Here is a 66,957-nt window from a genome sequence, read left to right as displayed (position 1 = left end):
TACTGGCTCATTGATTCACTGATCTCTTGTTAATGGAGGTTTAACAAGGAAAGTTTTAATGGTATATTGGATTTTTGAATACTCTCAGCCATAAGAGAAAATTGAACAAAACACAAACAAAATTGGCATCTCTGTCAGTAAGGACATATAACACACATTTTATGTTATTAAACCATATGTAAATCACATTATGCAATATGTATAATATCTGACAGACCCACAATGAATAATGACCTGCAGTAAAAATCCAACAACTCCAATAAAACATCTTAGGTGGTGAAGACAAAAACAAACAAACAAACAAAAAATCTGACAAATGCGTTTATCCTGAAGCTTTGTCTGCCTGTTGCAAGTGACAGTTCTGTTTGTCTACAGTGTGCTACGGATATGGCGTACATTAGCCACCCTGCTAATTAAATTCAATTAAGTTGGAGGCAGCAGTCAAGTGAAAGGCTAATTAGTTTAGCCTGGCAGGCTCTCTCTCCCTGGGGAAGGAAGCTGTGTTTCACTTCCAATTAAAGTTTGCACAATCGAGCAAACAAAGCTGCTCATGTGCATGCAGTTGGCCATTACAGGGCCTGAGAGAACATCTCTAGGGAGGGTCAGGGATGTCCCTCCCTGGTGGGAGGGTTGGGGGTAGAGCACCAGTTCCTATTGGCTTAGAGCAACAGAGCAGGACTGACAACTTGTTCTAACTGGGTTAGCCACAAAGAAGAAGGGCTCTGGGTTAACCATAGAGGATGGACCAGTGTTAGCAACAGAGAAGGAACCTAGGTTAGCCACAGAGAAGGGATCTGGGTTAGCGTTAATGAAGGGATCTGGTTTAGCCACAGAGAAGAAGAACTGTGGAGTAGTCACATGGAAGGGCTGTGGGCTAGTCACAGAGAAGGGGTCTGGGTTAGCCACAGAGAAGGGATATGGGATAATTACTAGATGACCTCAGACAGGGGAAAAACACCAGAAACCATACCAGTAAGGGGACGCTACCTTTCCATACCTTTCACAGTAGAGTTATGCCTTATAACACAACGAACAATTTATCAATATATATTTCCAAATTAAGTCAATCATTCTTAATATTAAATGTTACTGCTATTGATGTTTTCAGTTACCTTTTGTTTCTGCTATTAAAGTAGCCTTGAGTCCAGAAAGATGACTGATGTCAACAGTTAGTTTAGTTTGTCTCATGCAACCAGATGGTGAGATTATGTGGGTGGTTGAAGAAAAAAATATTAAAGGTTCTTCAGGATTGTATGGAGACAAACTGTCAATTTAAAAGTGAAAAATAGGCATTACATTACACTATGCTGTGGTCTTTTTTTTTACTTACATAAGAGCTTCAGTGAGTGCTCTTATTTCTGTATTTGCCATAATGGTTAGAATATATAATGCTTCTGAATAGCTATTCAAAAAATATTAGATTCTTTTCTATGCAAAATGCATTTTAAATTGTTTTGCTCTTTCAAAGAGAATAGGTAACCAAAACCTTAAAACCTGATATATGGCAAGATAAACTGCTGACTTTAGGTCTGTAGCTAATTAATTAAATATGTTTCTAGTTTTGTGTTCAGTTTTAAAATGCATGAAATTTTTAAGTAAAGTTATATTTTCTCACCATCAGTAAAGTCTTCCTCTCTCTCTCTCTCTCTCTCTCTCTCTCTCTCTCTCTCTCTCTCTCGCTCTCTCACACACACACACACACACACACTTTTATGCTCTGAAACACACACACACACACACACACACACACACACACACCAAAAGGACAAGAAGGTAAAGCCAACAAGTGCTCAAAAATAGTTCATTACTACATTCCGTTGTTGTCAGCATCAGAAATGTAATGGAAGTGACTCCCAGCAGAAAGCTGCACTTAGCTATGCGGTCAGCTCGTGGAATAGGAATGTGGGCTGTTTTAAAAGCATGAGCTGCTTTGACATAGCAGGGGTGGCAATCTTATGCATAAGGATAGCCAAGACTTAGCCAAAAATAAGTTCTGTCGAAAATGATGCTGTTTTAAAGACCTATGCCACTACTTGAGCCCCTACATTCACCATGTACTGTAGATGCATCAACAGATAGGGAAGAACAAAGAGGGCTAGATGTCAGGATGGTCTCTTGAAAATCCTAAGGGCTTAACTGTCTACATACCATGGACCCGCCTGTGGGTGAAAACTTATTCATTAGAATTGCACACCTTTCATATTAGGTTGAGTATAGTCAATAATTTAGAGTAGGCATTTTAGGCATTAAAATGAATAATTAAACCAGATGCCTGAAGTTTAACATATAATGAGCACACAGCCATCAGGAATTTAAACTCATGAAATATATTTGTTGTTCTTTTTATTTATGAATCATAATCTACCAGATACTTCTTCCAAAAAACTAAACAAAACAAAATGTTGAAGTCTTATGAGCATAGAATGTGCAGGAAAATAAGTCTTATGAGAAATATGTGAAAAGCATAAGGAAGCATATGAGAAAAGAAAGGAAGCAAACGTGAGTCTTCACCTAAAGAGTTTAATGAAAGTAACAAAACAAAGTCAAATGTATGTGCACACTTACACTAACAGGAACAAAAGAAAGCCGACAAAATCAATGTCAGACAAAGCCATAGAAAAACAAAATGGCTTAATTAAGGAACAACATAATAAGATAATACGACACAGGTGGTGTGGCGAATGAGACACACACACACACACAGGTTGTAGGGTTCAGTAGGTGGTGGCACAAACCCAAAACAGACACACATGTAACAAAAAAACAATCAGAGAGTAAAGCCATGTGCAAAACCACCTCTGTTTGATGGAGGCTACTGGCAGGGGGCACGATTACACTGAGTATCATCATACTTTCATGCATTATAAGATATGAGTCTACTGCTATAATTATAGCAATTAAAATACGCCAATGTATTTACTGTCATCACCATGACATCTCTATCAGAACATAGCCTGTGTGTGTTTTATTGAACATGAATATAGTGATTTGCAGTAGCCGTGCTATATGAGCACAAGATGCACAAAATAATTAGGCCATGCCTACATTCCACTAGCATATACACTTTAAATATATAACATCCATAACATATTTTACTTAAGATATTTCATATGCTTATTATAGTTTCTCTGTGAGCTCAGAGGAATTACTGTTAAATGTCTGGATGTTTTTTGTCTTGTAATGTTTGCAAATAATTAATAATCTTATGTAGTTAATCTTTGTTTAACTTAACTAGAAAGGTAATGTATACAAAATATGTCTGATCAGTAGGCTGTACTACAATACTGTCACGGACGGCTCCGTTTTCCACTAATCACGTGGTTCGGCCCGCCGTGTGCAATGGGAATTCGGTGTAATTGTTTTGTTTGTAGCCACGCCCCTGGTGTCTGCGCACACCTGCAGATGGTTCAGTGTATATTGTCTGTGTATTTAAACTGACGTTGGTGTGTGTTGTGTTGTTAGTCGCTAAGCCTGAGCAAGTATACGTACATTTGTCGTTACTCTTTAGTGTTTGTGTTCACGATGTTTCATGTGCTTAGTTTACACCATTTATGTGAGTGCCCTTGTCTTCCGTTTGTCTCAATAAATGTCTCTCACCATCGAGGGAGTCTGAACGTCTTGCTCCTTGTCCTGCAGCACACAGGCCATTACAAATACACACTTATTAATCCTATATTAAATTTTTGCTTTTGAATTTTCAGGGAAGTTTATAGTGACTGACTGCTACTGACTTGATGAGTTGTAAGTGTGCTTATTATCTATAGTAAAAAATCTAAACAAATCATTATCAGTGAGTACATTCTTTACATTCTTTTGTTATCAAGCTTCCTAGTTTATTTTATAGTATTTGTTTAATTCCATTAGTCTTGTGAGTGCAAGGTGATTTTTCCATTAGGACATTTCAGGAGACATTGCACACACACAAAGTATTGTAGTGCTGGGAGTGCTAGTTGGAGTAAGACTGTCAAATCAACGAGTAACGCTCTGTAGGCATGTTCCCTTTGTGGTTGGCACTAGATTAACAGGGCCTGTCATTGGTGCACAGCCGTTCATCCCACTGAACGTACACCGCAGTGCCATCTTCAAAGCTGACAGCTGCCGGCCTGTCTCTGTTCACATATCAAGCAGAGCCTCTAAGGCTTTTCCTGCCAGGGCATCAGCTGGACAGTCGTTACATCACTGTGCCAACTGCATTAGTGAGCCATGTGGCTGCCTCCGTTTCCGGCTTGCCCTGTGTTTTGGACCATGTAGTTCTACTTCATAGGTTATTAGTGGCTTTCAGAAATGTAATTGTGTATGTGTCCTGGCATAGTGCACGCTCATTTCTTATGAGTTCGACTTCAGTGTTGGGATTTACCATTCATGTGTGCTGTCTTTTGCCTACTCCTATGTTCAGCAACTGTTCCTCAGTATGCTGCTCTGTCCTTGTCAGAATGTGCTAATAGTGTGTGTGCATTTGTGTACACTACATTGTGTATACGCGCTACTTTTGTATAAACACTACGTTCCCATGGACTCCAAGCATCTGTGAGATTCTTTGGCTGCCTCATATTCCTATCAAAAGCAGGGTGGACAATCTTCACCATGACTCATCCATGCAGAAGAGGCTCTTCTCTGACAAATTCAACAGGTTTTTAATAAAACATCGTGGATCATTGGCAGTGCGGAGGAGCAGCTGACAGGAAGAGGAAATGGACACATTAATGCTACATTCGTGGAAGGGGGGAGCAGTGTGGCTGTAGTTGCCATAACTAATAAAGGTGCTGTCTACACAAATCCAGCCTTGAGAGCCCATGGGAGATGTGGGTAGTCTAGATATTTCTTGCAGCCCGGTACAACTGCTGGTCCAATGATGTAATGGCAAACCTTTTAGGACCCTCAAAGAAAACACATGCCAGACACTTTTTGATCTGTGAGCATCATGTTGTACAGGGATGTGCAGTTGTGTATTAATGCCAGACCCTGTTAACACACCACAGGAAAAGAGAAGAATTAATGAGTAATAGCTGAGGAATTCAACTCTTTAACTCCAAGTGCAGCACTGATAATAGTTTTTCCCCGAGCCCTCCGGAATCTCCAGTAGGACAGCACAGGGAGGGGAGCAGTATCTTGCCCCTCTGCTTGTTCCCCTATAAAGCCTGCATGTGGTATGGTTGGGAATCTGGGGCAGCTTCTCATTAGGAAACCATAGAAAGAGCCAAGTGGGGTTAAATGGGAATATCAGGTACTGTCAATCAGCAAATCACATACAAGAGTGCAGGATAAAAATAGGGTGATACTAGCCACTCCAGAAGAACACCTAGAAGAACTCGGCATTGAAGAGTGCTAAGAGGATATAATACGTGCTCATCCCTCTGTGCTCTGTGCCTCCAACCTGCAAAGTCCTTAAAGACTAAAAAGATCAAGTCAAAAAAGGCTAAAAAGATCAAGTCAAAAAAGTAAAAAGTGAAAAATTTCCTGAAAGAAATTTTCTGAGACACAGCTGTACCCACCCATCTTAAACATTTCGCAGTTTTGTACGCTTAGTACAAGACTTACTGAAAATAATTTAGGCAGAGATGAGGCCAGAAGTGAGAAAACTTCAGTATATGAGGGTCATTTGTTATGTTCAGCACCATACCATGTTATTGTTGATGTAGGAATCCAACTACATGATGTATTTTGTTTTGTTTTGTTTTGTTTTATTTCTATCGGTTTTATTGTGTTATTTAATGCCATCCATGCAGCAATGTATAATGAGCATTGCGATGTATCTGGTGAAAATCCATTTCCATGGCTACCCATGACTTTGGTGCTGTAAACATGACTGTTTGGGATGTGGATTAATGGCCAGTGGGAGCACAAGAGCTTTCCCTCTGCCAGCTGAACCTTTTAAATTAACATCCATGTACCATCCTACATGTCTACTTCTAAATGTCCACATTGTTCATATGATACTGATTTCTAAAAAACCAAAAAACAAAACAAAACAGGCATCCAAGCAAACAAAAACCTTTGGAATTTGTCTTAGGCACTTAAGAAAATGTTGTTACAATACAAAAATAAAGGTACAAGCAGAAAACAGTTTACAGTAAGAACCACTGCAATTTTTTTTTTCATTGGCACCCAAATGTTACTGTAATTGTTGGAAAGGACACGCAGAACTTCACCTAAGAGTCTCTTCTATGACAAGCCATGGTAAACAATAAACATCTGACAGCTGGTCCATGCATGTATGTGACAGTGCTTCTCATTTTGGCTATTAAAGGACCTTTTTGGGCTCAAAACCTGTGCCACATGCCAGACAAATCTTCACTGGGCTGGTCCTAACTCATGGCATAACTGTTGTTTGAGGGGAAATGTTGTTCATGATACCCACAAAGTTTGTAATGGCATGACTGATGCCTTAGCTGAGCTCTGACAGTGTGGTATAAGACTTCATAAAATTGTAGAGCCCTTTCAAAGCCCTTTGTTACTTTCAAAGAAAAGTGGAACATGTGGAATACAATTCCACATATTTCTTTCAAAGAAAGGTAGAATACAGTTATCAGTAAGCAGCACTGCACTTATATTCCTGCCACATTACAGAAATGTTTTTTCTCTATTTCCATAATGTCACTGCATTTCAAAAAGGCATTTAACTTGCATGCTGATTTTAAACCTTGGGAACTATTTGGCTGGTTGAAAGATATTGTGAGTACTCTACTGATCTCAATCAGCTTTGTTTTCTTTTTTTACATTTTTTTTTAATGTGTTGTTTATGAAGCAGGGTTGCATTCAGAACTTTGTTCTCATATTAAGTCATATGTTCCTAGCAGAGCCTGTTAACTATGTTTACCACTCTGTCCAGTTTGCAGTTTCTAAAATACCTTTTTCGGCCAGAGGACTGAGTCTTGGTTCCTCTCAAGTTTCTTCCTCATGCTCGAGGGAGTTTTTCCTTGCCACTGTTGCCCTTGGCTTGCTCACTGGGGGGCTTGGGCTCAGACATGTGTAAAGCTGCACTGTAAAGCTGCATTGACAACATCTGTTGAAAAAGCACTATATAAATAAATTTGACTTGTTTTTGACCTTTTGGTAGGGATATAACCTCGTGATTAGTCACCAAGCTAATTTGAACTTAAACTTGATAAACTCTGTATGGGGATATCACTATGTGTTTTTCCTTCATATTCTCACTTCAAGGTAAATAAAAAACAAAAACAAAACAAAAAAAACCCCTATATATTTTATACATTTTATTTGTATTACTTTTTGCATTACTTTTTGTAATTTGGTTAATTTTATGTTTATTTGTGTTTGGTTCTTAGTATTGCATCAACTGGGAAACAGCCTGAGACAACATATTAACAGCATGTGTGCATTCAGTCTTTTCTAACATTGAAGCTCAACACTAAATTAAAGCATATCAAAACACAATCAACAAAAATAAATGTAGTTTGTTTCACCACTTACTGCCTGGGGGGTATATACTGAGATTTATAGACACTCAAGACTGCGCATTTTTATTTGCTTTGTCTGCATTCCACAGTGCTCCCCATTTGACATAAATTCTGAATTCCAGTAGCTGTTGAACAAAGGTATTGTACAGTGCTGTTCAGTTTTCACAAGTCCTTGGTGTTTGTCAGGCACTTGGTGCTGTGCAAACACAGGGCCATGCTTGTTGAAATGATCGTAGGTCATTTGTATGCACATGGTTCTGTTGCCTACATGGATGCCCAGACCACTCAACAATAGCTGCAGCCAAAAACAGGTGCAGAGCTCGTGTGGTGTCTGAGCTTCCCATTGGCTCTCAGATGATACTTTGTTCTCATAAATACCCTTACTAACGTCATGCTCTGGATTATTTTAGCGTAACTCAGGAAGTTTGTTTTATGGATATGTTAATGAGCATGTCACACTGGCTATGCCAGTGAAATATGCCTTAGTAAAATCACAAGAAGCTTTCCTGATTCACAGGAAGCTTTTCTGATTCAGTGAATTAAGCTAAGGCCATCTAACTATCTTCCCAAGTCACGGAATAACATTTCTTAATTTATTTAATATTTTAATAGGATGTATTATAAAAGGGTGTGGTCAGGATCTGATCTGATTGCTATATTTTTAGATCCAGTAACTCACTGTACATCAAATGCTGAGCTAATATCTAAGTTTTTGTTACAAAAAATATAAATACTGAACTTAAATTATGAAATCACATTATGAAGAACAAAAATATATTGTCCCCTGTTCTCCCTAATGTATTTGGCTGTTGTTCTGTTAAGGCATTGTGGGCAATGTTCTTCAGGATTCACCACATGTGTCCAAAAATCTTTTCTGCCTGTCTCATTTCCTTATTATGTAATTTATCATTCATAAAGAGGAGGAGAGAGAGGTGAGATATACTACATAATTTTTGGTCACCACCTACGGTGTTTATTTGGTATGACATCACTGAGCAAAAGAGCACTCTTGAAAAAGGCATGAAACTTCTTTAAAACTATAAACAGCTTCACGTATGCTAAATGCAAGTTATCACTGAGAGATTCACGTAGGCTATTTTGATGAAGTTATTTTTATATTTATTTGTTTTTTGTAACTGAGGAAAGAGGCTACCCCCAAGCATATTTTACTACATTATAGCATTCATATGTGGTCGTCATGGCTTTCATGGGAAGCCTTTCATGTGCAAACAGAATGCGCGGGTGTCACCCGAGGATGCCATTTTCTTCGCTTGATATATTTGAATATCTTTCAGAATTGCTTCAGTTTTGGGACAGTAAGAAACATGGCAAATTTGGAAATATTTCCAGGTCTGCAGTGGTGATGGCAGATGTGAGTTGTGCTGGTGGCAAAAATACACTACAGTTATGTAGAAGGAAATCGGGATGACATCTGGATGGGAAATCAGAAGAAATATGAAAACTGACTCAAAAATGTCTGTTGAGTATACAAAATGATTTTAGTTAATCAGGAGTAGAGCCATCCATGGCCTTAAGAGCAGGTTCAAGCTCCTACATTTCTTTAGCAGGATGTATGAGGACAGTATCATTTTGGTGTATATTTGCACTACAGAAACCTAAAAAAACTGCTTCATCTTCATATTCCTTTGCTATTATACAGTCATGCAGATTAATAATCACATCTAATGTCTCATTAGAAACCTGTCAATACTGTTATGAATCCACTGCCACGTTTAACAATTAGCACCAGGCACTATGGGTTTTCTCCACATGTCTAGATGTGGGGAAAAGGCTGAGTAGACTGATCAGCCTATAGCCAAGTTGCACAGGGCTCGGGATACATCTATGACCCCATGTAAGTCCCAGATCTGTGAGGCTCAGGGAGAACAGTTTTCATTGAGTTGGGCTTATGGAGGTACTGACTCAACTCTGCAGTTGGTTTTGAGGCCACAGTTTTGTGGTGCTTATTGGCCATTCAGTTAAGTGCCGACCTGTCAATCTGCCAGTGAGTTCCCACTTGCTTTTTGATACTGACATTTCCTTGTGTTGGGCACAATGAAGTGGTTTCCAGGACTGATCCCCTTGATATATGAAATTATGTTGTCCTTTTTGTGCCATGAATGGCAGGCACAAACATATTTTGAGTTCTGATTTCTGTTGCTTTGATCATGCTATTTGATGCTATTTAGTGTAAATTCCAGCATTACAGTAATTAATGTTGTGTATAAGTAAGGAATTAGCATGTTAGTTTGTGTTATCCTGGTCAACTGTAACTCTAATAATTGTTTCCAGCAGGTCTCATTTTAACTCATTCATACTGTGATGTGGCATTCAACCTAATATCTCCCACCTTTGTTGGCTCCTTTAAATTTGCTGCATTCTGCAGATGATCTTATGCAGAATGACTTAGATATATTCATCAGTAGCATTATATATTTATCAAACCACATGTTTTCACTGGGAATTGAACCCATTGACCTTGGTATTGCAGGTATCTTGTTCTAGCTACTCTGCCATGTACTTGCTCTACCTACTCTACTACTCTTCCTTTACAACTATCATTATTCCATTAAAGTTTGCTATTTGATGTTTCTGTTTTGTTCACCCTCTGTACTTTCATTTCAAAGTGATGATACCTCTTTCACCACGCTTCACCACTTTCATTCGATATTGAGCCACTGACCATGCAAAACCTTCTGTAGTCATAAACTGCCATTCTTACCTCTACAGCTGCCACGGCATGAAGAGCCAAGTAATTTCATCCACAGATGGAATAATTGCTTCACATTTGATAGGATTATTTACATTCAGCAGCGAATCAGCATTCATAGGCTTGTTAATCTCTTAATTGTTACTGTTTAATGACAAGACCTACTGGAGACGGGGAACTGGATCTGGATAGATCACCTTTCATTCCTTTTACTAAAGAAAAAAAATGAAGTGATAGTGCCAGCAAAGTTTTAATGATGTTTAATAACACGATTTAAGTTGTAATAGGATATGATCCTGCAATATGCCTTCATGATATAGCTTGCTTGGTATAATTTTATTCCAAACCTGAGAGTATGAGTTATGAGGTGTTCTGAATCACCTGGATTATTAGGACAGGTCAATGGTCGAGTATGCCACCTACTGTAAAGACTGCTCTTGCAGACTCCTGCTGGTATAGTCTGATTAGTTACGCTTATTTCTGACACAGCAGTTTACCAGAATACAGGGTAAAGGTGCACTGCAGGGTAAAGGTGGTATGTGGGGGCAGCATAAATCAGACTAGATGTAGGACAGACCTCACACTCACGCTGAACTGCCTACAGAAAAACAGCAGATCCGAGTCCCTCGGTCTGACCCTAGGGAGTCAGTGACATTTAGACAAGCTACTGTGTCACTGTCGCTCAAGTGCTGTGAGTGAGTGATCTTTCACTCAGTTTCCTGCCTCCCATTGTGCTATGTGTGCGAATACAGGCAATTGCATGTGGGTGGTGGGGTACACAACCAGAATTACATCTAAAAACATTCATTTTCCCTCTTGGGCCCTTAATTCTCATTGGTCAGCCACTGAAACCTTCAAAGGTAGATTTCTTAAGTGCTTTGGTGCATTTCACCTTTCACTATAAATTCATCCCACTGTTTTTGCTGCTTGATGATTTCATGTATCATTTATATGAATATAAATTTAATGCAGAATATTTTCAGGGGAATTTTGTTCCTTGTTTTATATCATTCATTATCAAGATGTTTCAGAACAGCATATTCCCAAAAAATATGGCTGATTTTAGGTATGTTTAATTTAGTAGATGTTTATTCACCATTTCACCACCATTTCACTATGTTCAAGTTCAAGTTCAAGAGGTTTTATTGTCATTTCAGCTATATACAAGTACACAACAAAAACGAGACAATGTTCCTCCAGGACCATGGTGCAACATAAAAACAACAGTGCAATGTATACAAGTTCATTTATATAGACTGGGGGTTATAGCTCTTTTCCAACAGTGCCATCCACTGTTGGAAGTAAAAAACCACATGAAGCCTCAGGTAGAAAAAAAGAGATAGTCAAGTAATTTGTAAAAATAATTGGAACCGAAAACACAACTGGTACCAGAAAGTTTTAGAAAGTTTCAGATGGTCAGTAGGGCTCTAACAGATCCAGAATTACTGGACTATGTCATTTTGTACTATGATAATAAATAATAGCAGTGCAACAATCTTAAAAAAGGAGGTTAAAAAGCCATATATAGACAATATAGCTGATAGTTGAGGTTGTGACTCCAGAAGCTGTTTTTTTGGTATTGCATCGTGTATTGTGCACACAGAGGTTGTACTTGTATTGTCAAGAGAGCTGGGTACTGAGATGGTGCTTATAAGTACAGCATGAATATAAAAGCTGCTGGCTCATGCCTCAGCTACACACAAAGGACAGTTAGCACTACACATGGATATTTGCTGTAATGGCTTCCTGTTCATCAGACATAAAGCTTACTTTAAGTTACAGAATTACATTCATACTGCATCTACTGATTCTGATCCATACTGATTCTGATATCACATGCATTTCCAGTGCATCATAGTGAACACTGTGTGATTATCATTGGATACCCTTTGTAAGTTATTTAACTTCACTATCTGATCAAGCCATGTCTAAGACTGGCATCGCAGTGCTCTGAGTAGTGTGTGTGTGCGTGTATGTGAGTGAGTGCATTATCACTTCAAACCAAAGTGGTCTGAAATGGCTTGTTCTATCACACTTTAGTTGTATTTTCTTTACATGGCAACCGTGTGATGTAACAATTTTATTTCCCACTGCACAACTCAGAGTATAGCTGTTAGAAGATAGTAAGCTCTTTTCAATGACCAGAATCCTTCATTTTTATTCATTTGTGTAACGGCCCGAGTGCCTTAGGGTGAGGGGCAGGACGTGCAGACTCCTTTGACGTGGATAGACATGTATTAACATAGAAAGTTGGCACTCACACATGACATTAAAGGTGAACATTTCCAAACATCTAACAAGCGTAAACCTAGACAACCATTTACAAAGACAAAGGCGAACATATCAAAGACCGACAGCATTGCACTCCACGACACGGGTTTATATACACACAGACAACACTAACCTGATGCAGGTGTGCAGGCGTGGTCACAACTAAACAGAGACCCTCCCACTGCACGTGGCAAGCCAAACCATGTGACTCGCAGGAGGCGAACGTTCCGTGACACTTTGTGAATTGAGTAAATGCATCAAATACATTCTCATAAAAGCAATAACCAATAGTGCCTGGGGGTTTGTATGGAGCAGGTAGTGGGAAAAAATTGTAAATTCTAAGCGGCAATGTGTTTATACACACTTATATCCTGCTTTTTATTTTTTTTAGAAATATCTGCCTCGCACACACACTTTCTTGTCATAATTGTATGGGTGCATCTAGCTGAAAGGATAATTTAATAGTGGAACCACAGCACAGCGTGGCACTAACATGGTCCTGGTGTGATAGTGGGTGTCATGTTTGAGCAGGTATGAATGCATCAGACACTGCACTGTTACAGAGGTTTTCACACATGTTAGTGTCACTTACACTTTGAGAGTGGTATGCGTAGCAGCATATCCAGCCTACAGTAGTCCTAAAATACATTGTAAACAGTGGAACTCAAGTATCCAGCCAAAACTGGTCCTCAAATATCCTGTCAGCACTGATTCTCAAATATCCAGTTGACACTGATTCTCAGATATACAGCCAACAATGGTACTCAAATATCCAGACAACAATGGTCCTGAAATATTCAATCATTAGCTGTCTTCAAACTAATTAACACTTACAAGGTGTTTCTAATAAATTGGCAAGAGAGTGGAAACTCAATTACATTAAGTCTTACTGAAGTGTCAGTACTTGGTCCAGTTACTTTCAAAATACTCTAAGGAAACTGCGTGAACTATTCTTTGTAGAAAGAACTCTATAAAGCCTTAAGAATGTAAGTTCACTCATGTGTAGACTGCAGACGTGAGTAGTTGTTATATTGCATAAAGAGGCTACACATGTATCACTGAATAGAGATTAGCACAGACATCAGGTCCTCAAGAAGGCTATAAATGCATATTATATATATATATATATATATATATATATATATATATATATATATATATATATATATATATATATATATCTTTGGGTTGAAGAAAACTCACATGAAGTCCTTGTCACAAATCACACTGAATGCTATTGATGGGTTGCGTTTAATTTAAATAATTAAAACACTAACATTATTAGAATGTGATTTGGAGGTAGTACAGATCATTTAAACTATTTAGAAACACAACAAAGCATCAAACCATGAGCATTACCTGCTTGTTCAAGTCATACATAGTGTACAGCACAGCATATTTCCTTAGGCAAGAGCGCCTCTTAGTGGACAGAAAGCTGCACGGCAGAGGAATGTTTTCTGATGCATTTATGCTCAAAACGTTCATCCAGTCAGACAATATTCTCCAATATTCTCAACATTCCTCAGTGCAAGAGCAAATCAACACCTCACAAAGTCACACTAGCAACACTGCAAAATATTTTTGCTTGGGAATCTTCCTCCTTTTCTTCCCTGCTCTTTTTCCAGCTGTTTTCTATCTTTTTGGATGACCCTACTGTTACTGAGTTCATTAGGTTTTTGAGTAGATTTACAATTCTCGTCTTCATCTACAGAGTGCTACTCATCACATCTACATGGAAATACTCTGTGTGCTCCTGGCTCATGCTCCTCAACATTTGTCTCCCGTCCAGACTAATTGCTTCTTCTAGCCAATATTTGGACTTTTTGGAATTCATTGTACCTTGTACTTTGTAGGTTTGCTGTTATTTGAGAACCGAACTCTTGCTATGAACATTTTCCCCTTCTTCAGCCCTGTAGGAACAGCCATAGCCATGTTACTACCATGTTAGAGAATGCTCTGTCCCCATGTGTGTGTGTGTGTGTATATATATATATATACACACAGTATAAGATGCACATCTAATGAAGAGGCAAGTGTATCTAGATCTAAAACAGGTGTTTCTAACACAGGTGCTAGTATTTAATATATAGTGTATGCATAAGATCAGTATATGTACTGAGCTTAGCACTATTAGATGACTACTTACTCTGACAAAGTTTTTGTAGACTGCAAGGAACTATAAGCAATTTGGCTTGGACAGACTGGATGCTGTGGGCTGAGTGTGACTGTTGCTGCATTGAGAAGGGCAAATAAAGTCTCTGCCTACTCCCAGTAGAATACTGCAAAATGGCAAGTGTCCAGGTGTAAATCAGGTGTAAATCAGCTAATGCACATTTCCAGCTAATGCACATGTTTGCATGAGAACAGAGCTTTACATCAAAAATCAAAGCAAAAGTAATCTAATCATAAGTAATGTGGAAGATGCCAAAGCCTCAAAAGCAGTGAATGCCTGTTAGGTCCGGCATGAAATATGCTTAGCATTGTTGTTGCTGTTGTTATTGTTGTTGTTTCCACTTAAAATAACTGGCAATGTAGAGACTTATTAAAAGTAAAAAATAAATCATGATCATGGGTTTTGTAGATTTACCTTTATTTGTAAAACAAATAAAAATGCAATGTCCTTCATAAAGATTAAAACTATAAATATAATTAAAGTAAATAAATTATACTATAAGTATAATTAAAGTAAATCATGGTCCATTTATAGACTTTGTATATAACAAATAAGCAAAATACAAATAAAATTCTCCACTGTTCTAAAATATCAGTGACTTTTTTTTTTAAATGCAGTGGAGGGTAAAATGAAGTGCACACAGTAAAGAAGCTTACTTGGAATAAGTCATTCCCAGTGGAAAATAGTCTTAATGCCAGCTAGTCTAATCCATAATCCTACTTGGCCTGTCCTCAGGTCTGTTATTCACGTTGTAAGGCCTGACCCACGATGCACAGGTCTGGGTGTGAGGCAGATCGCGTGGCTCTTCTGAGTTCTGTTGGCTCATTCCAGGCCCTGCCCTCTCTGGTTGGATCATGCTCTAACCTACAAAGATATTAGCATAAAGTTATATTATAAAACTTATAAAACTGAGACATAGTGACCTGTGCTAGTTAGCAGTCATCAACAGCAGGCAACTGGGATCTCACTTATAAGGAATCAGCAACTTTGCCATACTCCTTGATGCTGTTACACCCCTGGCTGCTGCCCTCACTTCCTGATGCGCTCCGGTTCGGGATTTGGATTCTGCTGTCTCATTACTGGCTCCTCCCTGCCAATCAAGTTGGCCTATATATGGACCTGGCTGGAAGACTGAAGACAGCTTCTTGTGGTTTGGCTTCTTATGGTTCAGCTTCTTTAGCTCAGACATTTGCTTTTTTTTTTTTTGCTTTTTTTTTTTTTTTTTTTTTTGGTAGACATCTGTTCTCACTGTGGCCCATTAAAATAATGTGACATAAAATACGAAATACAGACATGCTGCCGAAAACAAAACACTTCTTGAATATATATGAACATTTTTACACATCAAATCCTTGATCTAATTAATTACATATTCTAATTGAATTTATTTTTAAACCTTATTCCTTATTAAGACATTTCAACAACACTTTAGTAGTGGGAAATAAAGTCTAATTATAAAAAAGAAATTGAATTAAGATTTAATATGCTTGGACAATCCTGCCCAAACTGATAGGTGCTGAATATATATTCGACATGTGGGTGCATTTTTCTTATGGGAGCTACACAATTGTCAGCTGTTTAGCACACATACTTTAATTTTAATATTTTATTACCTGTTTCACAATGAAGTGTAAACAAGTTCCTCTACATATTTTAGCTTATGTGATCCTATTTTTTTGTTTGTTTTTATTTAGCTTTTGTTTGAAATGACAATGGATTCTTTGAGTCATTAAATGTGAATATGTTGAATATCTTGCTTAATTTTATTTTCACAGTAGTAATTGTATTTTCTGTATCACTTTCTTTGTATTTACTTTAGCCATTTAAAAGTTTGTTATCTGTTAACATCGTCTTTACAGCCAGCATTTTCTAATAATGAAAAGCTCTAATTATACAGGCCGTACTGCTATATAAGTTGACCTCACCCTAAAAGGTGAGTGGCATTTACTGAAATAAATTAAATAACAATTAGATTAAGAGTTAAAGTATTATGGAAGAAACTATTAAATGGCAGTCCTCTGCTTTAATATTTTAATAATTCAAGTCTATAATTAAGTAACAAATTACTGACGTGACCCTTTTATCAGTGTTTTAGGTGAACATTAAGAGAAAATATTGAATGCATGATAATAACAAAACTAATACAAATTTGTTCATATATAGACAGAGAAAGAGCTAAAGAGACAGAAAGCAAAAGAGATGAGAGGCTGTAGATAGAGTGACTGTACCACAGGAACATCTATGTATATATAGAAACACATCAATTGCTATACTTCAGTCATTAAGGTATGCTAAACTCACCCCTGGGTGCTAATGGCAGGCTCACTTCCACAAGTCTGTGCAATAGACATGCCTGGTGCCCTGGTTGGAGCATTGGGTCTCCTGTCAGATTGGCTGCGCCTGATGAAAGACTGGGGCCCTTGCACAGACACAAGGTGCTTGCAGCACTCACCCCATGGGCGAGGGAGGACGTTGCTTCCAGTGGAAGTCCATGCTTGTGGAGGCTTAGGTACAGGATAAGGCTGTGCCTTAAACAGTGACGATGAGGCTGGACAAAACACTGAACGAGCATTGCTAAGCCCTCTTGAAAGAAGGTCCTCAGTCCTGTTCTCATGAGACATTTGCTGCACTTTTGGTGAGGCAGGAGGAGAGGGTCCCTTAAAGCGGTAGGTGACTCCAGACATGGAGCCAGGAGTGACCTCTTGCTGCACAGCAGGTGTAGCTGGAAGTGTCCGTTGATTAGCTGCTGGGGGTGTAGGAAGCTTGCGAAATGTTGGTGAACTTGAAAAGCTTTGGGGAACTGCATGTTTTTTTAATACAGGGGGACTAGGAAGTCTACGATGTGGAATATGTCTTGAAGGAACCATAAACAGGCAGACAGGCAGACTGGGAAGTGGTTTACTTCCAGCTACTGAAGTGCAAGGCACCGTTTCAGGGGTACATTTTTCTTCTACATTGTTTTGATGAGGAGATTTGAAATTGCCATTTTCGGCTGCATTTTGAAGTGACAGAGAGTCAGTGGAGTGTTGCAAGTGGATGACTTTCCGAGCCTGTTTGTAAAGGGATGCAACCTCCCCGTCCTCCAGAACTATCATAGATTTGGAATCAAAGTCGCTGTTCTTAACCATTCCATTATGGTCATGGAGAACACTATGAAAAGACAACATACTAAGAGAGCTTTTTTGCATATTTGCCTTGCTAGGCAGGACTGTAACAGGCTGGATAGAAGCACAGAGTCTTTGAGACATGCTAGTCCTCTTTGTAAAAGTTGAACGGCCCCTTCGGGTTATACTCTCATCTGTTTTGCTGGCCTCTGCATTTTCAAAGGAATTATCCATCAGGACCTCCAGAGCAGGTGGTGGGAGGTTGTTCATGTCAATATCCTCCATTTTCTCAGAGTTTCTAGATTCCCTTTGGTTATCTGAGTTGTCATTTTCATTGTAGACAAACGTAAATGCCCCCCCTAACCCTGGAATGATAGGAATGCCACACTTCCTGATCCCTTTAAGAGTTCCAAGATCCTTTACTCTGTCATTAGTCTCCTCCACCCTCTGACTAAAGGTGTCGATTAGTTTTTTCACTGAATTTCCTCCCTTAAACAGTCCTAAGGTTTGTTGGGGTGATGGTGGTGGGCTTGGAGTGGGTGTTGACTTCAGGTGTCCCTTAACAGTTTTATATTTTCTCTTCTTTTCCTCCTTCATTTCTTTCCCAACATCCTTATTCTCTGTAACCATTTTTACAATAACTGTCTTTCCATTTGAAGATGGGAGTCTACTGTTCACGTGACGTAGTTGAACAGGTACATTGGGTGAACCAGCTGATATTGGCTGTCCTTGTGTTTGCTTGTAAATATCTTTTTTTATATGTCCTGTGGCCTTTTTCATTCTCGCCAGTCTCTGGTTTAGTTCTTTTTGCGTCCTTTCCAGTTCAAGCAGTGTAGAATCTTCAGCCTTACTACGAAGGGATTCTGCTGATTGTGAACGACACTGTTTAGTAACTATGATCCTTTTCTTTGAGGACTCAGGAGTAGCCGACTGTGGCCTTTTGGGGGTTCTCTCCCCCTCGTCAGTCCACTGCTTGTCACTGACCTTTGAGATTCCAATCTTTGCCTTCACTTCAGAGTGTTGAGGGGGAACAAAGTGAATTCGGTCACTGATAGCATCTTTCATCTTTAATGTCATTTCTACATTTTGCAGGTTCTCTATTCGCTTTACAGGCAGGTTCCAGGGTTGATGGCAGTGGTCGAGAAGAGAAAAGCTTGATTGCATCCTGGTTTTACCTTTGCAGTGTTCTTCATCACATCCATTTTCATTTTCCTCTTGAAATTCCTCTCCCACATCATCATCCAAGAAAGCAGAGCCAAACAAAGATTCTGTGTCCTGTAATTCTTTACCTGTAATGATACAGGTGGAGTTTAGGGTAGAGAGAGATGTGCTATTGCTCATATTTTCTGTGAATTGTTGTCTAGGTGAACCCTGAGGGCTCAGTATTGAGTCTCCAGGGTTGTGAGGAATTGTGTGACTGGATGCTGTTGACTCACTGCTTTCCCTGCGGCGGTGCTGCCTATCAAACCCTGCCAGAGACTCACTCTCAGCCCCAAAGCCGCTGTCTTCACTGAACAATGTTGAATCCTCTGGCCCAGGTCTCTGCAGTGAGGCAGCTTCAATCCTAGTGAGCAACTGCTTTAGGCTAGCGTCAGCTGCACGTTTAGCCTTCAGTTTCTCCTCCAGGACTTCACATATAGATGAAAAATAACTGATTGCTTCTTCAAGGACTACATCTGCAATCCTACCCACCGAGTGTCCGACAACACGCATTCTCTGTACAGTGTACTGAAGTAGCTGTTGTAACAAATCAGGTGGTGGTTCAGTGGAAGTGGGTCTTCTTGATGAGGAAAGGTTTTTCATATTGGAAGGCCAAGCCAAATGTTCACCATTTACTTTTAAAAGCTTCTCCCCTTCGTCAACCAATTCCTGTAGTCCTTGATTTATCTCCTCATAGCGCAGGGCCATGAATGCCACCATGGGTTGCAGAGAAAGTTGCGTCTGGGTGGCATGATCTAGTAAACCCAAAATTATTTCATACCTAGCAATACTGGGATTGAGATATTCATATGCTGCTTTGTGGGCTTTCACAAGTGGCTCAGGAAACTCCACCTTTTCCTCAACAGTGCTTCTTTTTTCTTTTTTCTTTTTGTTTTGATTTGTATTTTTCAACCCGATTTTTGACCTCCTTGTACCCCTTTTCTGATTTTTCTTTTCATCTGTTTTTTCTCCATGTTTCTCTTTTGTATGGGATGATAAATTAATTACACTGTCTTGTATGACCAGTTTTGCTGGGTTAATTGTTGCTATTGCTGGTTCATCTTCTATATTTTTCTTCCCAGAAAAAACAGAAACTGTAGTGGCATAAATGTTCAGTCTTTTGTCTCCTGCTGTCTTCTCACAAGCTGTTTTGTCTCTGCTTGGGTTTCCATGTGCTCTGTTGCACTGTAAGTCTGCTGGAAATTCCTTGGTCCCAGGCAATAGTGTCTTGTCTTTCTGAAGTGGTCCTTGTGATCCACTGCAGTTATTCCGCCTTGACGGGGAACAGCCCATTTCAAAACAAGCTCTGTCTGTTGTTTTTATAACTTGTATAGAAATCCACAATATAGAAATCCATTTGAAATAAGGATGGTGTAGAGCCTTATGTGACGGCTGTACTCGACAGCTAATGACCAGGCATTCTTTTGCACTTGACAGCTTCTTGGTCTCCTTTAAAACCAGTTCCACATAAAAATGAAAATTCAGTAGTGTCACATAGTCACTTGTCTTTATAATACTAAAAAAAAAGTTTTAAATATTAAATAAAAGGGATTCATTCCTTCATGAAATGGACTAAAAGTATCAACCAGTCTATGCAACAAGGTAGCGCACTTCTGTACCTTGTGGAGGACAAACAGCTGAAAGGATTAGAGCAGATTTGAGTGTAGTCTCCAGGATGCACATATGTCATGTTACAGCAAATAAAACCCATACACTTGCAAGACCTTAAGCTCATTAAGGTTATAAGGCTTCTTTTTAGGTGTATTTCATTGTGCACACCAGTTTGCCTCTTTTATTGCAAAGCATGTAACAGAGACGTTTACACAAAACAAAATGTTATTTAGTAAATTACATCTTAGTAAAATGCTGTATGTTCATAAACCTTTCCAGATATATTTATCAAAAATTACACCAAACACAGTATATTGTTTAATTCACTGGGACTAAATCTAGAGGTCTTAACATCATCAGTATGTTTTTCATTCACTGAAGTCTTTCCGAGCTCTAGTACTTTCACTGTGGAATTACAAAATGACTGGAGCTTTTACCACAAATCCACTGAGTCACTTGCCCTACCTGAATATTGAAGTTAAGCCTAGTGCATGTGTACTGTGGGAAAACCACTAACTACAAGTAGTAAGTACAATAGTGCACAAGAGAAGGGGAATTTTGCACATATTCCTGCTCCTCCTCCCTCACTGTGTTTACAGTCCTTCCTTTGTTCATTGAATGGATTAAGTTTCTTTTAATTTACAGAAAAAATAAGACATTGCATAAGCAATTCAGATGACTTTACTACTTTTTTTTGCAGATTTGAGTCATTGCGTTTGTTTTTGAATCATTTAATAGATTCTATTTTAATCACTTGTCTATATGTGAGATTGTGGGAAGGAAATCTTGATTTTTTGTTTTGAAAGATGTTGCTTATACTTAACTAGCTAACTCACAGGTGAGTGTAAATTTGGTTGTGTGCATGCAAAGCAGGATATTGAGGTTGTGCAAAGAATTATTGTAATCTCTATTCCTGTAAATCATGTGATTGGCACTAGGCAAAAAACCCCCATAATCTTTGGGTTTTCATTAGCCTCATTCTGTTGACGTCACTCAACTCACATTACTTTTACTCTCTGTCAAACATGACAAAGTTCTTCTTACTCCTATTTTAGTACAAAATATCCTATAGTTGGTATACTCCTAATTTACCTTCCATTAGAGCTAAATTAAGTTATATTTATGTTTAATTTTAGAACAATGTGGTTCTATTGCTTGACATACCACAGAGAGAAAGCTGAGAGAAATTTATAAATACAGGTAATGGCTTTACAAGTAAGGATACATTTATAGAACAAAGGAGTAATGAATGTAAATAAATAAGACAAGTCATTTGCATTAGAACGGTGGGTATGTTTTTAAAAAAATATTTTTCTATTATTTTATATATGTGTGTATATATATATATATATATATATATATATATATATATATATATATATATATATATATATATATATTACAATTACAGTTATGCCTTTTAAAACATAATGTCATTTGATATCCTAAAAGAGTGACTATAATAAATAAATAAGGAACATAGACTTATTTTCATAGTAAACCACTATAATCACTAAGGCACCGAGATTTTAGGCAGAGATTACTTTTAAACAGACCTTCGGTGATACCTTCTATGTGTGATGGGCTGATAATTACTGAATTTCTTATCCATGCTATGTATAGTATGTCCTATGTTGCAAACACCAGTATCACCAGAGTTCACTGTACTCTGTGATGATGCCATCTGTAACACAGTCGCTGAATGTAAGGACATAACAGTAGAGTGATAGATGCCTGAGTCAATTGACGATCTTGTACTACATGCTTGTGCAATATATGCCTCAGTAGTAACTTCGTCTTTCTTTTTGCAAAGAGCCATGTACCACTTGGGCACAAAATGAAAAAATATAATACCATAAGATGAAACTAAGATAGCTGCAGCCTGAATGGAGTATCGCTCTGGGATTTTAGCCACATATATTGGTGTAAAACAAACCCACACAAACAAGTATATTAGCATGCTGAGAATAATGTGTCCAGTCTCATTGAAGCGATGAGGGACCTTCCTCCCCCTGAAAGCCAGCACAAAGCAGATGAGTGCAAGCATAGCAATGTAACAAAGCATGAAGGCGAAGCCTATGCCAGAACCTTCTTTACACTGAAAATTGATCTCCATAGCACTTGGGAAATCTGTGGTGTCCATCGCAGGAGAATCAAAGATCAGCCAGAAGATGCAGATATGGGCTTGAATGAGAGTGCCAAAGGTGATAATAACTGGGGGCTTGTAGAACTTTTTCATACTGTGCTGGCGGTGTCGGGGGAGGAAAGCCACATAGGTGCGTAGGGCTTTCACTAGAATACATGAGACGGTGAGGGAGAAACCTAAGCCATAAAGGACTTGACGTGCCCTACAGATATGGAGATTGGGCTTCCCGATAAAGAGCAAGAGACTGCCAAAGCTAAGAGCTAAGCCTAGCATAATAAGAAGCATAATGTACCCACCAGCCTGTTTCATGACAGGACTCTTGCGGTAGAGGAAGTAGATAATCAGATTAACAAACAAAAGTAAAAATCCTGCTAGAACAAATGTTAAAACGACAATGGCATGCTTTCCATTCCACTCCCAATACAGTTCTGTCTTTGGCTTACAATATGTCCATCCAATTAAGGACCATGTGCCATTTTCACATGGAAGACAGCTCTGAACATCTGCAATAAAGACAGGAATTGAGTAACTGAATTTATGTACAGATGCATCACTAAAATTCATTTATAGCTCAATTATATATGCCTTGCATACCATACTCACTTGTATCATTTGAGTAGGTTCCCTCCAAACATTTTGTGCAGTTGTGGCAACACTGTGTTTTAGAGAGTTGTTTTGCTGTGCCAGGAAAGCAGACTTCAGAGCACAAGGAAACAGGTTTCTAAAAAATACATGAAGAAATAACTGATTTTTATTTAGATACTAAAAGCACATACACATACCTAGCTAGAGCCTAGAGCCTGATGTTCCTCCATAGTACAATATTTTAAGCATGTAGCACTCACCATACTGTTTGAATTATACCATTTAATAGCTTCTTTAAGAGTAAATTGTTTGTTCTCCAGATTGTAGTTGCCAGCAACTACAAAATCTCTCTGTCCACTGGACAAGTTTTGTACCCAGTTAATTAAATCATAGCCATTTACAAAATTTCCTGATGTATTAAAATAGAATGTCTGATTATCCACAGTAAAGTTGATATTTTTCAGTTCTTTGAGAAGCTGGGAAAAAAAAACAAAACATTTACCAACATTAAAGAATCCATATTTTGTATAACCTGTATGAATTATATAAATAGATTTATATAATTCTGTATGAAAATTACTGCATATCTTATCAATGAATCATATGCAATTTTGGCTTATATAGCTTACCTTCCAAGGTTGAAAGTCTTTTTCCCCTGAGCAGACAGTTTGGTTACAGTCTAAAATCTTCTTCAAGGCATAAGCAATTGACAGCACAGCCAGTCTGTCACCATAGGCTATGGAAATATCGACGGCTTCTGTTAAGTTTCCCTTGTTGTCCATTTGCTGATATTTTTGAATGAATTTGTTCGTAGCACCTGGGGGGGTAGACAACTTTTGTAGATACTCTTTAAAGCCAGGGATTGGGCCTGTAATGAAACTGTAACCAAAAATATTCCCTATTTTGTTGATTCCCTCCATTTTAGCAATGTCTTTTGACATTGACCAGCTATCACTGGCAATCCAGGTGCGTGATATATTTCTATGAATTATCTCTGTGAAGAGTTTTTTCACAAGCTCTTCTTTTAAGATAAGCAACACGACTTTGGCATTTGAAGTTTGGATGGTGTTCGCCACTTCTTGGATCCTGATGTTGATGTTTTGGTCATCTAGGTAATGTGGAAGTGTCTCTTTGAAGGCGGTGCATATGTTCTCATTCAATACATCAGTCAAAAAGCTATGCAGAGCACTTTGGCCGTAGTCGTCATCCCCATGGACCATACCCACCCAGTCCCAGCCGTAGTGAGCCATGAGTTTGGCCAGCGCTTTTGTCTGGTGGATATCACTGGGCACCGTACGTAGGAAGGCAGGGTAGCGCAGTCTGTCACTCAGCGTTTCTGCAGATGCACTTGTGCTTATCTGCTTAGATGAAATAAAAAAGTTACCGTCTGTCTCATTTTACACACACACACACACACACACACACACACACACACACACACACACACACACACACACACATATATATATATATATATATATATATATATATATATATATATATATATATATATATATATATATATATATATATATATATATATATATATATATATGTGTGTGTGTGTGTGTGTGTGTGTGTGTGTTTTAACCTTAAATATCTGATAAGGTGACCATACATTTCCATAGAATATTTCTACATAAAAAATCAGGTCTAGGTTGACCTCTGCATAGGAGCCAAGGGCCACATCTGTGAGCAGGCAGATATTGTGCTAATGTATGAATATCTCACCTGAGGAACCATGTAGAGGCTGAGAAGCCGAGCCACGATGAGAGATATTTCTGAGTAGCGGGCTCCAATTATAACTTTTACCCTGGGGTTCCAGTTGAGGTTGCAGGCGCCAGGTGCCATGCTGTTCTCAAACAGCATGTGCTCTGTGCTCTGAATGGCTTTGGAGCCATCACTGCATGTGTCACAAATGTAGTAGCCCAGGTGGACCCCTGGCAGGAAGCTGGAGTTATTGATAGTTTCAATGGTATGAATGACAGCAAGCATCCGTACAAATGATACCAGACAAAAGCTAGAAAGAGAGGGGGTGAAGGTGTTTTTAGATCAATGTATGACACACAGTCAACAAAACAAACCAAGAAATAAAAAAAAAATGTAAAAACATACATAATATAGATTGCAACAATGTTTGAAATGTTTCAAATACACTAGAGATTAAAGGCAAGGCAAGTAACTCACCTTGAACAGTTGTAGATCTCTGGCTGTTCTCGATTATACAGAGATTCCACTTTAGAATAGCAAGAACTGAGAATTCCTATCTGGATGTGTCCATCAGCCCAGGCTCCACACTTATCCACATCATAATCACAGCAAGTCCCCAAACTTACCAACAGGACAGGGCCTAAAGCCACCACATACATCCAAAGTGACATGCCACTCAAAAAGAATTAGAAATCACATTCAACCTTACAGACTGAGAATGAACTTTTGCAGCAAATTGGGCTGTTCTACTGGTTGTTATTTGAGACAACATAAAAAAAGAGTCACGTGTTTCACAACACCTTCAGTTGCATTTAGCCAGGAACAAAGAGATATGTGTGGGCATGTGAAGAGCATTTGTGGGATCCTTTCCTAGTTTAACAATGTGTATAATGGCAATTCACCTTGACTTTCACCTTTCCTCTTAATGATTAACATCTTTGTAAGGTATGGAAAGGCATTCACTTTGGTTTTCACCTTACTGTAAATGTTTAACATCTGTGTAATGTATAGTCTGCTTGTACCTGTAAGTAGGAGAAGGTGCTATTTCTATAACACGTACAACATACATTAAAGATACCAGGCCAAAGCTCCATAAAGAGCCTTGGGCCCGATAGGTAAAATGTTTGAGGACTAGATATTAAAACGTCCTGGGCCCTGGCCCCTTACATAGCCTGGGGCCTAATTATTAATAACCATTCACCAGTTGGATTACAAACAAAGGTATGGGAGAAAGTGGTGGTTAAACAGATCCCCACTCCCTCTTCCAGCTCTTCTCTTTTATCTTCAAGCTCAGGTCCTCTAGCAGAGGCCTGTGAGCTTGAGAGTGATGCATAATATCTTAGCTGTTCCCAGGACTGCACTCTTCTGGACTGAGATCTCAGATGTTGTTCCTAGGATCTGCTGCAGCCATTCTCCCAGTTTAGGGGTCACAAGCCCTAGGGCTCTGATTACCATAGGAACCACTGTTGCCTTCACCTTTCACTCTAGCTGTTCTTTCAGCCTTTGGTATTTCTTGCTATTTTTGTATTTTTTGATCCTGATGTTGCTATCACTTGGAATTGCCACATCTATCACTACAGCTATCTTCTACTGTTTATCCACCACTACTGTGTCCAGTTGGGTAGCCATTACCATCTTGTAGTCTGTATCTGGAAGTCCCACCTTTGGCCTTGAAAGTCCAACGTTGACCTTGGAACTTCCAGCCCATAATCAGCACAGATCTTTCTGTATATTATGCCATCCAATTGGTTATGGCACGGCTGCCTGCCAGCATCTTGCATCCTGCTGATCCTGCTGTTATATGCTGAATTGTGTCTGGGGCATCTTTGCACAGCCTGCATCTGGGGTCTTGCCTGGTGTGGTAGATCCCAGACTCTATTGATCTTGTATTCAGAGCTTGTTTCTGTGCTACCATGAATAGTGCCTCCATGCTGTGTAGACCACTACAAAATGATCAGTTTCTCTAGTTTTACAATTGACGGCTATGTGTTTGACCAGGCTAAGCAGTTTTGTTTTATTCTAAAAAACTAGCGGTAAAAATATTATATTTTAGAGCATGTTTTTTTAGGAAATTACTAATGGTCAAAATAACAAAACAGTTACAGAAATTTCAGACCACAAATAATGCAAAGAAAACAAGCTCATATTAATTTATAAACAACACAGTACTAATATTTCAACTGAGGATGAGTAAAGAAATCAGTATTTGGTGGAATAACCCTGATTTTTATTCACAGCTTTCATGCATCTTGGCATGCTTTCCACCAGTCTTTCACATTGCTGTTGGGTAATTTTACACCAGTCCTGGCACAGAAATTCCAGGAGCTCAGCTTTGTTTGATGGCCTGTGACCATACATCTTCCTCTTGATCACATTCCAGAGGTTTTCAGTGGGGTTCAGGTCTGGAGATTGGGCTGGCCATGATAGGGTCTTGATCTGGTGGTCCCTCATCCACACTTTGATTGACCTGGCTGTGTGACATGGAGCACTGTCCTGTTGAAAAAAAGAATCATCAGAGTTCTGTCAGAGCAGAAGGAAGTTTTCTTCCAGCACAGTTTTGATTCATGTATCCTTCACAAAGACAAATCTGCCCGATTCCAGCCTTGCTGAAACACCCCCAGATCATCAGCGATCCTTCACCAAATTTAATGCTTTTCATTAAAGAAGAGCTTTTTTCTAGCTTTGCACGACTTCAGCCCTGCCTCCAGAAGTCTGTTTCGAACCGTACTCGTTGTGCGATTCACCCCAGCTGCTGCATGCCATGCTTTTTGTAGGTCACTTGACATCATGTTACGCTTGTTAAGTGACATTCTAATGAGGTGGCAATCATCATGGTCGGTAGAGAGTCATTTTTGACCTCTGCTAGTCTGTAGCTGTTGTCCCATGTGTTTGCTGCTTGACTTTGTTCTTATGAACCATAGTTTTTGAAATTTTCAAGACAGAAGCAACCTGATGCTCACTGTTTCTCTGCCAGCAAAGCTTCTTTTCCTTGTTAAGAACCTTTCTTTTCAACTCTTTTGGCATGGTCTGTAGCTGTATTTTGACTACACTTATTATATATATATATATATATATATATATATATATATATATATATATATATATATATATATGTGTGCACTTAAACAGCTGTCTGTTCTCTTGTACTTTACTAGAATTTTGAATATCTCTACATCTCTTACTACAATACACTGCAGTTACTCACTTGGAATGTTCCTCCATCTCACACACACACACACACACACACACACACACACACACACACACACACACACACACACACACACACACACACACACACACACACAGCTCTGAAGACGGGCCAGGGAGCTTTCTAGATTTGAGGACTGATGGAAGGCAATGACGCAGTGCATAAACAGCACCACTGTGTACCCGTCCATGGAATGACGTGTTTTTCGTCATCATCTCGGAAGTGAATGTGAACAAGCTGCTTGCAGAACACAACGTAACTATTAGGAGAACTGTCGGTTCACCATGACGATTGGGGCACTATCAGTGCTGCCCCCAACGAAAAAAACAGTGGGATTCCTGTGGATACCAGACAGGTATTTTGTCGCGATTATAACATGTTTAGAATTTTTCATACTGAGATTTTTTTTTAGAGATTTGAGACCGATTAGCTAGCTGGCTAGTTAGCGTTGAGCTAGTGTATGTTGTATGGTTCTTCAACTTCAGTCAACTGATTAAAGGATGATGCTGCAAGTGTAATGGAGTCAAACGGCTCACCTTAAAATAACACCGTCCTATATGTTTACAGCATGCGACGCCACTGTATCTGTTGATTGACATCGTCTTGTGGCATGCTGTGTGTCGTAGCTAGAACAGTTGACATGTTTGGTGTAGCTTCTCATACGTCGGTTATTAGGCCGTGTAAACTGTTAGTAGCGACTCCATCCATCCTCCAACACTATTTGTGTAGCTAATAGACTGTGCCTTGAACGACCAATGCTTTTTCACCCCTAGCAATGTTTACACACTTCAGAACCCAATATATGAAAGCAATAATTTATTTATTTAAAATTTATATATATATATATATATATATATATATATATATATATATATATATATATATATATAATATCTACCCTAAACAGACAGCTAGCAACATTAATAATAATAATAATAATAATTATTATTATTATTATAAAAGGGTATTACATAAAGGGTATCACATTTTTCAGGGCAAATGTAATGCACAGTAATTCTGCGGCAATTTATTTTTCAGTACTTGGTGTTGTGTGTTTTTTATTTATTTATTTTTTTTATTTTTGTTTACCTTCATATACTTCATCTATGATTTTGTACATTTAAGCTGTGTAAGCTTAAATAAGAACATGAGAACAGAATTGTCTCCAGGCCCTCAGTCAGACCAGGGAACCAAACACATCTAATAATAATAAATGTAACAAAACTAAAAACTTAAATAAATACAGGAAAAATACCATCTTGGTATACCTGGTAGGAGAGAGATTTGCTCATCTGAATTTAATCTCTTTAAAATTATTATAACAGCTCTCTCTCTCATCCAGTAGTAGCACTCCACGCTGCTCCAGGAAGACATCCACACACCCCTACCACCCCTTGTGAACGCATGTAAAAATTTGTCACAACTTATATGTATTAATATAGGGTTATAAAGGCATACTTTCATAGTTTTTCTTCCTTTTAACTTTTTTTTTTTTTATATAATTATCTGGCTTTATGGCCTAATGAACTGACCAATGGAATATGTTTTGGATGCACTTTTATAATAACCTCACTGAATAACTTTTTAAATCAATAGTTTGTTTTAGAGTGGTTTGTTTGTGGTATTTTTCTACTGCAAGAGTCCAAAATACAAGTGTAATTAGCTAAAAGTCATTAGTATATTTCCAATGTATATGACTTTAATATATTATCAAATCAGCAAAACTACTTACAGTTAACTTAGTATTCTAAATAAACATTTTAGCATACAACACTTACATAACAGATGCATTTGGTTGCCTAAGGCCTTTTACTGCCTGTAAATCTGTTGCCTCTGTGTTTGTGTTGATATTTATCTAGGCAGTACTTTATCATTTTCTTCTACATTTCTTCTGATGAGGCATTTGGTCATAATGCCTAACTGTGTGGCTCTCCTCTCCATCTGTAATTTTGGATTTGAGGCACTGCCATCTAGAAACAAAATCTATAAAAGGATCATTTAGGCTACACCTTTTGCTATACTCTAGAGTAGTTTTGCAGGTTTTTCATTGTGCACCACTTCGCAAACATTATGCTCATAGTTTCTCCGTGAGTTGCAGTACATTCATGTGCCTTACTCCTAATCGGTCCAGACTTTGTATAATTGAGACTTGAAAAACAACAACAAAAGCCCTCTCTCTTCAATTCCTAGCAATTATAGGTAATCAACATTCATACCTGAAACTGGCTGCAGTCAAAAAAATATTGTGTGATGCATTGTGCAGTCCAGAGAAGAGAGGTAGTGCAAAAATGGAACCAAACCCAGACTAGTACCAACCAATAGTCTGTGTTGTACAAGGCCTAAGGATTTCTTTCCATAGTAACAGGTTGATATCTGCCTTTTTTAGGGCCTCTATGATTATACAAAATTAAGTCACTCTGCTTTATTGACTCTTTTGGAGAGCTCTTGCACAATCCGTCTAATATTTGTTGTTTTGAATTTGGTTTGTGAGTTGCTAATATTTAGCTAATGTTTGTGTATGCTCCTTCTGTAAAGTGCCTTAGGTATAAAAAGGGTGCTAAAAAATTAAACATTATTATTATTATTATTATTAGTAGTAGTAGTAGTATTGTTATTGTTGTTTTTATTATTGATGATGTTGTTGATGTTGTTTTAGCAGAAGCTTGTCAGTTAGAAGCCTGGCTGGTTAGTAAGCTTTACTGGTGTGGAATGGCATATATGTGAGCCATAAATAGCTCTTGGGCTGTGCCTGATCAAAGGGCTTGTTAAACAAAACCAGCGAGGTCAGTCATGTCATCCTGCCTTCCACTGTGCTCTGGTTCCATTCGAACTTTCCTTTGATTGAATCATCGGCAGTCATGGCTACCTCCGTGGAGGAACACGGACATAGCAAGATTCTTCATGGCATGGGTGAGTGTCGGGGCAGTTTGGTACTAGTTACTGCTGTCTCTCCTGCACCTGCTGCCTTCCATCTTGCTGTTCCAGGGTTTCAGCGATTCAGAATTGGTGTGTTTAAATGTATAGTTTGGTTTTCTTTACCTAATGTCTTTTGGTCACTCATTTTTATGTTGTCCAAACTGAAAACAAGTGGTATTAGAGGTGGTATGTTAAAATATGTCCTGGCCCCTTGAATATCTATACACAATACTGCTGGTTGTCATTATGAATAATATGCTATGAGGTCATATTTTCAATGTAGGACTAAAATAGATAGAACAGTGTTGATTTAAAATAGCTGTTGTTTGCAGTCCTCTGGGGGACCTATTCATTTGAGCAGTTCCTTTTTTAACAATAGGGCCTAATTGTGGAAATAATTTGTGGTGAAACTAACGTGTCAATATTCATCTCACTCCTCTCTGGAGATGTAAAGGCTGACAGCTTTTGCAGACGTGTGTGGCAGAACCAGGCCCACGTCTTTTATGCCTTGCATATCATTGATCTCCAGAATATTTATTATGACCTGCATTTTAATATTATCAGCAATATGTCTAAACCAAAAAAGTTTTTGTTTGAATTTTTTATTACAATAACATTTACACACGTGCAGTTTTTATGGAATCAACTGAATGCTAAATGTGACGCATTAAGAAGTCATTACTGCATAATCAGTAAATAAAAAGTACATTTAAAAAATAAATTATATATTCCTAACTTGACAACGTATCTTAGTGTTGTCTTAAAGTACCTAATTTTTTGTCCTTTTAGTTTTACTGAATTTGAATGGGAAAGATTTATTAAGCAGCAGTTAAGAGCATAAGTTACGTCATGCACATAAACGGAGAGCACAGATGAGACAGTGTGGATTGCAATTTGGTTATTAGTAGGAGGTTGAGACGCTGTTGTTTGTGTTGCATTAAAAGTGAAGTTATTTTCGGTGTGTGAGAGTTGTGGAAAGTTGTTTGTTTTGGAACTAGGTGGGTCACAGAGGGATCCCATTGCAGCCCAGAGGCACCGTCTAACGTCTTTGAGTGAACACACAAAGACTTTAGATGGGAGGCACGTCACATTTAAGGACCAGATCTGCCGAGATACAGCCAGTCCTCTAAAACTGGTTCCAAGTCACTTATTGCCCTATGTGACACACGCAAAGCTAGGCTCATTTTGGCAGCCAGTCGATGTAAACAACGCTCTTACAAAGAGGAATAGCACCACTTGAAAATAAGCGATCAAATAACATGGACAACAACATGGTCGTGCTGCCGTGCTATGCCATGTTTTTTTCTATGATCATTGAAGAACAGAAGAATTGTTGAGATTAGTGGGTGGGTGATCAGGATTACTAGGCCAACTCATTTCTGGACATGGGAAAACACTGCATAGCTCTCCAGAACTGTACTGAAAATACTTTGTACAGCTAAACTATGTATTAACAGGGTGTATATTCCTTATGACAATGTTGTAATTCTTTTATTCTTATTTTCTGTGCTGTCCTTTATGTAAACAACATTCTACTGTGTACTATGCATAGTCTTCGTTTGCTGTTTTTTTTTTAATTTTTTTTATATATTTTATATTGTCTTTTTATCTGAGCACCGATATCACCTAGACAAAATCCTCCTAAGGGTTCTTGATAAGAGAAGTTATTCCAATTCCAAAGTTTCCAAAGTTTTTAAATATAAAACTAAAGTCAGCTTTAAACTTATTTTTCAGATTATCTCAGAGGTCCATGCAACAAAACAAAATATTACTTTTTTTTTCTGCAAGAGACGTATCTTTTTGAAGACGAACTAAAACAAAAGGGGTCTGTTTAGATTGGACTCTCTCAACACTAGATTGAACCCCAGTGAAGCATATCACTGCTGTATGTCCAGGACTGAAGGGGAAGATGACTAAAGAGGACGTGCTGGGGGAGTACTCTGAAGGAGACGTGGTCCTGGACAGGTACAGAGCTCTGCGCCATACTGCCCCTCGGACAGTGATTCACCAGGTGGCATCAGCCCCCATGCCCAGTGATTCTGGTAAGAGCATGTGTTGTATACGTTTGAAATAACTCATCATTACCCTGCAAGAAGTGATCATGAAACGCTGAAATTGCCAAACAACACTCCCACTGGGCTAGGGCAGCGTTGGGGCCTGCCAAACCTCCGGGTTTACTGAAATCGCTAATGCGTCCTATGAGCAGTGTATCCAGCAGAAACGTAGAACTGATTTATTTTGCCAAAGCATTCTTTAATGCTATATCATTGTGACAAAGGCCTAACATACAAAGAGCTATGAATGAGTAGTGTGTGCTTTTTTGTGTGCATATTGCCTTTTTGCCTATTGATCCACCACAGACAGTGTAGATTTTAAGCATCCTGATCTATTTGGCATTCTGGAAATAATTTTTGTGCAAGAGTTAACGGAATTTGCTCACAAGGTCACTTAAATGTATCTCTAATTTTCTGCTTGTCAGTAACGCTTCATAATTTTTTCCCTTAAAAATCTTCTTTATTCAATCCCATACTTCATTTTAACTCAGTTCAAATGAGGTGTCTCACTGAATACAGATCAACAAACTGCTCTGGGCTCTGCACAATCGATTATGATTTGATATAACTTAGGCAAATTGATTTTTAAATTTTTTTTTTTCCACCTCTAACTTGTGCAAACTTGCAAGTCATCAACAGCAGCAGTTTTCTTGAGCCCTGGAGAACTTGTACATTGTTTGAGGAGACTTAATTTCGTCCAAATAGGATAACCATCTGCAATAATGTGGCTGGCTCCCATTGCAGATTTCTCCTTCTTTGACCCTGGAGACCCACAGTGTAGGGAGGTTCTGTTCGACCCGCACACTACAGTGCCTGAGCTATTCGCTGTGCTCAGGCAATGGGTGCCCCAGGTGCAGAAGAACATTGGTCTCATAGGCAATGAGGTCAGTGTTCAACAACTCCCAAACAGCTGTTAGAAAGATGCACACCATACTGTGTCAGGGTTCTGTGGTTCATACCCTCAGGGTTGAAATGTGATCTTATCCATGTGTGTGTCTGGATGTGTCTATTGCATTCGCATGTGGTTTCCGGGTGTGTCGGTTGCATGTGTGTGCAGTGTAAAATCTATTCCTAGGCAGGACTTGTAACATTAGGTGTGTGTATGATTGTGTGCTTTTTCTAGATTCTGAAGAGAGGCTGTGGTGTCAATGACAGAGATGGGCTTACAGACATGAGCTTACTCCATTACTGCTGCAAGGCAGGGGCTCCTGGCATTGGTGGGTAGTATACGGGCTCTGTAACTTTGTGTGCTCTTTTGGAGTAAGCTGGGCCCCCTTACCACCTTCACCTCCAGTCCTTTTAAAAGGGCTCTCTGTGTGCATGTGCTCTCTGCGTGTGTGCTGCGTGTAGGTGACGCGGCAGAAGCTGCGAGCTTCGCCCGGAAGCTGTTGGCTCTGGGCGCTGAGCCATCGCTACGCAGCCGCTGGACCAACATGAGCGCCCTGCACTACGCTGCCTACTTTGATGTCCCACCCCTGATCCGCGTGGTGCTGCAGGCAGCCCCGCCTGGAGGTGAGGCCCCCCCACGCCATGTTGCCTTTCTGAATGCCCCGCTGTTGGCCAGCCACCCGAGCTGACGGCTCTTTTTTGTCTGTGTCCTGCACTGTTTCAGAAGTCGACGCCACCTGTAGTGATTTTGACTTTGGCACGGCACTCCACATCGCCGCTGCCAACCTCTGCACCGCAGCCGTACGCTGTCTGCTGGAGCTCGGGGCGAATCCTGCATTCAGGGTACGTGCCACAGCATGGCTCTTCCACAGGCTGTTTGCAAACTTGGGTAGCCCATGGTGTTACTGCGAAGCACATTGCTGAAATTGAAGCCAGTGAACATCCTTTTAGTTGAGGAATACAAACTCATTTTCTGTGTCAGATCAGCAGCACATGGGATGCAGACACAGAAGTGCACCAGACACTACATCACACAATGGCAGCAGTATTTGTATGTGAGGCACCAATGAACCAGATTTATCCAGATATTCCCTTTCGTATTTAGATTCCTAGTATAACAGTGGCAGTATTAAGAGCACCCACCTGTGGACTCCACACACATACTGTTCTTTATTATCAACTCCTGCATGTGGCATTGGGTGAGCCATTCTGTTTGGTCCTACTGTCATCATACTGTCAAAGGCCCAAATGTGCTACCTCTTCTAGGGGTTTGTTGTGTGCTCACTAAATCCCTGTATCATGTTTCTGACATCATTTCCTCTCTGTCTCTCTCTGCAAGCATCCACCAAAATCAGTCAGGGGAAGTTTCGCTAGTTGTGGTTAACACTGAGATAGGACTGAACACATAATCTGTCAACAAGCATTACAGTCCCCACCATAAAAATAACAGAATTAACCAAGAATGCATAATTCATGAAATTGTTGTTGCAGCATTTTGAGCACAAAATGAGCAAGCAATTAATGGTCACAAATTGGTAAACAGGATAAAAAAAGACATGTGACTGCAACCCTTAGCAAAAAGGGAGGGGCAGACCAAAATATCAGAAGATATAACTCATCTGGAAACTGGATTATATAGTCATAAAAAAAACCCTGTCCATTCTGGTTGGGGATGTGTTCATTCTGTGTGCTTTAATTTCTGTGTCTGAGCACAGCTTGCTTTGTTTAAATACACGACTTCATGTCTGCTGAGAGGAAGTGCAAGAACAGAGTGGCAGTCCATTAAAAAGTCATTAACAAGTTTAACATAATAAAGACCATCCTGACTATCAAACGTGCCCACTTAATGGACACAGATTATATATGTGATAAATAAGAATTAAAATATAAGAATAAGTACATAAGAATATTCTTTCTGGATTTGGGACTGTGTTTAAACATTCTCTCTTTTTTTCATCCTACTCAGACTTCTGAATTATACCACTTGGGGGCAGTGTGACAGTGCTTAACAGACATACACGCAGTCTTGAATTAACTGTTGGCGGGTGATATGGCGCAGTGTGATGACCCTGTTTTTGGTGCATCCTCAGCTGCAATATGAAGCAAAAATGCAGTCAATAGCTATAACCATTCTAACTGCATATTAGTAGGAGATAAATAAATGTCAGCCTCTGAGAAGAAAGAAGGAAATTTGGCATGCATTCTCTCTCCTCAACACTCGCACAGGTTGAATAAAACAGTAATGTTCCTTGTGGCAATAGATTTGTGATCTAATATTATTCAATTACTTGATAACAATGAATGTCGGTAGTAATTTACTTTCAAACACTGGTCTTTGTGAACGTGGAGCTGGACATCATCTTCTGCGCCTCAGATCCCAGCAGCAAACAGCCTTAGCTTGCCAACTGGCAAACACTGATGTTTTCACAGGAAGCACAAAGACTGATGAATGAGTTTGTCTATGTTTCTGTGTGTGTGTGTGTGTGTGTGTGTGTGTGTGTGTGTGTGTGTGTGTGTGTGTGTGTGTGTGTGTGTGTGTGTGATAGAGAAAGCTACATAGAGTAATACACCTAAGCCTTTTTATGCATACCTTAAGTGGTCAGCTGGTTTTAAGGGAAAGCTAATTTCTATCTAGGTCAGTCACAAAATTACTGTGTCACTAAATGTATGGTTACATATCTAAGGTCCCTCTACAGTTAAGTAGAACACTTCTTGTTAAGGTTCTGGTGATAGTTTGGCTTTATGAATAGTTTGCTTGGATGGTGAGTTCAGGTCAGGTGGTCACTGTTAGTCTGCATGGCAGCATATTAAATCAGCACATCTTTCTTTCCCTCAGTTTCTACAATTCTTCCATTTATCATAGGGGCTGTTCTGTTGATGACCATTGTCATGGACATCTCAGAACTCTTCACTATATTTCAGACAAATTATAGTACTGTGTGCACAGAGTGTGTGCTGTTTGCTGTGTGTGTGTGTGTGTGTGTGTTTAGACTCTCTCGCTGTTTGCAGTTCTCTGTGAAAAGGGTCTGTGTGAAAGGAGGATCTGCTGGTCGTGTAAATGCTCCACTAGGAGCTCTTACGGCTGATGTATAGCATGTCCTCCTGAAGGAAACAAGTGCACAAAGCCTCTTTCATCTCCCCCGAGGAGAGGATCCACTCCAGACGGCCCTCGCTTGTGGATAGGCCCCGCCTCTGCCTGACTGCACTCTGCCTCCTCTAACACTGCTTCTCGGGACGGGGCCACCCGAATTGGCCTCACAAGCCGTGTTGCTGGGATTTAGTTCTATTGCCTCAGCACGTAGCTGCTCTCGGCAGGCGAGCCTTCATCTCGTTACCGAATTAATGTCAAGTGCGATGCATTACTACTGGCCACAGTGGCTACCTGGATCCAAGTGGAACACTGCGAGAGAGTGTGCATAGTGTCCAGGGTGAGGGCATCTCACCCTGCATTTGGCTGAAAAATGCGGCCAGTTTCATTGAGTGAAGTGGATTTTATGTTCACTCGAGGTAGATGTCCTGTGGCTTGAGTATAACATGGTACAGAATGTTGCTTGTTCTGTGATAAACCTCTCTGTTAATCACGGATAAGGCAGTTACACCTGTAAAGCAGTCTTGGTTTGCTTCTAAAAACTTTATTCTCCCTGCCCATATTCGTGTGTTTTATTTGCACCAGTGCTTATGAAAGCTCCTCCATCCATTCTGCACTTCTGAGCAGGATGACAAAGGACAGTGTCCTGCAGACGTGGTGCCAGAGCCCCTGGACATGCCTCTGGAGCTGGCAGACGCCGCGGCCCAGGCCAAGGAGCTGAGGGCCCTGCTGCAAGAGGCCCTGCCCTGCCCCATTGCTCCTCTCCCTCTCCTGCCTGGGCGAGTCCTGAACGTGCTGTCAGACAAGGCCTGCGCGCAGCTCTCCCGCATGGGCCTCCGCATCGGGGACAAGGTCGTCATCGCCGGCCAGAAGGTGCACTGCTCTCTGTTTTCATTTTGGAACAGCTGTATACTGAACAGTTGTTTAAATACAAAGCATACAAGATAATCAGTTTGGCATGTGCAAATACAAATATTTTTATTAGCACAATAATTATCTTGCCCTTTATCATGGATATTATCATGATATGGCAAAAACCAACCAACCAGACAAAACAGTATGCTTAAGAAGGAAAAACCTTCCTTTTGTACAGCACCACTGTTGGTAGTGGCACAGGAGATTTCATTAGTTCAGAAATCCAGGCTTTTTAGCTAATAGAATGGCCAATCATTTAGCAATAAAGTGTGCTATTGCTGACAGTATGCAGTATTGATTTAAACTTTACACATGACTAAATGTAATATGACTAACTGTTAAAGAAAGATTCTTACTGCACATTATTTAACCTTTCATAGTTTCACAGAACTATAATGAAACACTTCATAGTCTACAGGGCAATTAATAGTAATGTTATCTTAATACAGCTTAATATTAAGCATAGGGCATGATCATATAAAATCGTGTCTTACTGGTTAGTAAGAATTAGTAGTAATTAGGCTCTGAATCTTCACAAACTAAGCTCATGTTTTGAAAGTTAACAGAATCCACAGCTGACAATTTCAGCACAGTTCCTCCTCTGTTGGCACCTGCCCCAAAATTTCTTGTCATACCACTTTTACTTACAGGGTGGTGTTTAAGGGCCAGGCTGGGTGCATTGGTGGCAGGGTATGGGGGCCAGGGTGGCTGCATGGGTCTGGGAGTCAGGGTGGGCATGGGTGGGAGGGTCAGGGCAGGGTCTGGGGTCCAGGGTGGGTGCTTGGGTCTGGGTGGCAGGGCAAACAAATATTTGTCACGAGATGCTAACTAACAAAAGCTCAATGCCACTTGTTCCACATGGATTTTACCTGCAGGCCTTCTCCAACACAAATCCATCCTAGGTTCCCTAGTGACTAAAGATGGCACCATCGATGCCTGCTCCATGTTATCGGTTCCATCTGGATCTACACCTTTACACCATGACATGACAACCTCAGCCACTCTGCCTTTAAAATCCCTTTGTGGGGTTTAAATTGCTTAATATCACCATGTCAAATCTTATGTATTTTATGTTTAATGGTATATTTTTCTGGTGATTTTTGTTAAGTTTGAGTGTGTACAGAATATGTTTTTAAAAATTAAAGAATTTTGCCTTGCTGGGGAGAAGAGACTGTGTTGCCAAAACTGTACTTGACCCTTGAAATGCAGCTTTCATATGGTGTGTGAAGAGAAAATGACCCTGTGTTTTGCCTTCAGCTCTGGCTAAGAGCTGCACTGCACTACAATGTTCAGAGACTCAACACTATCCAGTTGCCATAGGAACACCAGGAAGTAAAGTGAGAGATTTTTGGCTGATATCCTTTTAGGCCTGGCTTTATAACATACAGTACATCCATACCTGTCATAGTTGCGCATTTTCTACTGTTAATATCATCGCTGTTGTTGTTTCGGATGTTCGAAGTATAGCGCACATTTAGAAATTGAGACACACATTTAGAAATGCACATTTCGAGAACTCTATAGTTCTCGGCACATTAAGGAATGTGTGAAAGAGAGTCCAGTAATAACATTTGGTCTGTAGTTACATACGACAGCCGTCAGCCTACAGGACATATTGGACAGCGGAAAGTATCTGTGAGGGAGAGAGTGTGACATTCGAGACAGGTGAGATAGCTGACACCTGCATTGCAGTGCTGATTGCGATGTCGTTGTTTTTCCAGTTGCGTCGCACATTTTTGGAAACATTTCGATCAGGTTTTCAGGTAGCCGTGCCGGTTTTAAAAAGTTCCCACATGGCATCAATGAGTTATTTTGAGCTGCTTCTTTACCGCTGGATGGTCGTCTTTTAATGATAGCAAAAATTTGCGAAATCCTGCCGTACACAGACCCCTGGCCTGCTGGGTGGCAGAGTGACTGATCTGTAGATTGTCAAATCAAAATCCCATTATGGCTGGCGCTGCTGGCTTTCCTTGATCCCTCTTTTATGCGTAACGTTAGGTTTTGTTTTTTTGTTTTTCTTTTTAATCCGAGCTAGTTGGCTGTACGAACGACGGCGTACTAATCCACACCGACTCCGCTGACCCACGTGTATGCAGCCGTTGAGCGTAAGCGCGGCTCATCGCTGACTGCGTCTGGAATAAAGAGCATAATCACTTTTCATTGCTCTCCAGAGTATGGGGCGTAATTTGAACAGGTCTATCGAACGGGCATTACCTCGCGACGACCTCGCATGACTGGGGAGCAAACTCACTAGCTGTTCCCTGCAGACTTTCACTCCGTTTGCCGGTGTATTGGACTGTCTGACGGTTGTAGTCCCTCTAAACGTTCTACAAATTATTGGGTGAATATCATTCTAACTGTCTGTGTGTATGGGTCTCTCTCTCTCTCTCTCTCTCTCTCTCTCTGTTCATTCATTCAGGTGGGCACACTGCGGTTCTGTGGTAGCACTGAGTTTGCTGGGGGTCTGTGGGCAGGAGTAGAGCTTCAGCACGCAGAGGGGAAGAATGATGGATCTGTAGCAGGTGTCCAGTACTTCAGTTGCCCCATGAAACATGGTACTGGTGACATCTCACCAATTTTATGTCTGGACTTAGTGTCCTGGATGTCTTGTCTTCCTTTAAGGATGCTTATAAAAGAATGCATGGCTGAAAATAGTGAATTTCCACTATATAAATCTCTACACACCAATAAAATAGCAGATTGAAAGAGCTGACAGTAATTTAAATATATATATATATTTTGACCATGGCATGTTAAATCATTTCTTCACTCTTTAGAAAAGCTGATCTCACCTGGTTTAAGACTGTACTGAGTATTTTTAGTACTGAAAAGTGTGTCTCTCTCTCTCTCTCCCTTTCCCAGGAATCTTTGCTCCTCTCTCTAAAATCAGTAAGCTCTCAGAGCGCTGGCGACCCAGCCCCCGGCAGTGTGCTGCACCCGTCCGCCCCCCTCGCCACATCGACCTTGCCCGGGTCAGGTCCAGGATCTACACAGGTACCCTTCCCTTTCCCAACATGCCCCCCAGCCACCTTCACCCGCAGCCAATTAAGATTCTTTAGCCCTCCCATGATATCTTTTTCTGAACCTCCCCTGAAGCGACCGGTGGAGGTGGTGCTGAAGAATGACCTCCTCCCCCTGGGGAAGGGAGTGGGAGAGTAAATCCAAGGACAACTTTGTGCACTGTTTGTCACTCACCTGCTTATACACGCCCACAAGCTGAGGGCTTTCTAAAACCCACGCCTGAACACACAGGGAATACTCTTAGAAACTTGGTCATTGTCATGCACACGGCACACAAATGGGATACTTCATAAATATTTCTGCAGGCCTTGCACACATGTGAAGCAGACAGAATATGTTTATTTACTTGTCCTCGCCACCCCCAGACATAGCTGCAGCACAGGGCACACTGGGCAATCTGTTTTGCATTTCTTCACATATGGCCGACTGAGTGGTGCTCGCTGGGGGCCTTTCCTTTCTCAGCACAGGCTGGGCCCTCTACCCCCTGCGATTATTGCCTTAATGCTGATAGACAACAGCATCTGACATCATCTCTGCACATCCTCGTTTCCTGATCAGCCCACAGCTAGGCCCAAGGGGGCTACAGCGTTCATTTACATTATTTTCACCATATCTATAAGTGGGTGTGTGGTGTGGGTGTGTGTATGCCCCCACATTTATACGATGGGCAGGTCAGTGTTTTACACTGGATGGGTATGAGCTAGATCTGTTTTTCTAAGATCTCAGGGGCACACACTTGTATTGGATTTCCCTGCAGAGCTTAACTGCACTCCACTGTTATTGCTAAATGCAGACATATGGGGCACAACTGCTTGTATGAGGGCTTTTATAAAGGAACTATAAGGCATTGTTATTGCTTTGGTTTTTCCCTTTTTTGTCCTCTTTTCTTTTTCTACAGATGTGGTTGAACCAGTAGTATCAGGCTGACAGTGGCACTAAAGGACTATATTGGTATCATTAATAACAGATGTCAGTAATACTAGTGTCATTATAGTAATTTTATTTTATGCACTTTTTTGAAATGCTACTCATTATTAATAGGTTAAAAGTAACCAGATAGAATGTAGTCCTTTACATGCATCTGAATTCTGCCCACCCCAATACACAAACATGAGGACCTATTCAGTAAATAAAACAGAAAATAAAATGTCATAGAACCTGTACTTAGTACTTGAGGTTCATTTATCAGCAATGAGACGGTGAGCAAGGAGAGAATTAAAGCTATCATATACGTTCCTAGGTGAATCATACCTTCTGGAACAGCACGGTATGGCCAAAAAAACTACATTGAGATAATATAGCTATATGTAGGCTTCTCACTCTACACAATAAAAAAGGGTGATCTGTTAGGCTGTTATTGCAACCTCCTACGATATCAGTAATGCAGAGGCCGATACAGTGATAATCGTCAAAAAGTGATATATTGTGCAGGCCCTTTGCCTACATACAAATAAGCCACGCCTCTCTGTGCTTAAGGCTTAAAGCAGCGGTACCTTTCTCACCTCAAGACCCTGTGGCTTTCTTTTACTCCCTGCACCATCTCTGTTAAACTGCCCTTATCTTTCTGTTCTAGACACCTACACTCCTTTCAGACTCCCTCGTCTCCCTCCTTTATTTCATTTCCTCTCTCTTCCTGCTCTGTGCTGGGCGAGGAGGCAGCCCTGACTCACATCCCTGTGCGACCATTAGGCTTCACGTTTACGCAGGATGAGGCTGAACATGGGCCAGGGGAGGTCTTCATGACACAGGGGCTGCATGACTCCAAACATTTGACGCCCATGGGCCACATAACTATAAACATTTCACGCCCAGGGCTCGCATGACTACAAACCTTTCTTTCTTTCTTTTTCTTTCTTTCTTTCTTTCTTTCTTTCTTTCTTTCTTTCTTTTTCTTTCTTTCTTTATTTCTTTCTTTTTCTTTCTTTCTTTATTTCTTTCTTTTTCTTTCTTTCTTTATTTCTTTCTTTTTCTTTCTTTCTTTATTTCTTTCTTTTTCTTTCTTTCTTTATTTCTTTCTTTTTCTTTCTTTCTTTCTTTCTTTCTTTCTTTCTTTCTTTCTTTCTTTCTTTCTTTCTTTCTTTCTTTCTTTCTTTCTTTCTTTCTTTCTTTCTTTCTTTCTTTCTTTCTTTCTTTCTTTCTTTCTTTCTTTCTTTCTTTCTTTCTTTCTTTCTTTCTTTCTTTCTTTCTTTCTTTCTTTGCCACACCGCTGTCTGACTCCTGATCTGCATTTGATCTGAAAAGTGGACTGCAGGTTGCATAGAGCCTGCTGATTGATTGTCAGCTGATCGTCATGACCAGTGAATAGCTGGGCAGCAAGACATGAGAAAGAGAGGGGGAGTAGAGGTGTATGGGAGTTTGTTATTGAACCACCACTTTGCACCCGATGGGCGTGACTCAATAAGTGTACCATTAAAAGGGGGCTAATGTTCCTTCACAGGAAGAAGAAAATACACTTGCAATTACTTTCCTGTTTGCAGGTGATTTACGAATAATTATGTTGTTTTAAAATTGCAATTGCCAAGCAGTCTCATTTACACAGAGGATTATTCATTTAATTTATGTTTTGTATGAAGAGGTAGTGCCCAGTTTTTCTCAGTAATTACTCCTCTCAATTAAAAAATTGTAATGATTTGTAAATAAATAATCAGATTAACTTTGAAGTTCTAAATATCTTGCAGTAAATCACTCTCAGCTGCACAAATACTTTTTTTTTTTTTTTTTTTTTACTTCATATTACTTAATTTATTAGGGCCTAAGATCAGAGACTTTTAAAAAAAAAAGTATGGCTCACCAAGAATTTCTTATAGAGCCCCAAAGAGCTCAAATCAAAATCACAAATTCAAGTTTCTTTGCCTCCAACATCTGAAACAGACACTGGTGCTTAAATATTTTATAATCTGAAAGTACTTACCAGATTCCAAAGTTAATGAAGACTTGCCCAAGCTGTGTATCCAATCACATTGAATCTGTTTTAAAAGAAATGGTCATTAACTGTTCTGCATAGTTATTACACAACATACCAATTTAGGCCCATCAGGTCTCAGCTTGTTGTAGAAGTTGTCTTGGCTTGTCATATTCATACATGAATTAAAATGCAAACAGTGTTGTTAACCAATTAGTACAATGCGCTGTAAATGTTCCATAAATATCATTTTCTTTTAAAAGTCAAAAATATGTTAAGAATTTCAGAGTGATGATATACCAGCTAAATTTAATTTATTACCATAATGAAACTTATCTGTTTGCTTTAATATTCATTACGCAATCAGGTTGATTATATGTACTATTTATACTTGCTCTTTTTACTCATATTTTGTTTAGCTCCTTCAGTACAGAAGTGATATTTAAAAAGGAGGCCGTTTTGTGTTCCTATTTCAGTTTCAAAGAATTAGGCTGCCAGACGTTGACATCAGTAGTAAATTGGTTATTCTCAGGTAATTTAAATGGCTCGAGATTGCACAGATTTATGATGAAAAAGCATCACAGTGACACTTCATCAGTCACATAAATTCTGTATTGGAATTTTGACATCCCTAATTCCGTGTGCATTTGAGCTGAAATGTATTGACTATTCTGTGTTTTATTACTGTAACATGAGAAATGATGAGCAATACATTTCCATACATTTGTGTAACACTAAAAGTAATTCTGAAATGTGTGAACCTTCCCATGAAAACAGAGTATTGTGTTCTTTCTATCTTCCCAAAATGTGCAGTTATTTAGCTAGTTAAGACTATTCAACAGAAATATTCCATCAACCTATTTTCTGTAAATGTAATTACAATAATATAATCCTGGTCATTATCCTCCTAGAGCATCCTTTGCAGACTTGTCGAATGGTGTGGGGTAATATGCTGCAGTTTCAATTAATTTTCATCCAATGAAATAATAAGTCTAATTATGTTTAATAATAGATGAATGAATGTTACGCTTAATTCTGTATTTCTGAAGTAGTGCATTTTTCCCTCTCTGTTCAGATGCTGTGCATGCAACACTATATAGATCTCCTACACATTTGGCTGCAAAATAAATAGTCGCTCCCACAATCCATTGCTCCTAGCTCTTGCGGCTTATATTTATTAGAGCAGAAAGTAAAAGCAGTCACTAGGGAGGGCCAGAATTAATAGCAAGGCAGAGAAATGTGAAGCCAAGGTCCAGGATGGCAGCTGCATGATTATGCGCCTGTGTCGGTTAGTGTTTTTCTGGTGTGGTAGATGGAATTTTAGCTAGTTAGTGATTAAAAGTAGCTTCAGCTGATAACTCTGTCTCCTGGTATGGCTCTTCTGGACCTTGCATGTGTGGAAAAAAAATAATTAAATTAAAATTAAATTAATTGTTTCTCATGTTGTTTATAAATGCTCTCGTAAGTGGTTTAGTGATTATTTAGCACTATTCATGACAGTATCTGTTATGAAACAAACATGTAAGTGCTGAAATAATGTTTGCTAGTTCTTTTATCACATAGGCATTGTTATAGAATATTTCATGTTTATTATTATTATTTGATGTGTATAACATTTATTTCTGTTGTTTGTTAGGCCACAGTGTAGACACAATTGCAGCGCAGCCTCCTGTGCAGGGGTGGGCTTTGGAGACGGGACTGGAGCATGGCAGAGAGTGAGGGGGAGGAGCATCACAATTGTACTCATTTGAATTTTTTAGCCAAGTCTATTCTCTTCTAAATCTTATTGACTGCTGCTTTACCTTGCTGATCTGATTTGCATCATCATAGAAATTTGATTGAACTCTTTACTGCAACAGTGAACTGGCAGGCTGGCTGCAAATGACAGTGGCTAAGAGGCAGATTAACATATGTTGGAATACAATGTTGGAATACAAGTCAAGAAAAGCATTTTTTTTTTTTTATACTCACTGGTTGGTACTGCTCTCTTCAGTATAAATGCATTTTGCTTTTGTTCATGAATAAGCAATTGAGACAGTCAACAATCATCATACTTTTCTGTATTTTTCATCATCTCAGAACAGAATATGTCTCACACAAATCACAAAATTGCCTGACTAAATTCAGAAGATGGGAATTTTAAAACCCATGTAACTTTACTGCAGTTTCTTTTGAAAACTGACCCTGCTGAGGATCTGTACTTGTGTGTAAGGTAGAGTTTTGATTGGGAGCAAAGTCTAGTAGTGCTCTTTCAGCTTTTCTTTTCATGTGGATGTCAGCAGAGTCACACACACACACACACACACACACACACACACACACACACACACACACACACACACACACACACACACACACACACACACACACACACACACACACACACACACACACACACACACACAGAGAGAGAGAGACAGACAGAGAGTGAGAGACAGAGTGTAGACACTCAATAGCATTTGCATGCCTGGCTTTTCAGTTGGTTTGTTTGCAGGTAGTGTCATAATCTGCACCTGTATCTTTTGAGTTCAAATTCTTAACCATTCCTTTATCCTCTCATTTCTGCCTGTGGTTCAGTATTTTTAATCAGTTTTGCCTGGGTTGTCACTACCCTCATTTTTCCTGTTTCTTTCTTGTACAGTTTCATTCTTTTCTTCTCTTTATGTGCGATTGCACCTTTTGGTTGGACTCGAGGTTTAGCAGCTATAAAGGCCAAATCCTTCCCAGTGCCTGAAGCTGGTATGGATGAGCTGTCAGACATTAAGACAGGTATGGTAACCAGTACACTGGAGCTTTCAGAGCCTTGTGCCTGTTAATCACTAACATTTGCAAACCACTAACCTTTACCTAAGACCAGCCATTCTAATCATGCCATATTGAAAAGAATCCATGACATTTACATTTATGGCATTTAGCAGACACTCTTATCCAGAGTGACTTACAAAGGTGATTTGTCATTTACTCATAGAATATATCCTAGTACAGTAGGTTAGAATCAAACATACCAGTGAACTAGAATACTGTAGAATACAGGGATGAATGCTGATACCTAGAATTGCAAAATACATAAGGTCTATCTTAAACAATGATAAGTGCTATAAACAATAAGTGCTAGAGTTTGTTAAACAACATAAACAATACCCTACAATAAGTACTAAATTAGTCAGTCAATATGGGAGCAGTGTCAGTTGTCCTTTAAATATTCTGCAAATAGATGGGTCTTCGGTCTGTGTTTGAAGACTGCAAGGGACTCTGCTGTCCAGACAGCAAGTGGGAGTTCATTCCACCATCTTGGTGCCAGGACAGAAAATAGTCTCGATGCTTGTCGTCCATTAAACCTGAAGCAAGGTATTTCAAGCCGAGCCGTATTTGAGGTTCGAAGTACTGGAGGTACGGATCGGGCTTTAACCATTGACCTCATGTATGAAGGGGCTGGTCCATTTCTGGCTTTGTAGGCAAGCATCAAGGTTTTAAATCTGATGCGTGCAGCTACAGTTAGCCAGTGAAGGGAGCACAGCAGTGGAGTAACATGTGAACTTTGGAAGATTGAAGACTAGTCTTGCTGTTGCATTATGGGCAAGCTGTAGAGGTTTGATGGCTCTTAGAAGAAGACCAGCAAGTAGCGAGTTGCAGTAGTCTAGCTTTGAGATCACAACAGACTGCACAAGCACCTAGGTAGTTTCCTGTGAAAGAAAGGGTCGAATTCTTCATATGTTACAAAGGAGGAATCTGCAAGATCAGGTTAGGTTAGAAACATGAGTTGAGAACGACAACTGGTTGTCCAAAGTTATGCCCAGGCTACGGGCAGCTTCGGATGGTGATACCAGGGAGTTCTCAAAGGAACATGAACGTGAGGTCATGGTAAGGGTTGGGAGTACCCGGAATGAACAGAAGCTCAGTTTTACTGGGGTTGAGCTTCAAGTGGTGGGCTGTCATCCATGACACGATGTCAGTCAAGCATGCCGAGATACGTCTGGAGACCTGCGTGTCAAAGGGTGGAAAAGAGAGAAATAATTGAGTGTCCTCGGCATAGCAGTGGTAGGAGAAACCATGAAAATCTATTACATCACCAAGAGAACGAGTATACAAAGAGAAGAGAAGGAGGCCTAATACTGAGCCTTGTGGAACACCAGTGGAGAGTCTACATGGTTTGGATGTGGATCCTCTCCATGTCACCTGATAGGACCGTCCAACCATCTCCAAGAAGAGCCAGTCACACCAAGCCTGGAAAGAACAGAGAATGTTGTGGTTCACTGTGTCAAAGGCTGCTGAAAGGTCTAGAAGAATCAAAACAGATGACTGTTTGGCAGCTTTAGCAGCATGAAGTTTCTCAGTCACTGCTATGATAGCCGTTTCTGTAGAATGTGCCGGTTTGTAGCCAGACTGATTGGGATCATGCAGCTGGTTCTGGGTGAGAAAAAGAGACAAGTGATTATAAACTGCTCATTCAAGGGTTTTTGAGAGGAAAGAGAGAAGTGATACCGGTCTGTAGTTGGTAACGCTGGAGCTGTCAAGTGTGGCCTTCCTGAGGATTGGTACCACCCTCGCAGTTTTGAATGCAGTAGGCACGTATCCAGAAGATAAGGAGTTGTTGATGATGACAGATGAAAGGAAGCAGATCTCTTGTGATTGTCTGGAACAGAGCGGAAGGAATTGGATCCAGTGGACATGTAGTTGGATTGCTGGAAGTCAGGAGTTGAAGAATTTCATCTGAGACACAGTGTCTTGACATGGGCAAGGCTTGTTTACATGGCAGTAAATCAATAAAATGATTAAACATGAAGCTTTCCATATTGAAGAAAAGTAATCTCCAGAAAAAAATAACTACAATTTATAGATATAGAACTACGATGTATAGTAGCTGGAAACAGTTAAGGCAGCGATGTTAAAGGTGAGGTGATGGTTGTTTGAGCTGTGTCCTGTCTGTTGATACTCCTTGCACATAACTGTACATGCACTAAACTCTGTGTTGTTAGTCTTGTCTGTTTTTGCTTGTTTTAGGGACTTCTAAGTCACTATAGGCTATAGTCTGTAAAAGGGTAACCTACAGATTGTAACACCTGGAAAGTAGGTGTTTATAAGTAGCTAGCTGATGAGGCTAAACTGGTACTCTGCATTTCACTGAAACACCACACATTTTCTACCATGTAGGCAGTTAGTATGATCATTGGACTTTCAGAAGTCATCATCAGATGTTGCAGAGTAGCTCTATATGGGGAGTATACCTGCACCATGGCACTGTGTTTGCCCTGATACCTGCCTTTGGGTCTCTCAGCTATTTAACCATTATGTTCAGTTGGCAAGCATTTTCCCATCCACTGAGAAATCACTGTTCCATAATTCTGTTCTGTGGTTGCAACAGCATGAGAGGTGATGAGATGTTATTTCTTAATTTTGTTGTCCAAGTGTTCTGTGAATTATAGGTCTTGGTGATTTTTTTTTTTAATGGTGCTAGTTTTTCTGTAGTCATTTAGAAGTTACTTTTTTTTACTTTTCAAACACAGTTAAAGAAGGCAGAAGCTTAGTGATGTAAATGGGTTGCCAACGTAATGCAGTTATTATGTGTGAGGGACACCAACTTGTACAACTTCTACATTTTATATATATATATATATATATATATATATATATATATATATATATATATATATATATATATATATATATATATATATATATAAATAATTTTTTTTTAAATGTTTTCCCCCCATAGATTCCATGTGGGTAACTGCAGTGTACTGTAGTTAGAGATGTAGAGATATTCAAAATGTTAGTGAAGTACACAAAGACAGATGTCCATCAGCTGTTCACACACACTATATTGACAAAAGTATTGGGACACACCTCTTAATCACTGAATTCAAGTGTTTCATTCAGTCCCATCAAGCAACTAGCCATACAATGTACTTTTACAAACATTTGGGAAAGAATGAGAGATTCTAAAGAGCTCACTGAATTTGAGTATGGTACTGTAATAGTATGGTACCATTGCAACAAGTCATGAAATTTCTTCCCTCCTAGATATTCCACGATGAACTGAGAGTGGTATTACTGAAAAGTGGAAGCATGTAGGAACCACAGCAATTCAGCCAAGAAGTGGCAGACCACGTAAAGTTACATAGCAGGGTCGCTGATTACTGATTATGTAAAAGTCGCCAACACTCTGCTGCCTCAACAGCACAAAAACTGTGCTAGGACCTTCATGGGTATCCATGGCCAAACAGCTGCATGCAAGCCTTACATCACCAAACAGAATGCTAAGTGTCAGAGGAAGTGGTGTTTTTGCAGAGTAATGACTCGCACTTCTCTGTCTGGCAGTCTGATGGACAAGTTTAGGTTTGGCAAATGCCATTACCTGCATTGTGCCATGTGAAAAGTTTGGTTGGGGAAGGATAATGGTATGGGGTTCTTTTTCAGTTCCAGTGAAGAGAAATCTTAATGTTTCAGCATGCCATAAAGGCATGTTTAGGTGAGTTTGGTGTGGAAGAACATTACTGGCCTGCACAGAGCCCTGACCTCAATCCCAGTATACACCTTTGTGATGAACAAGAATGGAGATTGCAAGCCAGGCCCTTTTGTCCAACCAGTGTCTGACCTCTCAAATGTTCTTCTGGATGAATGTGCAAAGAATTCCCACAAACACACTCCAAAATGTTGTAGAAAGTGGAAACTATTATATCTGCAAAGGGAGGACCAACTCCATATTCATGCTTATGGGTTTAGGGTGAGTTCATACTTCTGTTCGGTTCCATTAGTCCAGACCAAACAAGAAAATGATACATTGTTACATCTTAATCCTGGTTTGCTTAATGATCACACTCTCAAATTTACAATCGAATCAAAATAAGGTTTAAAAAAATTTGACATGAAGTATGTATAATATAGTCTATGGTCTAAATACCCTTGTCGGGGTTGTGTATACCTGGTGGTATAGCAAGAGGTGGTAAAATGGATAAAGAAGTCAAAACGGCACCAGAAATTCCGTCCATGCACATACAAAAGAAGGTATGATGCAAAGAGATGGTTTACAGTTCCAGTGCTGAACTGTATGTAATGGGGGGGGGGGGGGGGGGGATCAGTGCTGTCTGTTCTGTCATGGCATGTTTAGTGTCGCATCTTGTGACATCAAATCCTGTGTTTGGTTCGTTTAGATGCCTTTGGTTTGTATTGTTAGCTCGCTGTCCACTCTGAGATACACCTATCTTGTTGGTCCACCTTGTACAATCAGAGACAGTAGATCATCTCTTGCTGTACAGTTTGTTTTGGTCATCCATCAGTCCATTAATCCGTGGTCACAGGACACTGCCCCACAGGACACCACCCAAAGGATGCTGTTAGCTGGATATTTTTATTTGGTGTACTATTTTTACTCCAGCAGTGACACCTGAGGTGTTTGAAAACATCATTAGCTCTACTGGGTGTGATCGCCTCGTAACAATGCCACGCACACTAACACACCACCACCACGTCACGAGAATGATCCATCACCCAAATAATACCTACTCTGTGGTGGTCCTGTGTGATAATGACCCAAATAAGGACAGGGTGAAAGGGGGCTAAGGGAGCCAACAAAGTATGCAGAGAAACAGATGGACTACAGTCTGTAATTGTAGAACTACAAAGTGCACCTGTGTGTGTGTGTGTGTGTGTGTGTGTGTGTGTGTGTGTGTGTGTGTATATATATATATATATAAACATATAAATAGCATAAACATAAACAACACCTTGTTGGATAGCTAAAACTGATTGTTGCTTTGTGTGCTGCATGAAGTTAGAAGTTAGGTTGAAGTTAGATTTTTAACCTTAGCTGTCAAAATTAAAAAAAAATAAATAAAACAAATGTGTATTTATATGTGTGTGTGTTTTATAATGCTGAGGCCCACTCTAAAGGAAGCTGTTCCCCCTGCTGTTCTCTTCAGCTCCATTTACCATTAACACTTTTAAAAACATGAAGATGGTTGATTTTGACAGAACAGATCTTTAATAAGGTGAACCTTCTTCTTTATGCCATAAATGTGCTTTAATTAATATGCTGTCCAAAAGGCCATCAAGCTCTTCGAAGTAGGGGATGGTGTCAGCATGCTATATTTAGCGAGTTGTGGAAGGCGTTTAATCAGGTTGGCTCAAACAGCTTTCCCTGACAAGATATCCTACGCAACACTGAGCTCACTAAGACATGGTGCGGAGTTCTGCATTTGCCCCCAACTTGTTTCATTAACGAACTCCTTGGCCCATGAAGGTCCTGGGATGTGAAGGTTTAATGACACCCCGACACACCTGCATTAAAAGGGCTTAGAGCACTGCTCTGCCAGGCCTCATGAGCTGGTTCTTTCCATTTTAAGTGGTGTAGCTGGGTTTAAGGCTGTTTTTGACATCTCCCCAGGCCTGTAAAGGCACATCAAGCTCCCCATTGCCCTGCTTCATTTATATGTGGCAGTGGCACATGCATGGACTAAAGTTCACCTATTGAACAGTCGGGCCAAAAATTCCCTCATTCCGTTTTTTGCTAGTCTCCTTCTGTATAAATGGATGAAGGAAATGTGGAACTCTATAATAAAATGAATTTGTTGCATGTACATCAAGTGCATTCAGCGTGGTTATTGGCTTTTACTGTAGAGAGACAGGAATAAATACAAAATTCTGTAGTAAGATTAGGACAGGACCAATTGTTTATACTCTAATTTTGCTCAGTTACTACTGTATAGAGGCCCTGGAGTCTGCCCCTCTGGTTTTATTAGTCTGAAAGAGGGACATATATATTGCAGAGTTCCCTTGATGCAAGAACTCTGTGTGGTCACAAGAGGACAATGAATGTCGGAGGAGCATAAAGCCATATGTTTATGGCTGATATTAACGTGCAGCACTCTGAGCTCTCCAAGTCTGAGTTTATTTGTAGGTTTGTAGCTGGGAGTTTTGTTGTGTGCTTCTACTGTGCACTGAAGTAACTCCTTTCACATGGCTTCTAACTTTGACTGACTACCTAATGCTAACAATCACAAGGCCGCCTCTACTTCGCATCGCCCCTCGCTTTCTCTGTAACTCACTGACACGCCTCTGCCTGTCCTTCTCAGGTCCTCTCTCACGGAGCTGTTCCACATCCTCCTCCTCCTCTCTGGACTCCAGGCAGGCTCCGGCCCGCTACCCTCCGCTCCCCACTCCACGGCAGCGACGCCCCTTGCGGCCACGGCAGGACCTCGCACTGCCAACCGCCAGATCCACATTTCTGCCACCACCTCCCCGCCCCCGCTCACTCGGCAGCACCCCATTGTCTGGTAGGGTCACGCACATGCTGATCTCTCATCATGCAGATGCACTGCAGATAAGGTTTACATGCAACCCAGTATTTCACCCCCAAATGTGTGTTGTTGTCACAAGCAAATGTGTGATTTATGCATTTATCACACTTTTCCTGCACAAGTAGCATAAACGTAGCCATCTATTAATACAAGAATGATGATGTTGATTGCCTCTGCGATTCACTGTGATTACACTGTTGCTGATGATTTAAAATAACAAGTGTTGATAATGGAGTTGCGACTGATGTGGATGCTTTTGCAGCAATACCAATCGTTGCGATTGATTGTCGCACCAACGGCGTGTGCGTGCTGGGGAGAGGGATAGTGCTCTGAGAGAGTGGCAGATGATGATTGGCTCTTCCCTGTCCCAGGGGTGGCCCGTAGCAGGACACCGTCAGCTGGCAGCTCTGTAAGTGAGCTTCCCGAGGTGCATTTAGGGGAGCGTGTTCTCGTGGTGGGACAGAGGACAGGAGTTGTCCGTTTTTATGGCAAGACCAGCTTTGCCCCAGGTAGGGTCTCACCACAGGTTGTGCTACACTATACTCCAGTCTTTACGTTGTCCTTATACTTTTAGGAATTGATGGCTGAGCGGGGTTTGAAGGCTATTCCTCTGCTGAGCTCACATATTAGCTAGCATGGGGTTTGTAAGAAGATAGTGCTGCTTCTTGAACAATTAATCCTGAACTGAAAAGTCGTTACAAGTATAGAATATCATCATCTTTTTAATTTTCTTACTACTACAACCATCTATAGCAATGATTAATCTGTGTACTGGCTCAGACAAGCTGCAAATCTCATTTAGTTGAAAGTATTTTATCTGGCAGAATCAAAAAGAAACGGGTGAAGAAAAGAAAAGGGCAGTGTATCTCGTGTTCAAAACAAAGTTCAAGTTAAAACACATACCAGGCTTATTAATCTCCACAAGTATCAGAGGGGGAGGTGGGGTCTCGCTCTCACTGGGTCCAGGAGCACTTCCTAGTGAAGCATTTGTTCCACCATCAGCATATCTCTCCATGCGGTACAGACACAGTCATGCTGTGGTCAGCTCTAGCAGCAAAGCTTTCTCTCTGACAACACCTGGCATTGAGGCAGCCAAGCTAGAACAGATGCTATGTGCATTTGCAAAGTAAAAGATTACAATCTGCGGGCATTGCAGCTGAAGTAATGTTTCATATTCATCCATTGAGTAAATTGTTATTGATTACAAAATTTTAAATTATTAAAAACCACGACTTTTTTAGCTAACATAGACTTCTCTTTATATTTGATTTGATTAATAAATCTGTTAACAGCAGTACTTGACTAAGGTTGCCAGTTCAGGCCCCACCACTGCCAAGTTGCCACTGTTGGGCACATGAGCAAGGCCCTTATCCCTCAATTGCTTAAGTTGTACTCAGTCATAATTGTAAGTCGCTTTGGATAAAAGTGTCAGCTAAATGCTGTAAATGTTTCAGAGTGGGAGTACTAAAGTGAACCCTCCTCATCTGAGGTCAGTCTTGTGCAGTTTTGCCTTACGCCCAAAGGAGGTGAAGAATGGGTTTTCCTTCATGGCCCATTAAAGCAGGCTGTATTGGAAGGAAAATACCCCAAATGATGAGTCAGCATGCACCACCTGTAGTGTCTGTCTGTAGTGTTGACATATATTTCAGATGTGTGTTTGTGTGCTTGTGGGTGTTTGTGTGGGCCACAGGCTTTTGGCTGGGTATTGAACTGGACAAGCCCAGTGGGAAGAATGATGGTTCCGTGGGAGGGGTGAAGTATTTCAGCTGCCCCCCTAAACATGGAGTGTTTGCCCCACCCTCACGAGTCCAGCGGTAAGTGACATATTTGCTTGCGTGATCATAACCTGTATTCATCTGACATGATCTCCTCTTCTGTTATCAAATACATTTAGTCACACTTGCATTCTTATTTATTTATTAATTATTTTTTGAAAGAGCTCTTGTGAGAGTGATTCACAATGATGTCTGTGTTTCAGAGGAGGGTTATGATTTGGTAAACAGGATGTTCAGTACCCTTTCTAATGCCTCCATCTTGGTCAGAGAGCCTTACTTTGCCATCCCTTATACAGACGGCTGCATCATTAGATTGCATGTGTGACATTTAGAGAAGGATGATTTAAAGCAAATTACCCAAATCAAGTGTTTAAAAAGGTCTCCAACAGGAAAAAAGTAAGCATGGTGAAAGGGGAAATAACACTCCATCTTTTGTTTTAATTGTATGCACTTAATTAGTCATTTCTGCTGGGGCTCTTAGGCCATGTTTGTCCTAAGAGTTTCCGGAGTTCCACCATAAGGTTTATTATTAATTCAGTGGCATTTAGTAAATCAACTGTTTTTAAACCACATTCTAAAAGAGCAAGTTGTTTGGCTGGTATTGTAATGGGTACATTAAGTTCCTCAGCAAAATGTGCTGCCTCATCTACTGAAATGGATAAACTTCACAACGGCTGTAATGAATTATTTTCACCTGCTGTGACTTGGACTTCTGTTGGTAAATAATTATGAAACTCCATTCAGGTGGTACTGTACTTAAAATTGAGGACCATTGGGTGCATATACAAAGAGTAGAAATGCCCCCTTAATGCAATGATATTGATTATATGCCCCGTGTATTCATGGCTTTTAAATTTTGTTGGCTTTCCTTCAGGTGAAACAGGCTTTGTGCTCTTCAAATGCTTATGAAACCTTGAGCTCAGGGAGAGGTAGTGGTAGGTTTATGGCGCCGCCCTGCCACTCCGCTGCTCTTCTACCGCGACTCTCACTGAGTATAGTCTCACATGAGAAATAATACCTGGTGGTCATTTTATCAGCCATTCTCTCCTCTTCACTTTCCTCCTCAGCTAGCATCCCCCATCCATCCCTCTCCTGACGGTGGCCCTTATCTCTTCAGCCTCTCCCAGCTTTGCATCCTTCCTAGCGCGTGAAGCCTCCCCCTCGGTGTGCAAGACACTGCCCACGAGGCCCCTCCCCTCTTCCTGGCCTGCCCGCCACGGTCTCGTCTACCCTGCTACTGGGACAGAGCCGTCTCCAGTGCCCCTGGCCATAAGATTTGCCTTGACAGAACTTGGACAATTTTTTTTTCTTCTTTTTTTTTCCTTTTTCCTTTTTCGTAATTAACCCTCAGGGCAGCCATGGAGACGAAGTATCTGGCTGAACTAATGGAGAGCTTCCATATCCTGAGAGTGCTGAAGCCACTTCCTCAACTGTTTACTGGTTCTCATGTTGTCAGACTGATCTGTAGGCATTTAGTAAACTGGATGCAGACATCTCTTTCTTTTTATTTCTTCTCCTTTATAAACAACATGAGATGGATTTCTTAAATAACTGGCTAACATGTAGCCTCGCCCATGACCAGACAGCCTGTTATGCGTTTTCTTGATAGATTTTGCAAACATTATTTCAATAGAATCACTTGAGCAACACTAATTAGTTCTGCACGCTTATGGATATTTCTGGGAATATGCACTCCTATCGGTATCATCGGTATTTCTTTGTAGGATCACTCTTGTCTTTTCAACAGCTAGATTTTTGGACCAGCCCTGGATAAGCAGGCTCACTAATTCATGTGTGCAGAATTCCCTTTTCACCATGACTTAATCTTAGGCCATGTTGTTGAGAGCACTGTTGGAACCAGTAGGAAGTATTCTACTCATAGAAGCATGATTGTTGAGTATTAAACTACCTTACAAGCCTACATGTGCCTTTTAACCCCATCTACATAATCAAATATTAAATGCATTTCTCTTGCTCACGCAAATGCATGTGATTGAGGTTTGCCAAAACAAGGTGCAGATATTGGAAGTCTAATTACATATTATCTTTGATTTACATGAGATTCGAATAATTAGCAGTGGCCAGTTTTGCATGGAAATTTCTTCGACTCTTGAAACCAGTAACAGGCTGGCACGACTGCTGGTCTTTCCGATGTATTCCAAACGGCATGGGCGCGTGACTAGGGGCCTTAGAAATCGTGCGGCTCACCAGCCGAGTGCAATTAGCAGCAGGTCCCATGTGCAGCTTGTGCGATTAGCCACGGCTTCGCTGGATCAGACATTAATTTCAGACTCGCCGTTGGCTGCTTGCGTGCTGTGCCCTCATCGGATGGCGTCTGGCGCCGCGCCTTCCCGCGTGGGCGCAACTCGCCCCGTAAGCTTGTGTAGCAAAGCTGCTGATCCCGGTCAATTTTACCAACTGTTTTCCGCATTAATGCTTAAATATAATAAAGGTAATCAATATCGGCGGTGCTGCTGGCACGGTACATGTTGCACTATTGATCACTGGCGCTGTCCCTGGATTTTTATGGCCATGCATCACCAGCAGTTAAATTTAAAGAACGTCAGTGAATTCCCGCCTGAGTCTGTTGGAATCATTATGTACTGAGAGGGTCGTATCACACCATGGCTTCAGACAGAGGTAGGCTATTTGCTGGAAATGATGGCAATTGATATTGCATGTTTACTTTGCTCCCAGGATCCATGGGTCTGTGGATTGCCTGTCAGTGCTGTCCTCCTCTCGGCATAATCGCACCTTCAGCGGTGAGCCCTTGCTGTTAGCTTGTCCACATCAGTGTGGTCTGGTGGTCCACAGATTCTAAATAGAAGTGGTGTGAAAGATTATTGTAGCTGTATTGGCAAATTACAGTAATCATGAATGGGTGTTTGTGTATGCTTGCATGTGCATGCGTGTGTGTGGGATGCAGGAATCCGTCGTAGTTTTAGCACCTCTTCAGCCATTGTTGCACAGCGGGAACCGAATCAGAACAATTCAGCTAACCGGTGAGGAGACACCTACAGCATCCCTTTTGAACTCACTTAAACATATTCATATGGTGTCAAACTCCATCATATTTTCGATCAGTCTTCTCACATACAACCAAGATAAAGACAAAATGAACAAGGGAAAAACTGATTATTCTTCGAAAAAATATAGTGTCCTCCAGAATTAGATAAAGATGATGGGGGAAAAATGTGATCTGTTTATCAGCTTAATCTTTTACTGAAAATGTAAGATGTCTCACATTTTATCAGCATGACTTGTGTTTAATAATGCGAGTGGCACTAATTTTAGAGGGCACTGACAAATTCAAGTTCTATAAAGTTCGAGTGCTATAAACTTTACATGTAAAAGTGATACATCGATAATATTTTTGTGAATATTTTTTATTTATTTACTTTAACCTGATAGACACACACACACACACACACACACACTTGTTATTTTGTATAACCTGTTTACTTTGGCAAACAAGTGAAAATACAGGTGAAGGAGGAGGATAAATGAGCACCAGTACCTTTAATTAGCACGCTTCCGGTCTTGTCATCCTGCAGCAGCTATTCATCGAGTGTACGGCATCGCTGGAGCACGCCGGGTGCAGCTCGGACAGCCCTCCGCCTGTCCGCAGCCCTTCTGCGAAGGCCGGGAAGCTCTGCGGCGCCTGGCAGCTCCACAAGTTCAGAGAGCGCCGTCAAGCTACACCTGGGAATGCAGGTCCTGCTTAGTGGAGCCAATGAGATGGGCACCATCCGCTACCTGGGCATGGCTGACTTTGCCCCAGGTCTCTGGCTGGGCCTGGAGCTTCGCAGCGCCAAGGGGAGGAATGACGGCTCGGTGGGCTGCCGCCGTTATTTCAGCTGCCGGCCCAGCCATGGCGTGCTTGTGCGGCCCAGCAGGGTCACCTACCGTGGTATCAATGGCGCCAAGCTAGTGGATGAATCTAGCTGAGGCAGTGGACACTCATGGAGGCATGAGCCAATGTGCGCCAGCTCCTGCCCGCTCTCACCTGCTTCCGCCCACTCCCGCTTGCCTCTCAGCTTTCCCACAGTCCCCTTTTCTATCCAGCACAGACAGACTGGAGCATGGAATGAGATGATGCAGCAGGTGCCAAAGGTGAGGTGCTAAAGCACTTTGGAGGCAGGAAGGAAGGGTTTATAAGCCCATGTAATGAAGACTGCTTTGTTTTTATTGTCTAAAGAGTTAGTTTACTTTTGATGTGATTAGAGTCATTAAAAAACTTGTTTTGGAAGTTGTTTTCATTTCTTAGAGTAACTCTAATCCTAACCCTATCCTTAATGTTTCATGTAGTTTAGGTTATAAAATATGGTGATAAGGTGAGCAGTAGCAATTTCTAAGCACTTTAACAAAATACAGTTTAAGGCAGTGAGTTTTGTTAAACATCATTGGCTTTTTACTTATCTTTCTATTTTGACCTTTAAATGGAATCAGTCCTTAATGATTTCGGAAGGTGATATTGAAGGTAATGTGGCTTTAATATTTTTGTCTTTATTTGGGCTTCATGATGGTGCATAGCACTTTACATACAAATATTTATTGTTGATTGAGGGGAAAAATATTGCATGAAATAGCACTTTATGACACTTAAAATTCAATCTTGTCACATTTTTTTTCCCTTGCAATTTGAAGTTAGCTTCATAATTCCCCAGGAAGGAATACACTTGATTGCTATAGGCTCCATTTGGTATTGCTGTTTTTGTTATAGCATTAATGATATCTATAGAGCAAGGGAATCTTAATGGAGCCACTCCATCAAAGCCAGTGCTGTGTCAGTATCATTTAAATCATTATCCCAGTCCTCTGTTTTATTACCATCTGAAAGGGCTCCAGATTTTCGAGAGCTATACAAAAGTCCATTACAAAGCAAAATGGTGTCTGCAATGCAGAGGTTTTGACCTGTATGAAGTGTTTTTTTTTGTTTTTGTTTGTTTTTTCTCTGTCATGTATTATTATATAAACTATATTTATGAACCAAGAAAAGTATTATTAAACTGTATATTTAATGTCCTATCAGGAGGAACATCCAGGTTATTATATAGACTAATCTGCAAGAAAGAACCACTTGTTTCAAAATTCTACTAAACACACTCCATCCCTTTTGACGGTGGAGTGTATTAATCTCATGTTTCTATTGCACTATATGCTTAAAATGGCTCAAATGAATTGATCAGTCTTTTTTTGGGGGGGGGGGGTTAGTGTGCTGAGTTGGAGAGAAACAAGATATTTCCAGATAATAGCATATGATGGATGTAAAGTAACACCAAAGTGGTATTAGCCAGGCCGAGAGATGCTGCTTTTAGGAAAGGGAGAGTTTCTAGGTGCAAACCTCACTATTATACAATTGAGCCATTCTGTGGAGACATAGACATGACTCATTGTTTACATAGTACTGCATCTCATGTTTTCTCCATCCTTCTTTAAGACAGCCAAAAAATGCAGCAACTCAGATAGGGTTGGGTTGGCAGGAGTTAAGAATAAAGGAGAAAAATAAACCTCTACTTAATCATCAGAGAACCTTCCCATTTTCAGTGTCCAGTATTATGGATGTTCAGTTTTGTTTAGCAGTATGTTGATATGTATGTTTTCTGGATTTATCTCATGCTTTATGTACATATTGGAACTATATGGTTTGTGGTTTGTTATATGGTTTGTTTATATGCAAAAGAATTCTTGTCAAATATCCAATTAATAAAGATTATAATAAAAAAGTCATCCTGACTCATCCTGATTTCAGCCTCTGGAGCATCTGTGCCTTCGTGTCATAAAGAAACAAATATTTGAAGCATAAGCAGAAACCTAAGAGCCCTGTCCTCATAGCTCAGCTTAAAAAGTGATGCTGTTCTGTGCAGTAACTTCCAGATGAGCTTGGTGCGTGTCTGACAATTCAGCTCCTTAAAGCCATATCAGAAGCCTGCAGTGAGTTGCCAAAGTTAAACACTGATGCAGTTTTTAGTCAGTTTGTAACAAATTTTCAAAATGTTTCACGAAATTTCAGTTACATCTTACAATCAGAATGTAAATCTTCATTGCGCAGTAGAGCGTTTCTCTGCAGTCACTGCATCCTCCTGTGGCTCCCACTGTGAAGCTACGATGGCTTACCTGTGCTTATGATGGTCTAACAATATTTCTTACAAATGAGTAACGTTCTTAAACACAGTGTCCTGACCAATTTGGCCATAGATCATGTTCTTCCAAAAATGATCATATAGATCATATAGATGAATGTTTTGTATTGGTGGTGGGTTTGGTGCTTTGGTGTTTGGAGTAAAATTGTCTAGATATGCATATTTAATTAATGAATGCATTATTTCATTCATCACAGCATCCCCACAGCAGTTGGAGTGCTATTAGCTCCCCTTTGTGGAGAAGGGTCAACCTGCTAAATGTGTGAAGTGGGGGTGTAGGGGGCTCTCCTTTCTAAAATCTGTGAAGCATTCTGACTCTAAAATAATGTTTATCTCTGTTGTACTCATGAAATAAGAAATTAATGTGTGTATTTTGAAATGGTAGAAACAAAGAAAATTTTGCACAGCCGGACATGTCTGTGTAAACATTAGCATAAGACACTAACCGAATGATGTGTGGACATGGTAAATATGCTTAAAATTAGCCATTTATTGAAGTAAATTGAAACCAAGAGAACAAAGAGCAATAATTAATTTCTCTGCAAAGAGGGCTATGACTCTTATATACACAAAAAGCTTCACTTGGAAGCCACAGGTTAACTGAAAATAGTTGGAATGAGAGGGATCAGTGCCTCAATTCCCATTTGAGTTAAATACACAAATTTACATGTCTTTCACAAGAGTCACACAAATTCTCGCAGTATTCAACAGTAAAAACCAATCTCAGACATTTCATTTTCTCATCACCAGTTCAGCCCCTTTAAAATACCATGGCAACTGCTTACCTTGCTGTCATTATCTTTCAGCCACCTCAACACCAGTCTGTTTGTTAACACAACCCATTAGCAATTCATTTAGTTCATTAAATTTCATGTCAGATGAAAACTGCCGATGTTTAAAAGGCAACTGAGTCCAAGAATGAACAAAATGATGCATTATGAATGGAGTGGTGCATTATGAAGCACACCCATTAATAATTTACACAGCTTCCAAATAATAAATTAACAAATGAATAAATAAACAAGGAGGCAAGCAAACATCAACAAGCTCATTTTTCCCTGTCTCTGAAAAATGCTGGAATCCTGTGCTACATTTCACAGGATTTTAAGTTCTCATGGAGGACTCCAGGTGTCATCTCTAAAACTGTGCTGCTTTCAGTGCAACCTTCTCCAGGACTCCCAGAGGAAAAATGAAAATGAAAAATTCTGCTGTATTTTAATGGAAGTCCACTGCGTTCATGGTGAGTATCATTCCAGGCTTGACAGGCTCTTCTGAGGTCATTACACAGCAAAAGAGTCAGGTTGTTTCCCTCAAGTCACCTTGGCTGAGAAGCGCAATGAGGGACGGGAGGGCATGGTGTTGAGCTGAGGTGGGAGCACACAAACGGCACAGTGTTTCTTGAGTGGGCACTAAAGGAGAGAGGAAGTCCAAGAGGAGCAGGGTTAAAGCACTGTGGCATTGTGCCCTTCCATCTTAGGGAGTCTGGAGTCCTGCCCTGCCCCCATTGTGACCAGCAGGGGGCGGCTGTCCTCGGGTCCGCTGGCTCGGACCAGAGAGAGGGGTCTCTGCTGGCCTGGGTGGGGAGGAGGTGCCGCGGTGGCCTGGGGGCCAGATATGGCCACGGGTGCTTCCAGAGGCAGGCCCTGCTCTTGGTAGCCATACCCAATGTTCCCGCAGGGGAAGCGGCGCAGTCTATAAAGCGGCACGGGGGGCAGGGCGGCCGAATCCAGCAGTAGTGGGGCAGGTGCGGAAGCCGGGGCCGGAGGCGGCAGGAACGGCCTGCACAGCCCCCGCTGCTGCTGCTGCTGCTGGATCTGTTGCTGGTACTGCTGCTGCTGCTTGTGCTGCCTCTGCAGGCCCAGGGCCTCGGCCACAGTCACGGTCCTGCTGGAGCGCTCCTGGCCCTCAACTGTAAGCCGCTGGCCCCCTACCTGCCTCTGAGCCCCTGCTTGCCTCTGGCCCCCTGCCTGCCTCTGTGCCTGCGCCTGCTGCCGCTTCTGCTGCTGCTGGAGGAACCACGAGCCATATGTGGGGTTCCACAGGTTGGTGGGCTTCCCGTTGCGGCTGTCCTTCTCACCTGCGTGGCCTTGGGTGAAGCCCAAGTTGATGAGGCCCCCGTCCGGGGTGGTGCCAGCCCCAGCTGCAGTGGTGGGCATGGAGGGGGGCTTGCTGCAGGTGGGCTGTGCATGCACCTGTAGGTGGACAGGCGGCTGAGCCGTGGAACCCGGGACAGACTTGCTCTCTGCCGAGGGGGCGCTCATGAGCAGGGCTTCGGCCGCCCGCTTGGCTTCCTCCGTACGGCTAGTGGCAGCTGGAGCTTCTTCTGCTCCCTGAGGGGTGACCAGCAGGGAGGCAGAGGCAGGGTCCTCTGGACGCATGGGTACCTTCTCCTCTTCCTCTGGCACAGGGCCATACTCCACCGGCAGCGGGACATTCACCACGTCAGGATCCTGAGCAGTGGAAGTATGTTAAGAAGAGAAAAAAACTGCATAGTTTAAAATACGGTAGTGCCACACACTTGTTAAAACTGATGACACCTGTTCAAGACTATCTCAACTTTTCTCCTGTCAAACTGACATTTTTGCAACAAGTTTCAGTCATATGCCATCCTGTATGGTTCCTTTATATATTTTTCCCAAAATAAAGGTAAATCATCTCCCTTATCAGTTTATGTGAATAGCTTGCTTTTTGAAATGATCAAATCCTTATTAACTTATGAATTATTAAAAACAGAGGAAAATCCTCTACTGTACCTGCAAACAATAGTCAATTCTCTCAAGGATAGTTGAGAAGTTTGGCCTGTCTTCAGGTTGATGTTGCCAGCTCTGCGTCATAATCCGATATCTGTGTTAGACATGCACACGTTGAGAGATGTACATGAAGTCGCCTCATTAACTATTGTTTGTTTCTTTGTTAAAGTGTACCCCCTCCCCATCCCCAGCGAGGCTATTTACTGTGTGGGTGATTTCCTTTGGATAGCTGAAAGCGAAGCCACAAGAAAAGGCAACCAACTGAGATTTGATTCAATCAAACCTGTTTTTAGACTAATTGCAATTTTCCTTTCAGTTGCACACCTCTGCGATGTTTTGTTTTTGCTTTTTTTTTTTTTTTTTTGGTGTGTAATGCTGACAGCTTATTGTGTCCATTGCTCCACTGAATGAGGGTGTCATTTAAGGTTTGTTTAGCTTCTGTGTGGGAAATGGACAGAAATCAAATGCTTCTCTGCTTTCACAAAAAACAGGGCTTTGTAGTCTTGCCCTAATTTGGATGAGGCTTTGCATTATTAATACTGATTCATTTCCTTAGCTTACTTGTCAACTTTACTCTTTAAACGAGTAAGAAGAGACAATGAATGTAAATGAATGTAAACTCAGGGACAGTGAATAATCACTAAAACACACGCACACACACACAAACAACAACAATCTTGGTGTGAGGTCGTGCAGTTAATTAACTAGTAAATGACGGAATATACAAGTAGTGTATATAAAATATATATTAATTTATTAAATATGAATGCACGTCAGCATGCAGGAAAGAGCTTGGGTTTTGTGTGTGTGTGTTATATGTGAGAGAGAGAGTTAGGCTATTTTGGCCACTCACACTGGTCCTGGACAGTTCTTGGGAGGGTCCATCCTTCCTCCGTTAGTGACAAACTCCAGAACCTCCTGATTGCTGCGGCTTGGGTAGGGCATGTAACCCAAAGAGAAGATCTCCCATAGTAGCACACCAAAAGACCTGAATCAAAGAAATTGGTGTGGGGGGCAGGAGTTGTAAGAGCTGTTAAAAATGGGCATATCTGGAATCCAGTCAAAACAGACTGAAAAACTTCATTATTGTTATCAGAACAATGTGGTCTTCACCAGGTGTCAGTTTTGGAGGTAAATATTCCTTCCATAAAAGCCTCTGGAGGCATCCACTTTACTGGTAGCATGGCCCGACCCCCTTTCTTGTAGTAACTGGCTCTGTGGAGAAACACATACCAGGTCATTTGCTTACTCATTTATACACAGACCCTTAGAGATGCTAGCCGCAGGCCAGCTGAGAAGTAAACTGACTGATAAACCGAATTCTTATGGCCATAGACACGAAAGAGCCGGAAAGAGAGAGAGAGAGAAACAGGAGGCAAAGTTTAAAATGGGGAGATGGTGAGAGGGATGAACAGTAAGTCTGAATGTAGTCATAGAAGCATGCTCAAATTCATCTCTAATACTGGTCTAATTCATCGCTAACACATACTTAAAGCATATTCATATCCATAAAATATTATCTCACATACAACCTATATACATTACTGTGCACTTTTACACTGGAGAGAACCTGTAGAGCATGTCAGTTCCTCCCTCCATATGTTAATAAAATGCAACACAGCAAAATACCCTGCAGCAGAATGTTGCTAAAACTGAGTTTATATCCTACAGAAGACTTACAGAAAAGGTTGTCTTAAGAAAGAAAGGTAGATTTATGACCAACCCATATCTTGCCCATTCTCATAATTCTACTACATAAACTGCACACAAACATGCAACTTTCCATGAAAGTGTCTAAAACATCCCTGTGATCTCCTTATCAAAGGAGAAAATCCACTCACCACACACAACCCAGACACACTGACAATCAAGACGCCTTTCCTCTTTCAGAAGGGCTCTTATCTGAGCCATCAGATCAGCTCATGCCAACTTAAAGCAGCTCACCTAGAGAATTTCCAAAGGGAGGGGGGCAGGGTTTACACAGTAAGAACATGATTGCTACCATGTCCCCCAGGTCTCTACAGGAATAATCCTGCAGGATGGAAAGGTGTTAAGCCATGCTTTTATCAGGAAAGGATACAGAGAGCTGGGACAGGCAGACACATTGCCTCCTGTCTTCCAGACAAAAACATCTGCACTCCCAACAACATCTGTCCGCTGGTGGCCTTATCCTGGTGCCAGGCTGCTTGAACTGGCACGTGGCCCTTTAAAGATATGGCCAGCCAGGCTAACTTGGAAACATTACAGCACACCAACTTTACATACATACATATACACTCACCGGCCACTATTAGGTACATCTTGTACTGGGTTAGAACCAGTACAAGAACCAACTGCTTTCAGATTTGCCTTAATTCTTCATGGTGTACATTCAACAAGGTGTTTGACATATTACTGGCCCATATTGACGTGATATCACACAGTTACTGCAGATTTGTCAGCTGCACATGACACAAATCTCCCATTTCACCACATCCCAAAGATGCCCCATTGGTTTGAGATCTAGTGACTGTGGAGGCCATTTGAGTACAGCGAACCCATTGTCATGATCAATCTACCAGTTAGATGATTTGAGCTTTGTGATGTGACAGCATTATCCTGCGGGAAGCAGCCTTCAGGAGATGGCACATCACCACCCTGAACCATTATTACAAGGCAGGATAGATCCATGCTTTCATGTTTGCTCAGTTTGAACTTTAGCAAGTCATATTGACCATGTCTACATGCCTAAACACATTGAGTAGCGGTCATGTGATTGGCAGATTAGATATTTGCATTAACAAGCAGCTAAACAGGTACCTAGTACACACACATGTACCTAATAAAGTGGCTCATGAGCATGTGTGTGTGTGTGTGTGTGTGTGTGTGTGTGTGTGTGTGTGTGTATATATATATATATATATATATATATATATATATTTATATATATGTTCAACATGCTACTAGATGGGTACATTGGACAATTTTTGGCCTTCAAAATTGCAGCAATTTGAGAAGGAATAGATTCCACTAGGTGCGGAAATCATTCTGCTGGGATCTTGGCCCATGCAGACAGGATAGCTTATCGCAA

At 40.6% G+C, this 66,957-nt stretch overlaps 4 protein-coding genes across 13 annotated transcripts in view; 1 reads left to right on the top strand and 3 right to left on the bottom strand.

Annotated features, from left to right (window-relative positions):
* Positions 1-15,312: 15,312 nt before the first annotated feature.
* pcare1 (photoreceptor cilium actin regulator 1) lies at positions 15,313-20,169 on the bottom strand. The gene is made up of 2 exons (XM_035533100.1): positions 16,874-20,169; positions 15,313-15,436 (listed from the first exon to the last, which is right to left on the bottom strand). The coding sequence occupies exons 1-2, from the start codon at positions 20,167-20,169 to the stop codon at positions 15,313-15,315; spliced, it is 3,420 nt and encodes a 1,139-aa protein (XP_035388993.1).
* Positions 20,170-22,033: 1,864 nt separating this feature from the next.
* Positions 22,034-25,599, bottom strand: LOC113583923 (G-protein coupled receptor family C group 6 member A-like). Its single transcript, XM_027020556.2, has 6 exons — positions 25,406-25,599; positions 24,950-25,238; positions 23,848-24,576; positions 23,479-23,694; positions 23,237-23,354; positions 22,034-23,136 (listed from the first exon to the last, which is right to left on the bottom strand). The coding sequence occupies exons 1-6, from the start codon at positions 25,597-25,599 to the stop codon at positions 22,034-22,036; spliced, it is 2,649 nt and encodes an 882-aa protein (XP_026876357.2).
* A 2,766-nt stretch (positions 25,600-28,365) lies between these two features.
* zgc:103755 (uncharacterized protein LOC449988 homolog) lies at positions 28,366-60,724 on the top strand. Of its 10 annotated transcripts, none has more exons than XM_035532545.1 (16): positions 28,366-28,494; positions 32,951-33,097; positions 33,854-33,993; positions 34,233-34,326; positions 34,460-34,621; positions 34,722-34,840; positions 37,713-37,958; positions 40,420-40,555; positions 40,863-40,994; positions 46,618-46,692; positions 52,995-53,195; positions 53,591-53,728; positions 54,910-55,033; positions 57,692-57,756; positions 57,921-57,996; positions 58,549-60,724. In XM_035532545.1, exons 2-16 carry the CDS (start codon positions 32,965-32,967, stop codon positions 58,940-58,942), a joined length of 2,235 nt encoding a protein of 744 aa, XP_035388438.1. In that variant the 5' UTR covers positions 28,366-28,494; positions 32,951-32,964; the 3' UTR covers positions 58,943-60,724. The 10 variants fall into 10 exon arrangements, 9 of the variants coding, with proteins under 9 accessions (XP_035388438.1, XP_035388437.1, XP_035388436.1 ...); XM_035532544.1 differs by lacking the exon at positions 28,366-28,494 and adding an exon at positions 30,910-31,049 and having other exon boundaries at positions 46,624-46,692; XM_035532543.1 differs by lacking the exon at positions 28,366-28,494 and adding an exon at positions 30,910-31,049 and having other exon boundaries at positions 58,552-60,724.
* Positions 60,725-61,609: 885 nt separating this feature from the next.
* Positions 61,610-66,957, bottom strand: part of alk (ALK receptor tyrosine kinase) — a 236,810-nt gene continuing 231,462 nt past the window's right edge. The window contains exons 26-29 of the mRNA XM_027020557.2: positions 65,001-65,102; positions 64,741-64,875; positions 63,891-63,981; positions 61,610-63,587 (exon numbers count right to left, since the gene is read on the bottom strand). Of these exons, the coding sequence (XP_026876358.2) occupies positions 62,580-63,587; positions 63,891-63,981; positions 64,741-64,875; positions 65,001-65,102 (1,336 nt within the window). The 3' untranslated portion in view covers positions 61,610-62,579. The remainder of the gene's footprint in view (positions 63,588-63,890; positions 63,982-64,740; positions 64,876-65,000; positions 65,103-66,957) is intronic.

This window comes from Electrophorus electricus, chromosome 13, assembly GCF_013358815.1.
Source record: "Electrophorus electricus isolate fEleEle1 chromosome 13, fEleEle1.pri, whole genome shotgun sequence".
Lineage (NCBI taxonomy): Eukaryota > Metazoa > Chordata > Actinopteri > Gymnotiformes > Gymnotidae > Electrophorus > Electrophorus electricus.
This window is presented reverse-complemented; position numbering and strand designations above follow the sequence as displayed.

Excerpts from the sequence above, each read along its gene's own strand:
- pcare1 (XM_035533100.1), bottom strand. The coding sequence starts at position 20,169 with ATGGGCTGTTCCCCGTCAAGGCGGAATAACTGCAGTGGATCACAAGGA. Across the intron at positions 15,437-16,873 it reads CCTGCCATTAGCACCCAGGG|GTTAGAGCATGATCCAACCA; the intron begins GTGAGTTTAGCA and ends ATATCTTTGTAG.
- LOC113583923 (XM_027020556.2), bottom strand. The coding sequence starts at position 25,599 with ATGTCACTTTGGATGTATGTGGTGGCTTTAGGCCCTGTCCTGTTGGTA. Across the intron at positions 23,695-23,847 it reads AAGACTTTCAACCTTGGAAG|CTTCTCAAAGAACTGAAAAA; the intron begins GTAAGCTATATA and ends TTTTTTTCCCAG. Across the intron at positions 23,137-23,236 it reads AACCTACTCAAATGATACAA|ATGTTCAGAGCTGTCTTCCA; the intron begins GTGAGTATGGTA and ends TCTTTATTGCAG.
- zgc:103755 (XM_027020573.2), top strand. The coding sequence starts at position 30,998 with ATGGCTACCTCCGTGGAGGAACACGGACATAGCAAGATTCTTCATGGC. Across the intron at positions 33,098-33,853 it reads CCCCATGCCCAGTGATTCTG|ATTTCTCCTTCTTTGACCCT; the intron begins GTAAGAGCATGT and ends CTCCCATTGCAG. Across the intron at positions 53,729-54,909 it reads CAAGACCAGCTTTGCCCCAG|GCTTTTGGCTGGGTATTGAA; the intron begins GTAGGGTCTCAC and ends TGTGGGCCACAG.